Genomic DNA, 72089 nt, shown 5'->3' with positions numbered 1-72089 from the left:
ATGGATGCCACAAATCATAGATTGGTAATTCAATGCTATACATGCCAAGGTCTGCACTGCACTAATGAGTGTCCATACAAAGCAATTGTTAGCCAGGACATAGCCTGTTATAAATGTGAAGGACCTCACTTTTGCCCATACAAGGATGATCAACCTGCACCTAGGTTGGCTGCAACCAATTTGAACACCCCATTATGTTTTAGTTGTGGGGTAGATCACCTCTATAAATATTGCCCTATGAGGACTCCTAGACTAGCTCTCAACCCACAAGCTAGCATTAACTTGCTAAGTATTGAAAGGGGTCAGATATCCTCTGTGTCATTGAATCTGATCACGAGGGCCTAGGCCAAAGCCATGAGTAAGAAGCTTCGTAAGCAAGTCAATAGGGAAAGGACAACCACGTCTCACTCTAAGGGAAAAGGGCAAGCTAATGTAGTTAAGGTAGGGAAAGGTTCATATCGGGTTGTCATCTAGAGTGGTTTAGATGAAGAGACCACAAAGCTCGACCTCATCAAGTCCCTGCATGATCCGGTCTCAATCCCTACGATTCCATGGCCTATGGAAAAGGTCAAGGTAGGTGAAATGCAGCACCATAGATGTGACGTAAGCCCAGTCAGGTAGGTGAAATGTAGCACCATAGATGTGACGTAAGCCCAATCAGCCAAAATGAGTACCCCAATTCAACCATTGAAAAGCAATGCCTAGCTGAGGCACATCGGTTAGTTTAGGATTGTCTAGAGAGATTTGAGCAATGGCACAAGACTCTCAAGAATACAGACACCATCCATCCCAATCATCAAGTACCAAGGGGGGCGTCAAAGCCCCTCCCCACCCTAGATAAGGTAGATGAGATAGTTGCAAATAGTACCTCATCGAGGAAGTCCCTACTGTAACGGGAATCCCACCCTTTGGGGAGACCTCTCCAATTGGATGAATGGGCAAATGGTCAACCCTAAAGAAGTATTCACTGAGGTTGTTGAAGCCCCACACGAGGGCCAAATGTGCTAAAAATATTGATCAAGAAGCTGTGCCAGTAGTTCAAGAGTGATGACACTAATGCTATAATTCCAATATTCTTTCAAAACAAGAAGGCCATGGCCATCTTAGATGGCAGAGCAGGTGTCAACATCATCATGAAGCAGTGCTGAGCAAAATGGGAAAAGCTCGAAATGGAAAGCACCAAGCTCATTCTAAAATTAGCAGATGGTGCAATGGCATAGCCAGTGGGAGGCTTAAAGGATATAAAGATCAAAACCTTTGGTCTCACCTATCGTGTGTGGTTTGTGGTGATGGACTTCTACAGGCAACCAGATGGCTATGCTATCATTCGAGGTAGACCTTTATGCACACCGCAGGCTTAGTACACGACTCGCCCTCTAATTGGATTTATTTACACAAGGTTGAGAAAATTGTAAGAGTCGACTTATATACCTGGCAATCTATTTATGACTGAGTCAGACACTACTCAAACAACTAGCCAGTGAATGTGTTCCAAGCCTACAGTGGAAAAGGTAAAGGTGGGGACTGGTATGCACCACTGCTGGAGCCTGAGCTCTTCCGAAATTGGATGCATGTCTTGGCAACTATAGACACGGTCGAAAAGATGGGGACCAAGATGGCAGTTCGCGATCCTAAAAGGCTGGGTATGGTAGTTCCCCTTAACATGATAAATGTCTTGAGAGCCCCCACAGAGGATCAAGGAGTAAGGAAAGTCAAGATAGACCTTCAATGGCTGAGGTATGTGGGTGGCATTATTATGGCACGCCATGAGTTCTCATCAAACTAGGGAGCCTGATGAATAGGCTAAAGGCCCCCCTAGGTTCCTTTAAATCAGAGGAGGCTCCCCCTATAGAGATGCCTCCTATAGAGGATAAACCACCCCGCAAAACCAAGGACAAGGACACCAGGACCCCTTGTAAGAGAAAGCAAATTGTGCCAAAGGCCATAGAAGACAATGGGGATGAGGAAGAGACTCAAGTCCCAAGGCACTTTAAGGCTTACACAATATAGGACCATAGAATACTACTAGAATAGGCTAAGAGGTCTGCCGAGCAAGGAGACCAAAATGAGTATGACGACCCCGTCAAGGTCAAGGAAGTGAACTTGGTTGGTCCAGGAGAGGACCCTAAGCCAATTTACATAGCTAATGACCAACTCCCAAGCAAGAATAGGCCTTGCTTGCCTTGTTGCATGAGTTTGAAGATTGTTTCTCTTGGAAATACACTGGCATGAAGGGAGTGCTACCGGAAGTAGTTCAACACACCATCCCTATGATGGATGACATTAGACTAGTATGACAGCGACCCTATCCAATGAACCCAAAATATGTGATGATCGTCCGAGAATACATAAACAAATCAATATAGGGTTTCTTTATGAGATTGAGCATACAGATTGGGTTTTGCCCATCGTTATAGTGCAGAAGAAGAATGAAAAGATTAGAGTATGTATTGATGTCAAGAAGGTGAACACCACGACTCATAAGGATCATTACCCACTGCCCTTTACAGGGCACGTCTGACACCTAATAACCTACTCCCAAAGTATTACAAGAAAGAATTTCAATGAAAAGAAACACTCTCTCACTCTCATGCCTACATCATGCCCCAAGGTTATAGGCCTCTAGATGCCTCATGGTACACAAGTTTTCATGCAAAGCATTACTAACTCGTGGTTGCTTGACAATTGGAATTACCACTCGAGGATGGCTCGCTACCTTCACCGAATTTGAGAAACCCTAGAAAACAAGAAAAGTATGCCACTCCATGTGCCTAACAAGAAGGAACCTCTACCAAGTAATGTAAGCATAAGATCTCTCAAAAATCCTCTCTCACACTCACAAGACTTCAAGAAATAAATAACAAGAAGAAGACCCATCTATATACATACTCCATGCAATCAATAACACATGAATGGATTCTAATCTAGGGCTAGACAAATCCACATTAGCTCTTCATATTTAGAAGAAGAGGAAATGGAGTGGATGGACGATGAACCGAGGTTCTGATACCATATCAAAATCCAAGAGTTGCCATGCTATCCATGATGTGTCATGGTTCTCACACTAGGAGGAGAATTGATGGTTTGGCCAACACTTATTCCTTGGATGCTCCTAAGAGCTACTAGCACCCATGGAAGTGCACAAAGTACATGACCACACTATAGCTCTCAAAGGTGAGTCCCCACCCCATCTAGCCAACCCTCCAGCCTCAATAAAGGAAATCTTGGGGGAGTGAAGATAAGAGGGTGCCAATAAGCTATATATGTCCTTTCATCCTCCACACCACTTTGCACATGGGATAGCTAGGCCTTTCCTTTGCACCTCCAACAATTTTCATAGTTGTCTTGTAAGGTTTTGTTAGCAATCTCTAGCACAACCTTCTTTGTCATTCCTAGAGGAAATGACGTTGGCATAGTACCCTTCCATCTAGCATTATTTTTGAAGATGAGGTTGTGGCAGTGCATTGTCTTCAAAGATTTGCTTTAAAGCTATGGATGTGTTCATGGTGCTTCTTCTTTCTTTCAATTTATATAAATTTCCATGGACTTTATAAATGACTTTGTCTTTTCCATGTGCCCAAATTCACAAGTATGTACAATGTGATAATATAGTTAACCATTGATATCCTTAGTTGCAAATGGATACCCCATTAACCATCCGTATTAATTAAGAATTCAATCAACTTGCAAAATTAAAGAAATCCATCAATCGTAGGAGACTCGTGACTTTAGGCCACCACAATCAAGAGGGAAAAAATGGTAAGGCGCCACCATGAAAGAGACTCGAACAACAGCATGTCAAAGGTAATCAACTCTCTTGCCACACTTACTCTGTCCGTAATTTAGCCTAACATTGTTTTGTCTAGTTTGTACGTTACAAATGTACAAACTTATCCAAATCTAGTTGTTTATCTCATGGATAGAAATCCCATTTGGGAAGTGTGTTTTTGTCTTTCCTATTGAAGTGGTCAAATATGACTTTCTTGATGAGACCATGTTGCCGACGGGCATTCTCTGGCAAGTGAGGAGGAGTGTCCAACCGACCAAAGGAGCATGATTGGAAATCATGTAAGCGCATTGCATCGTGGGTTTGAATCCCACATCCTTTGTCGAGTCAAGAGCTAACCACTTATTAAAACAACATGAGATAGGTTAACCATTAGTATGAATTGAGGTTTGCATAGCCTTCTCTTTGAATTGTCATGAGATTGTCAAAGGAAGCAAAAAAACTCCTGAAGAAGATAGTTATGTCTATTTAGGCCCATACTCCTACATAGGGCTCATAATCATCTTTGTAAGTTAGGAAGCTACATCCCACCAATATGGCCATCCACAAAAAACTCCTACATTTTACACAAGAATAAGTGTGTGGCTATAACAAAAAGCTCTTATGAGGTGTCCTAGCCTAACACCCCTTTGCAAAGGGATTACATCATCACCCAATTATCATATCAATCCTCAAACTTTTGTTTCCACTCAAGTATTGTGTCATGACAAAAAAACTAGCACAATGTGACTGTATTTGGGCTCCTACACCAACCCCCGTGGCTGGCGGCATATTAGATGATAACCTTTACATGTATGGTTCAAGGTTGTGCAGGCACTACTTCAAGCCTGGATCATGTTCTTCTTGCCTTGGTTCTACTGAAAAAGGTCTAGTATTACCCTCATGGAGCAATGGCTTAAATGGTTTCCTTAGGGTGGAGTTGTTTACCCTTGCAAAACTAGCTTGGGCAAATTTATTGCCAAAATTCTTTTCTTTAGGGGGGCGGCATGAGACTCTCCAAGGTAATATGGAACTTCTACACAAGACCCAATCAAGAAGGGATGCTAGGGGTAATAGATGTGAAACACATTGTTGCTAAGTTGGCTGCCTGCTAGATTATAAAAGCTCTTCGTAGGAACTTCATGCAGATCAGACCCATCAGGGCTGTCAAGTGGAGAGGGTATCACATTCTATCTTCCATCTTTTCCCCTTATCTAAATCTCTATGAGTTCTTTCCAATTTAATAGTGCTAGTACTAACATTGAATCTCTTTTCTAGAACTAGCTATCAAGATCATCACAAAGCTATCAGGACTTAAAAGAAGGACCATGTTCATCTCTCCAAGGATATTGATGACCATGAGGCAGATTACCAAATGAAGAACAAAAGGGAATGCCAGCATGAGGGAACCATCCATCTTGTATCTAATTCTAAGTGATGATATGTATGTGCACAGCTTTACTCTTATAGCACAACTTGGAACATTACCTGTTTGAACCTCTCTTTTTCAAATAATATCCCTTTCACAATATCCCCTCTAACTGAAGGTTGAATCCAATGTTTTGTTTGAGTAATACAATTTTACTTCCTTTTCCCAAAAAGAAAATAAACTTGAGGATACATCTGCCTCCCCAAAGGTAACACAATGCCCTTAATCATTTCCTCTACAACACCTTTCTTAATCACATGAATAATTCACACGGTACAAAATGCAAACAACAAAGATGCTAACGGACACTCCTGTCTCATAATTTATGCAGCCCAAACCGACCCATTTCTCCCCCATTTAGGCATACACCACCTCAAGCATTTCCAAACCACCCAAGACCCCAACCTCTTTAGAACAGCTAAGACATTCCAGCACCTAATTCTATCATAAGCTTGATCACAGTCAAAACCCATCAAAATTTACAATTGACCCATCAGAGCTGCATCATCTAAAAATGAAGAAACATTTAAAATATTTTCAAAAATATCTCTTGCCTTAATGAACCCATTCTGCTCCCTATCCACCACCTTCATACAAATCTCTTTGATTCTGCAAGCTAAACATTTAGCAATACTTTTATAAGACGTTTTTTGCATAGAAATCAGATGCCAATCTCATTACTTCACCCTATACTGCATTTTTGGGAATAGCTTAATAAGCCCAACATTTACATCTTGAGCCCCTCTACATTGCAGTATTAGCCATACTCACAAAATTATTTTTTATAACATGCCAAAAAGCAACATAAAACCCTGCAGCCAGACCATTAGGACCAGGTGACTTATTTTTCTCTAGGTAATCCTGTGCTTCCCACAATGCCTTCTCTATAGAGACTTTTTCCAAACTAATCCTCTCATACTAGACACCCTTGGCATTCTCTTCTTCAAAATCTCATCCATTTTTTCCTTCCAATCATATCTTGAATCCCATGAGCGCCCACAATACTAGCTAATTCCCTTTTGAACACATCTGCTATATGCCAAAATTCTAAAAGAAGGTAACCTTTCAAGTCCTCTCCATCGACTGTTTCTTTTTTACAGAATGAAAAAATAACTTTGATGGGCAATCTCCCAAAGAACGCCATAGCAACTGGCTTTGAATCTTGGCCTTCTCTGCTTTCTCCAACTCCTCATCTGGCAAAGCTTCCTCAAGCTCCATTAGCAAAGTTGTAATATAAGGGTACTCAAGATTCAAATCCATAGTAGCCCTCAGCTTCACCCTGCAAGTAACCATCAACCCATTAACATTTCCCTTCTTTGCTCAAAATCGGGTTTTCAAGGTTTTGGCCAATCTCACCACCACTCGAATAGCACGATCCCACCTCTCATAAGGGTCAAATGTCTCCCTCGTCTCTGTCCTCCAAATCCTCCTAGTTTCCTCACAAAGCTCTTTCTTCATCAAGAGCTTCTATTTGAATTTAAATGGCACATCAAACTATCTTCCCACCTCCCCCAGTAATGAGAATGACCACGCCATAGGTGTATGAACACATAGTCCCCAATTCACCATACAAAACCCCCCCATTGGAGCACACATCCACCACCCCTCATTTGACACATACAATCTTTTAAGTCTAGTAGCTCTAAAATCGACTCCCTTCCTCCTATTGTTCCAAGAGAACTCACTAAACCCTTCTTGATCAAGATCAACACAATCAATCAAAACCTTTACAAACTTGGGATCATTCGACGCACACACATTCACTGCATTAATTTGGAATCTAGAAACAACAATTGGCACTTCGAAGAACTCACTAACCTCATCTCTAAACAATTCCTTGACCTCAACTGGCCTCTTCACTAGAGTAGCAACCCCCCCTTTCCCTCTCATAGGATAATTAAATCGTAACCTATATGTTTTCAGACTCCATCATCCTCTCCACACTTCAATTCTTGGCAACAACACCATTTTCTCACAATGGAAACACAGCCTTTTGCTTGAGCTTATCATAGCAGCTCTTATATTCCATGACATCAACAACACACAAATAACTCCCTTTCCCACATTATTGTTGAGCAAGTGCTTTATAAGCATCTCGAAGGAGCCATGTTTTTAATATGCTTCGAAACACCCTTAGATGCAAGTTCGCTTTCCTCTTCTGACAGCTTATTAAGAGATCTCTCCTCCAACAACCTCTTCTGAGCAGTTTCTCGAAGCCGTTTGTGTCATTGAGCTCCAATAGCATCTTGATATGAGAGTCTTCAAATTTCTATCTTCTGGTCACGACAAACTCGTTGAGGCTCCAATGCTCCAACTCTACAACATCTCGTCTAGACTCCATTGCTCCAACTCTACAACAGTTCTTCCCACATTATCCACTTACATTTCCAATTCCAATCAACAATCCACATGCTCCACTCCATTTCTGAATGCAGTCTCTCAGCAACCCAGACTCAACACCGTCATCAACTCACAAGACCCACATCAGCTTTTCTATCCCTTAATGTTTTCTAGCTCACCACTCTAAAAAACAATTTTTGTCGTGTTTTGGCTTTGTTTGGTGTCTCCCTTTCACTCTTTAGCCCGTTTTGAAAGTTTTCAGCCTTTCAAAAATATTCTCTATAAATGAGATGCAGGAAATGGAGCACAATAAAACGCCGACCAAATCTTGGCGAAGATAATAGATATGCACAAAACACCAAAACTCTAATACTTTCTGTTTACCATGTCCAAAATTTTATATTTGGAAGAACAAGAAACTAACAAAAACAATTTCCCAAAACTCGAAAAGTTTCTGTTTGGTAGAACAAGAAACTAACAAATAATGTCTCAGTGAAATAATAGCAAAATAGCGTGGACATCACAAGCATCATCTACACGTTCATGATGCAATTCGTGAGGAGAACATCAAAGACAAGCTACCACTTCCAGACTAGATTGGGTTCACGGAAGAAGGCGATGCAAAGCTTAGAGCGATGGGGATCTTGAGATTTTTGGGCATCTTCTGAGCCACAGCTTCTTCAAAATCAGCCACGATGTGGTTGAGGTAGATGGTGGTGGTGTGCTGAAGCAGCTTGGTCTGCCGCATGATTGCATCCACGACTTAGGGTGGCAATGCCCACAAGAAACAATGACAATTATGGTAAAGACATCCAAGTAGCATCACCATGTTTCATCGTAGAGGTACTACAGGGAAGAATCCCAAACAAAATCAAAAATTGAATTTGTGCAAAACTTCAAAGTTTACCGGAGAAATCGTCAGATGCTGCAAAAAAAATAATCAGATATTGCAGGAAGAATCCCAAACAAAATTAAAAATTGAATTTATAAGATTACCGGTAAAATCGTCAGATGCTGCAAAATCTTTAAATCACATCCATCAAAGAACGTTAACGTGTGGCAGAGGACTCCAACACCGAGTGCACCCTGCTGCTACAACGGCTTCCCCCACCAGCTCCCAAACTGGCGCCTCGCTGAGCAGAATCGTCAATAAATTGTCATAGATATTCAAGATCAATCGAGAAATGCCCAAAACAGTCAGCAGAGCATTAATCCTTAATGAAACACTGAAGCAATAAAATCGTTTGTGAGTATCATTAACAATTTCTCCTTCGACGGTATTGGAGTGTGGTGAGACTCTTGGGATCATCAACAATAATGTGTTTCTCGCTTTCTGTGCATGAATCCGGGTCTGTGATGGAGCAACAGAAGCAATGGGCGACTCATTGCATAATTTTGTGGTATCGATGATCACCATACATCAAAACTCACTTTATGACACTATCATCTTCTCTAGACAATTTCTCGATTGCATGATGAATCCTGCCATCGTCTTTCTTCTAAAGTAAGCAGGTAAGGAAGCTAGCGGCGTGGACCAATTACAACATGAATTCTGAACAAAAATAGCAAAGGATGACGATGTGGAAGTAATAGAGGACGGCAATAACGCAAGCTTTGCGAGCAGATGATGAGGGTGGTGCGAAGGAACATTGTCGCGGGCTTGCTTTCAGGCATGAAGAGGCATAGGAAAAAAGTGCTAATAATAACAAGATAAAAAAGCCAGAAAGCCAATAAAGTAAGAATCTAATGGTTTAGAATGATGCAACATGAATGAGCGCCATGTGTGAGTGCTAAAAGGGAGCTCAAAAGTGGAGTTGGGGAATTTTAAAAAGTCCCCCGAAAAAAAGAATAATCACATATTTTCGATCAGGTGATCCTTAAGCACCGCGTCTCTAGGAGAGCCATTGCTAATAAAAAAACAAGGGTGCATGTATGCACGAAAGCATTGGCTCCGGCTTATGAGGCCTTATCAATCAATGCCTTGTTTGAATAAGGACAATTTTCGCATCCATTTAGTTGAAAAAAGGCAAGGTTACTTCAAAGCAGGTAGCCTCTACTTAACCTTGAGAGAAACGCTTATTGTCACTTATAGCACTCTATATTTCAGAGTCCTTGATATGTCTTTATTAATCCATTCATTGCTCACTTGCTATATTTTAAATTTTCTTTTTTTGTCATGGAGCACATAACTACTACCTTAAAATGGAACTTGGATCCTACCATTTAATAAAATTTTCATAAAGGGAGGAAAAAAAGAATAAAAGGAAATATGAACATGAGACACGACACGATCCTCCCTGCAAATGTCAAGGGTAGTGCTTTATTATTGCCTCGGTGATGTGCAAAGAGAATAAGACTATGCTCACAAGAGCTCATAACTCATCCTTGGTTGCAAACTAAATAATATTGTGTCAAGGACTACTACAACCGTATGAAATGTCACCCTTTGATCTTCAACTTGGCATCTCTACTGCTGATTCCAAATCTTACTGCGCATCGAGAACATGCATCAAAATAAAGGAATGTTGTAAGAATTTAGAATGAAGCAACATCGATAAACATGGTCAGACTCTAGAACTATTAGACCTTCATTGACAGAACCTCCAAACTGTGCTTCAATGAACCCTTTTTCTTCCAAGACTTCCTCAACGATGTTAGACAATGCCAAGATAGAACTCTTCCCATGGATCAAGCTCTAGCCCTGAAATTCCCCTAGCAGCATGAGATGTATCTTCTTGATGCTCAAACCACCTCCAATGTTTCTCTCACCTAAACCTCCACTTGTGACCTCCCTTTCTTCCCAACGATCCTCCACATTTTCTTGTTAGAAGATGCCGAAGCCTTAGTCTTCTTGTCTCCCATCATACCATCAAACTTCGCGAGAGGAGTCGAGCATCGTCCACCTTCTCATTACTTGGAGAGGCACCTTGCAGTTTTCGATCTAATTCCATGCAACCGGTTTGGGTTGGAAGAGACTCCACATCCTTCCGGATGCTTAACTCCCACATCATTGGTCTTATCTCCTCTTGCAAGTGACGTATCTTCATCTCTTAGCTGGTAGTACCTTGCAAAGTGTCCTATATTCTTAAAAATGTAACATGAATGGCTTGAAACTGACCTACTATGTGACAACAACCTCATCAAACAATTGCACATCTACAAATTCTAGAGTATTCTGACTCCAATCCCATAAAATCCAAGGACGTTGGGTTGCAAACTTCTTTCTAGCATATGAAGGAATAAACATTACCCTTCCCAGTGAGCTCGCTACCCTTTCCAAAGAAGAACCCATCCATGTAGGCATCCCGGGAAATCCATCCAACCTAAGCACTCACGGAACATAAAGTTATCAATCCTGAATGAAGGACTCCAGGGACTAGCTAGAACCGCAGCTCCGGAGAATAATAACCTCTGATACACAACGTATTAGGAAGAAACCTTTACCCATGAACCTTGCCGCGTACCCATGTGCTGCGATTTCACCCTCCTAAGCGAAAATTACATGAAATTCTCCCATCATTGACACTCTACATCTAAAAATAGATACACTTGCCCACTAACCATCTTCTTAACCTCCAATCTCATCGCTTTAAACTGTGGCCTACAAACCGAAGCATGCCTCGTACCATTCTTTTGCAAATTCTTAGTCGGTTCCTTTTCTTTCCGCGCTACATCAACATACAAACCACTCCATGCTTCTTCCTCTGAAAGGCTTGAGAAACCTCCAACCAATTTATTAGCTATTGCCTCCACACAAAAAATATTTTATTCCTTCTTTTGATCTACGTCTCCTACTCCAACTCCTTGGCTTGTCCATCCACCGAAGTTATTAGCCAAACGGCAACATTCGATCCACCAAACCCGACGAGGTATCCTTAGGCAACGTCTCAAAAATCACCTCGCCCTCTCCAATGACGACAAGATTATTCATCATGCAATCATTGTTCATTAGACCTCCCTCAAAAACCTCTCCAAAATAATCCTCACACCTCCTCTTAGCACTCACATTGAGAGTCCCACCCTGCCTAGATAGCTCGCACATGCAGAAGTCGGACGTAGGTGGCTAACGTGCGCCCAATAGAACCTCCTTGTTTGTTGAAGAAGTAATGGTTTTTTGGCCTATCTGAAAGGTAGCCTTAGTGGTGAACCTAGTCTTACACGAAATTACTAATTTTGATTTCAAATTCTTTCTCCACTACTTAGTCCAAATTTGGACATGCACCTACAGTCTAACTTCGACATAATCTCTCCTCTCTCTGTTTTCCCTAGATATCCTCCTATTCTCTCTCTCTCTCTCTCTCTCTCTCAATTAATTATGAGCATTCATCTTGTTTTGAAATCTCCCTTTTGCAATAACTTGATAATGTGTCAACCTTATCTTTTCAAATATGACTTGGATGATGGCTCTTCACTTGGTTATGGATGCATATGTTTATTGGCCAATAGGGAATGTGTATTGGCCAACTGCAAAGGAGGTGGGCTTTTGCTCATAGCATAGGAGAGAGTTCTCAAGGACGGAGGGCAGTTACACATTGGAGGTATGCCTACCCGCCCAACAAAACAAAGGGGTTTTTTATGACACGTGACAAGGCACGATTGGACACATTGAAAAGCGCCACCTGAATGCGATCTTAAGACCCCCTAAAATTTCTTCACTACCAAAAGCTATTATACCTCCAAGTGGAGGGACTAGAACCCACAAATCCCTACCACATCCACCCAACCATTAGTAGTGTATATGCTACCAACCAACCACCAGCCAAAAAAATAGCAATTTGGGCAAGCGAGGTTTAAGTGTAACCAATCGTACATGTCGTGTGAAACTCACTCAATGAAAGTGTCCTTCAATGACTTCTGTGCAAAGGGCATCCTTAATGTCAGATCTCTCCTGTAAGCATTTCTTGCACGCTTACATTAAGGTTCTTCAGGAAGAAGGAATGTGTGCAGGGATAGAATAGCATGACTTGGAGACATGGGATGTAACATTTGAAGTTACTGGATTGTGTATGGATGAGTTGTGCCTGAGTCAAGGGAGTGTCTGCTCATGCATTGAAGTGTTTTTCTAGGATGTTGATAAGGGACGGTTTTGCAATAACCTAACACTAACATTTCACATTTTTGTTTCCCCAAAGAAAAGAAACCATTTAATTTTTTGATCGAAAGGTCAAGAGAGGTGTATCCGTCGTTGCACGGGCTTCAACTCTCTTTCCTTTGCTTGCCCCCTCAAGGATGCATACCGTTTTTGGGCCGGATTCAACACTAGTTCACCCACCCACGCCCTTCTGTACCTAGCTTGTTACAGTGCAATGGTTTCCATTTTATGCTGCCCACCTTGGCTGCCTAAGCTCAAGCTTAGCACCTTACTGCACTAGTACCGAACCATAAATAACTAGATTCTTGCTACTGATCCAAAAAATACTAATTCCTTTTGGATTAAAGAACCTTGAGCAATTAATTTCTTGGACCATAAAAGCTAGCCTCTCAACCCAAAAAACACTTAAAAATTTTTAGTACAATGGAAAACTTAATGTATCTACTAAATAGAGTTCACACAGAGTTGAATAACAAAAGCAAACACTCTCTTCGAAAGTGTTTTAAAAAAGCGTTGTCTAAAAAAATTTGCTTCACGCTTGAGTTTAGAGGATATGTTGGACCCGGTGGCAAATGCAATTGCAACAATTGTAAATGTCCCAAATTGCTCATTCATAGCACTCAACATTCTTTTTTGGCCAAAGCTCAATTTAGACTATTCATTTAAGAATCCACTCCTTCAAAAAGACTTTCGGAAGACATCCAGATATACACGTCAAACAATACATGGCATAACATGCACAAACCTTTGGGCATCCATGAAATGCACAGTACTAGAAGTGTGTGCTGATAAGATCTGAAATGGCCGAACAAAAGTGCTGCATCTGACTGTTATTTCTTCCCCAAAAAACAAGGTACGTCCAGCAAAGCACATCCCAGCTTTTCCTGTATACTTATGTAATTTTGAGGCTTTGCATTGGAAGACACTCTGAGGTGATTAACAAATGAGTAACTACTAACCATCACAGCTGGCTTTGCTCTCAAAACTCTAACTTCTTAAAGCATAAAGGTGAACTTGAAACCATCTTTAGTTTAAAAGCAAAATATACAAACCTGCTCTACTATCCCACATCAATATATAACCATCGCAAAGAAATGAATTAAGATTCCAGGCCACACTTGGATCCTTAGATATTGCACAAACTCAATTCCAAAAGAAAGAAAAAAGTGTCCCCACCAAGAGTAGAGTCCAACTTGCCACTTAGGAGTTCGATCACCAACCGGAATGGCATTGCATTCTACATATAGACACCCTCACTGATGGAAAGTGTGGAAAAATAAGTCACAGTAGAGGACCAACCACCACCTCACTTGAATAAAAACTTACATGCCCCTTACTTGATATGCTAGAGCACACAAGAACTTTACAGTTGTGGTCGTAGCACATCTTTGCAACTGGAGCATCATCTCGACATCTCTAGACATGTAGTGTCTCTTCAAATCATCACCTGAACCCCACTGAACCTTGCCTGACATTAGAAACTAATGAGGATCGATGGAACACCCCCACTATACCTCCATAAACAGTGGAAACTGTGAGTGCAACTCATATAACAAGGAAAACTTATAGCAGTCACCAAACCATGCTGACATCCCAATATGATGCAGCAGAGAAAGCTGCCTTTTCCTTATCAATAAAGAGCCAGCGGCAACTGTGATATGCAAACAGCAGGTTCCATTTCTACCAGATGATAGCAAATATCATGGAGAGGGGGGATCAGGCACTCGGTTTCAAATTTAGTAACCACTATAATTAGATTTGAAGCTTCAACCGATTAAAAAGCACTAGAAAATGCCGCTCAGGAACAGCATATACAAAGCCAATCTCTGCACCATTTGTGTGTCCAATCCCCTGCATAATGCATCATTCCACTTGTCATGAACATCACACAAACAGGTATATGATATAATCAAAGAAAATCTCACGTCCTCTTTTAGGCATCAACCTTACCTTCCCATCTAGGAGCACGAGTTCCCCATCAACCCATTGGGGATTTTTAAAGCCAGGCTCTGCTAGTCTGCCCTGACCTTTATACCTTGCGACCTAAAAATGTGAACAGTGACAATTAATAACTGTATCAACAATCTTTCTTAATTTCATTTGGAAAAAAACAGAGAAATTCATACCACTCCCAGCTCCTCAGGATAGACACCTCGGTATGAGAACCTGTTTTCTTTGCCTGTCTTGGCACGAAAAGTAACCTACACATGCACAACAAGTAAGCTTCAGACCCAAACAGGGGATAAAGCTTAATATATACAGAATTAATTACTAGAGAGAAATCACACCTGACCAGCTGGAACATTTAAGTCTCCAGTAAGCTTTACCGCTTCAACATATTCAAAAAATTCAAGCTTATCTTTGTCTTTGCTTGAGTCGCTTTCTGTATGCCAGTGACCATACTTACGTCTCAATTGAACCACCTCAGATGTGTAAGGACCAAAGGCACCAATGTACAAACCTGTTCAGATCAACCAATTTAGTCTCTGTCTCTGTCTCTCTCTCTCTCTCTCTCTCTCTCTCTCTCTCACACACACACATATAGCTGTTGGGGCACACACACATATACATACATACATACATATATGTATGTATATATGTATAATACATATACATGTATGTATGTACACACAGACACGCACAAGTGTGTGTGCGTGTGTCTATGTACATAGATACAGAACGTTATTGCCTTAGCAGAGGAAATGGATGCAGGAGATAGAAGAGATGGGGAAAGGTCCAAGGGGTACAACACCATGAGAGGGCAGAGGCAGAACAAACGATGAGCCAAACATGGGGAAAAGTCTATTGAACCACACAAGTGGCTCTTCACAAAATTGGATGAAAAGGGAAACACAAAGGCAGAGAAGGTAGCTCCTCTTTCAAAGAGAAAAGGATAGGGGCAAAGGCCTCAGACTTGTGGGGGAATAAGAACAAGGAGGCATTGACACAGTGCTAAATGAACACTTTCGGGGCACAGCACGCTGCATATATATCACAGAGCCACAATGGATGGAGGCGTTTGAGTGTGACGGAAAGGAGAAAAAATTGTGTCACCTAAAACTCAAATCCAAAGATGCTCAGGCAAGACTGAATTCTTGAAACACAAAGAGCATTGAAAAGACAATGCAATCTGTATCAATCAAGACGTGACACAGTATAACAGCCATGGACGAAGTAAACGCTACCAAGATACAAGGAAAATTTGCATACATGCAAGATGGGTACACCCTAATTTGTAGCATTAAAAAAGAAACAGCAGAGGTGAGATGGCAATGTCTCAAATAGTGATTCTTCTCGGAACTTGGCCCGTAATGCTGTTATGCTTTAAACTTTGTGTGTCCGATGCGTAACGTGCTTCCACTTGCTGTTGTGCCACTCCAGTAGGCTCTTCATTTTCTGTGTGTTCTCAAGGACCTTTCGCATATATACAAAGTACCTCTCCATCTTGGCATCGTCCATCACCGAAGCCACAGCTAAAAGAACGTCGAGCGTCAATCTTGGCAGGGATCTCAGCCCAAGGAGGCTGCTGAGGAGGCTAGAGAGAGGAAGAATTGTGCAAATAGACGCTAACGTATCTTCAGTGCTTTTCATTGTCGATACTTTCCAGATATGCTGTAAAGGTCTTTACTTTGACCTCGAGTCTTGGGGGAGTCTTGCGCTCTGGCAGTATGCTGCTGAAGATTAGAAGCAGCTTGCCCTGTGTGCTGGGAATCGTGATCGACAACTTATCTTCTACAAGCTTCTATTGCCATACATTTATTCGGCCACAACCTTTTTGGCATGCCCTAGGGGTAGCCTTAGGAATGGCTCGCATTTTGGAAAGCCAAAATGTCATGTGCACGGATTGGTATCTGACGTGTACTAGTTACACAGAACTAGCTCAAGTTAGCCTGGGGAGGCTTAGAGCTAGGCAGGCTTGATTCTCGGGTTGAGTGGCAAGGGTACGAACTATTTATAGGTCTTCGCTATTTTTGGCGCCGGGGCCCGAGTCTATAAAAGAGGCCCAGGGGGTTCAGTTCTCAGGGTGCAGTTGGGAGCAAGTCTCGTTCCCAGGTGCTAGGTCTGACCCTGGATTGTGTCGCGGACGCGCGCCTGCATCTTAGCGTAGCCCAAGGCCCAGTGGCAGATCTAGGGCTTCACAGCGCCACCTGGTGGTATGGGACACCAGGCTGGTTTGGATCTAATTGGGAGTTTGTGCCAGTAGCTCAGCTCGTGGCTCGGAGGGGACATCTTCTGATTCGGGATCTTATCCCGTAGATGTCACGGTTGGGTGGTGAGCAGCCTGCTCAGTTCTGATGTTGTGTGTGGTTATTTTGTAGATCAGGGGTTTCAGGAGTGCTGGGACGTGTCAGTTGGTATCAGAGCCAACTCCTGAGGTAGGACCTTCTGATGCGAGAAATTTGACGGATTTCTCTTCCAGGTATGCCCTAAAATTCGAGATTTCCTGCTGCGTTTTTTTTGCTGTCTACCTGGGTAGAAGGGGTGAAGAGATATCTGGAAAAGGCAGGAAGAAGGAGAGACTTGATTTCGAAATTGCTGAAGGGTCTAAGTGAGAGAGGGAGTGAAGTTTTAGCTAGGAGAGTGTGGAGAGAATTGGAAGAGAGGCGAAACAGGGCTGTTAGGTAGGAGATGGAATCGGGATGCTGGTCAGGGCTGCACAGAGGTAGGTGTCGCTGGTAGATGAGGCCGAGGAGTGCGCCATCAGTTGGTGCAGGATTCGGCCCAGGCAGGGGGTGCGCCAGGCTGAACAAGGTACGGCCAGTAGCTGCTAGGGGTGGCTGAGGTACGAAAAAAGCACCACCTTCCAAGTTTGGAAGGTGGGGCAGAAAAAGCATCGACCCTCCAAGACTGGAGGGTGTGCATGCTAAATTTAGCCTCAAACCTCCAATTTTGGGAGGCAAGCTTTTCTGGAAAGCGTGGCTAGGCTTTCCTAGAAAGCATAGCCTCCAGAATAGCTGCGCTACCTTCTATAAAGCCTGGCGAGATCTCCAGTCCAGCCATAGTCTCAAGCTAGACAGCGCAAGAAAGGCCTGCCCCTACCAGAGTTCCGCCATCTAGATACGGCTGCAATAGCAGCAGCTCTGCGTCCTGCCTCTGCCTGAGATTCGCCTCCAAGAAACGGCTGCAACAGCAGCAGATTTTCCGTACTGTACGGCCTGCAGCGGACCAGCAGAAGGAAACTATCACCTACGCAAGCTGATCGTCAGTTTACGGCATCTCTTTTCCAGCCAGCTTCTCTGATTTCGTCACATCTTCGAGGGACGGTTTCTTTCCTCTACTCTTCTCCTTCCAGCTTCGATTCTCCCAGTTATTTCTCTCAGTTTGCAATCAATTCAGATTTCAGCCATGTCTGATGCTCCGAATCCCGAGTTCGCTATGGGAGAGCAGGACTTAGATTACACTCCAGTGGGAGAGGATGATCAGGGTCTCTATGACGACCTGATCACTAAGAAAGCCTTCAGTGAGTTCACGACTGCTCTGGATGGTAAATTTGAGCAGGTCAACGCTAATCAATCGGGGTTGACACAGCAACTCCAAGGGATACAAGCCACTTTGACTCTTCTGGCTAGCACGGTTCAGGCACTCACGCATGTGGATGCCATGGCCTCCGTGCTAGGCCCGAATATCACTCCGGATCCCTTTCCAGGTGACCAAAAATCAAGAACAAAGGAGGTGGTTGACACTTGGTTGCACAAGTGGCAAGTACACTTCCAATTTCACCCCTATCCAGATGAGAAAAAGATTCAGCTAGCAGCAGGGTTTATGTCAGGTAAAGCCTTGCTTTGGTGGAAAGAACTCCAGCCTAAGCCTGACACTTGGACAGAATTTGAGGGTATCTTCAGGAAGGAGTTCCTGAAGAAGGAAGATGACTACGATATCGTCGGCAAGCTCAAGGCCCTCGATATGTCAAAATTGAATTTAACTTTTGAAGTTTATCTTCAAAGATTTAGGGATCTGCAAACCAGGGCCACTAAAATGGATCCTGTAACCTTGTTAGGTTTTTTCGTGGATGGTTTGCCAGACTCCTGTAAGTTACAAATTAAGAATAACAAGTGCACAACATTGCAGGAGGCCATGACATATGCGCGCATATATGATGATACCATGGCCGGTACCAAGGCAACCACAGTTACCGAGACCAGCGGAAAGAACAAACGCAAGTTCTTTCAGCATGCGACTGGCATTGGGGAGACGAAGTCTACGGACAACGCCTCCAGGAAAAGCTTAACTCCTGCGAAGAATGGTAAGGCCCGTTTCCTTCGCACTCTCAGGCTCAAGAAAGAGGGCCGGTGTTTTTATTGCGAGGAGCGGGGCCACACGAAGAATGAGTGTCCTAAGCGGAAGAACCAGAAATTGGTGCTAGGACCCAAGCTCCGGGCAGGTCCACGTACCGCAGCCAAGGGAGCCAACCAGGTTACGATGACAGGTATTTCAGTAAATGTCATTACCTGCCCCCTTTCTTGTAATTGTACCTTTAATACTTCGTTGTTTGGTTCCCATGATCTTTTCCGAGTTTATGGAGAAGTTAGGGACCAACAGGTTCACATTCTCTTTGATCCGGGCAGCTCTCACAATTTTGTTAATTACAAATTTGTGCAGAAGATGGGGCTGTCCACAGTACCTAGCGACCACACCTACGAGGTGTAGCTTCCAGCCGGGAAGCAGTTTTGGGATCGCAAGGTTGAAGCGCTTCCCATCCGGATTCAAGCCTACATGGGAGCTCTCACATGTTATGTTATGCATTTAGAGCATGTAGACTTGCTGATCGGGATAGAGTGGTTTAAAACCCACAATATCCAGATTGGATGGACGGAGCATACGCTTTCTTTTGTAGACAAGGACACCCAATTTTGTATTCAGTGTGATAAGATTTCCCCTTCTCAGGGGCCTATTGTATCTGCGATGCAGCTTCGGAATATATTGAACACTTCTCATTATGTTGTCTATCAGTGTGTTTTGATTCCACTTTCTTCATTTATTGTTTCGGTAGTTAACAAAAATGAATTAAGTGTGTTTGAACACCGAGAATTGAGAACGTTGTTAGATAATTTTAAGGACGTATTTCCAGCTCAACTGCCGGAAGGTTTACCTCCAGAAAGGGCAGTAGATCATCGCATAGACTTAGTCCCAGGGGCTCAACCTATCAGTGTACCACCGTATAGGATGAGCCAAGTAGAGGAGGATGAGTTAGCTATCCAGCTTCAGGATTACCTGAATATGGGCTATATCCGCCCAAGTAAATCTCCTTGGGGTGCACCTGTCCTCTTAAGAAAGAAGAAGGATTCTTCCTGGAGGATGTGTATAGATTATAAACGACTAAATAAAGTTACAATTAAGAATCGCTATCCTTTACCTCGTTCTGATGATTTGATAGACCGTTTGGCCGGAGCGAAGTATTTCACTAAGATTGATTTGCGTACGGGTTATCATCAAATCCGTATCTATGCTAAACACATAGATAGGACCGCATTCCGGACTAGGTATGGTCATTACGAGTTCCTCGTATTACCTTTTGGTATGACCAATGCTCCTGCTACTTTTCAGCAGATGATGAACGATTTGTTCAGAGATTATCTGGGCAAATTTATTATAGTGTTCTTAGATGATATCTTGGTATATAGTAAAACGCTTGAGGATCATATAGGACACCTTCGGGTTGTCTTACTTGTTCTAAGACAGCATAAGCTTTATGCCAAGATGAGTAAATGTGACTTCTTTATGAAGGAGATCATTTACTTAGGACACAAGATTTCTTCTGAAGGTATTAGCATTGATCTGGATCGTATCCAGAAGGTTTTAGAATGGCCTATCCCTCAGACTGTGAAACAACTTCGCTCTTTCCTAGGATTTACGGTATTTCTTCGGAAGTCAGTCCGTGATTATTCACAAATCACGGTACCCTTGACCAACATATTGAAAGGTCGTGGACGCAGGTCTACTCAGCCGATCCCTTGGAATGATGCAATGAACAAGGCTTTTGAAACCTTGAAGTTATCTATCAAGGAAGCACCCGTTCTTGCATTACCCGATCCTACCCGGCCTTATGTTTTAGAGGCCGATGCGAGTGATTATGCGATTGGGGCAGCTCTATTCCAAGAGGGCAGACCTGTAGCTTTTGAGAGTAAGAAGCTAGACGACACTCAGTATCGTTGGCCCACACTTGAGAAGGAACTTTATGCAGTAGTGTATGCTCTCAAGGTTTGGAGACACTACTTGTATGGTTCAAAGTTCCTTGTATTGACTGATCACCAGTCAATTAAGTATGTGTGTGATGGATCAGACTTGAGAGGAAGGAAAGCTAGATGGGCAGAGCTAATGCAGGATTTTGATTTCGAAATACGTTATCGTAAGGGTTCGTTGAATAGTGTGGCGGATGCCTTAAGTCGAGTTAAGTTTGTAAATGCTTTGTCATTTACGGAAATATCTTCCGACCTATTTCAATCCTTGAGAGGGCTATACGCAACTGATAGTCATTTCAGTTCTTATTGGCAGAGAGTCCAGGATGGGAATTCCATGGTTGACCAGGACTCAGGGATTGTGCCACCTAGGATACAGGCGGCGGGAGGTCAGTGGATGATTAGGAACGGCTTGCTGTTCCGGAATGAAAAGATTTCTGTGCCTGATGTTCTGGACCTTAAATCCAGGATTCTCTGGGAGTGTCATGATGCTCCTAGTGCGGGACATCCAGGTATACATAGGACTCTGTCTCTTGTGAAGCATACCTTTTATTGGCCTAAGATGCGTGCATTTGTAGAGAACTATGTGGTAGGTTGCCGAGTTTGTCAAGTTACTAAGGCTGAACGCCTTAGGAGCGCGGGCTTATTACAGCCTTTACAGATTCCAGGTAATAAATGGGAACGTATTTCCATGGATTTTATTACTGGTTTACCTCGTACGCGCAAGGGTCATGACTCTATTTGGGTCATAGTTGACCGTTTGACAAAAATGGCTAGATTCTTACCTACAAGAACAACTATTTCAGCTGTTCAGTTGGCTCACGAGTTTGTGGACCACTTGTTCAAGCTGTATGGTTTGCCATCTGACATAGTCAGTGACAGGGCCTCAAAGTTTACAAGTAAATGGGAGCGTACCTACATCGCCGTACGTGGTACCATACCTTCAATACCTGCATCGCCGTACATTGTACTGTACAACCACCGTACATCTTTCATACAGTTTCACACATGCGACTCTACCTACAAGTTCCGTACTTGTTTTGGCATTGGCTTGAACCAGGTTCTTGGTTCCTGCTTGCTATAACCCTTTTTGGGTCTCACTGCAGTCATCTACAAACATTTGCACTTTTGGGGCTTCTGCAGGACATTGGCAAATTTGGGGCTTTCATTTCCTTTCACCTCCTTTGATTGCAATTTCTTGCAAGAATATTGGAGTTTTGGGATTTAGTCTGCAATTTCTTGTTTAAATTGCAGTACATTGGGTCAGATTGCAAGACATTCAGTTACATTTGCAGAACATTGGGTCAGATTATCATACATTGGGTCACATTTGCAAAATTTCAGCAAAATTTGGGGCTTTTCTACATTTGCCCTCTTTTTGGCCTATTTGCCCTCAATAAATTTGGGGCTTTTGCCAAATTCGCTGTTTTTGCAGTGAACATTGCCTGTCACAGTCACATTTGGGTCAGATCTGCATTTGCCCTTTGATTTGGGTCAGAAATTTGCAGATATTTGCTGTCATTTTTGGGACAGCCAGCTTTTTTTGCACTGATAGCCTTGAGGCTTTTGGTTTTTCACGTCTTTTACAGGTTATCACAATTGCTATGGCTGGGAACAATCAAGATTTATTTGGAGTTCTTCGTGAAGATGATAAGTTGGATGGCACCAACTATCCCATGTGGTCTTATCTCATGAAACATATTCTTGTTGCAAAGCATTTTTGGAATATTGTTTCTGGGGCTGATCTGAGGCCAGCCAATGCTACAGTGGTTGTTTCTACTGCTGGTCCTTTTGCAGGTGGTACTCCTCCTGATGCCTCTTCCTCTAGCACTCCTGCTGCTGCTCTTCCAACTCAAGAACAGTCAAGATGGGATGCAAGAGATGCAAAAGCACATTCATGCATTGCTTTATCATGCAAGAGAATCATTATTCCACACATCCGGTCTTGCAGGACAGCAAAGGATGCTTGGGATAAATTGGCTTCTCTCTATCAGATACGCAATGAAGCTCGTGTTGCATATTTGAGAAGGCAATTACAGGAAGTGAATATGAATGAGAATCACGATGCAAGCTTGTCACCCTCAACACAGATAGGGGGGGTGAGTATATGTCAAAGGAGTTTGATGCATTTCTATCCTCACGGGGCATTATTCACTCATGCACTACTCCTTACACTCCTAAGCAGAATCCTGTTTCTGAAAGAAAAAACACGTCCACAATGGAGATGGCCAGATGCATGCTTAAGGCCAAGTCTTTGCCCAATAAATTTTGGCTTGATGCAGTAATGTGTGCCAACTATGTGCTGAATAGATCACCTACACGGGCATTAAAGACTATCACACCTTATGAAGCATGGAAAGGTAGGAAGCCTTCACTTTCACACATGAAAGTTTTTGGGTCTCTTGCATATGTTCATGTACCATCTCAGCTGAGACATAAGCTTGATGACAAGGCAATCAAATGCATATTCATTGGTTACAGCCAAGAGAGCAGAGGGTATCGGTTATATCAACCAAATACTGGGAAGATTATGTTGGAATATGGAAGCAAGAACTAGAACTAGAAACTGGAAATGAAATAACAAGACTGAAAGACTAGAAATACCTTGAGAAGAGTGTAGACAAGACACAAGCTAGACTGATAGATTACAATGATGTGACCCATTGAATATATGGGCCAAAGTACAAGACATAAAGCAAGAGTGCTTATGGGATAATTGTAGAAGTGCCACATGGCACACACTCAAGACATAAAGACTAGACTTAGACTTAGACTTAGACAAATGTAGACTAGGAAATAGTACACTTAGTGTGCACTTATCTCCAACACCCTCCTTAAGTGGACACTAGGAGTAAGACAGAAAAAACAAGACTAGAAGACAGACATAAAGACTGATAGACTGAGAGACAAGATAGAAAACATGACAGACAAAAGATCCTGAGACACCCCTCCTCAAGTGATATCCTCATATGGGTCCACAAGGGTAGGAACAAGATGGATCTAAAACACAGTCAGATTGATAGACAAATAGACAGACAGACAAGACTAGATAGACAGAAGACTGACTGTAGACAAATAGAAAGACCAAGACACTAAAACCCCTTGACCTACATCATCGGTTGTCAAGGTGGTAGACAAGACATAGAAGTAATCAGAAAGCCCACTTCTCATCATGTGAGGAAGGAACAGCAGGATCAGCTGATGGAGATGTTGCAGCAACATGGGCTGAGGTAGATGCAGGAGCTGATGTAGAGGTTTTGGAGTAGCAGTCCCTCTCCCGGTGATTATCACGACCACAAATGGTGCATGGATGAGCCTTGAAACAGTCCTTCTCTTACCTTTCGTTGTTGAGTTCTTTCTTCCTCTTGGAGAGCATTGATGATACCCTCAAGAGAAGGATTATTATGATACTTGAAGGTAGTGACAAGAGTAACATAGGACTCGGGTAAGCTTTTGAGAAGCACAGCAATAGCAATATCTTCGGAGATGGGAGACTTGACTGACGCAAGCTGAACCATAAGACTGCGAAGATAATTGACATGAGAGGCTATAGTAGCTCCTTCCTGCATATGTAGATCAAAGAATGAGATCATAAGTGCAATCTTAGAGTTTTTAGATCGGGCTCCAAAAAGGGTATCCAAAGTGATCCATGCTTGAGGAGCAGACTGTATGTCGGAGATGTGATGAATGCAATCATCTCCAAGGCCGAGCAATATGATAGCATAGGCTTTGTCATTCTTGGCAGTAACAACTTGCTCAGATGGACCTTCGGGAGCAGCACGGTGAACAATGTCCCAAAGACCTTCTTTCATAAGATGGCACTTGATTTTGATCTGCCAAGTATGAAAGTTGGACCCATTGAATTTGTCGATAGATATGAGAGAATGAGAGGAAGATGCCATGTGGGAAGGTCTTACCTCTTGCTAGGATGCAAGGGCAGTGTCTATTCCCTTACAATATTGCAGAAATAAATGAGAGGAAGAGATCCAAGAAGCCGGTTCTCTCACCACTTTGTCAAGGCCATAGCATATGACAGCCCATCGAAGCAAGAGGAACCAGCAAAAAAAAAGGAGAGACTATTCAGCAAACCGAAAGAGGCAAAGCTCAGTACCTTAATCCCGGGCAGAGGTAGAGGTGCAAAAAGGATGCAGATCTCCGTGAAGATGGAGTTGGAGAAGTCGGTCTGTGCAAGTACGGATTCCGTACAGTTGTACGGACAGCTGACTATGTACGTACGGCGAGCGGAGTACGGAGTACGGCCGATGTACGGATGACGTGCAGAGTACGGGCGGTGGCGTACGGATGATGTATGAAATACGGGCGACGCTGTACGGATAGCAGGAGCGGGTGCTAGACTGCGCAGATCTGTCGGTGACAGCAGGTGTTGCGCAGATCTGGCGTGACAGCAGATCTGGCGCTCAGATCTGTGGCTGAGCTGCGCAGATCTGGAGCGCAGATCTGGCGCAGAGATTTGGAGCAGGAATATACGCAGCAGAGTCGCGCAGATCTGGAGTGCAATGGCGGGGCAGAAAGAGGGGAGAAATCTGACAAGAGGGGCAGATCTGCAGCGGGGGAGAGAAGAGGCAGATCTGAGCGGGGGGCAGATCTGTATCTGAGAAGAGACAGACTTGAGAAGAGAGAAGAGGGAGAAGAGGGATCAACCTAGCTCTGATACCATGTTGGAATATGGAAGCAAGAACTAGAACAGAAACTGGAAATGAAATAACAAGACTGAAAGACTAGAAATACCTTGAGAAGAGTGTAGACAAGACACAAGCTAGACTGATAGATTACAATGATGTGACCCATTGAATATATGGGCCAAAGTACAAGACATAAAGCAAGAGTGCTTATGGGATAATTGTAGAAGTGCCACATGGCACACACTCAAGACATAAAGACTAGACTTAGACTTAGACTTAGACAAATGTAGACTAGGAAATAGTACACTTAGTGTGCACTTATCTCCAACAGATTATTGTCAGTAGAGATGCGATCTTTGCTGAACATTCAGCTTCTCCTCTTGTGGACTGCAAAGCAAAGCGAGATATTGACATGTTTGATGCCTTTGAATCTTGGTTACCTCTGCCATCAACAGAAGAGGATTTTGAGCAGCAACATGAGCCTCCTGCAGGCCCTCCACTAAGCAATAATCAGCCACAACCTCATGCTGATTTGCAGGTTACTCTTCCGGCATAGAATGATCCCATTACTCATGATGCAGTCATTGAAGAAAGAGCTGTCAATAGACAGCAAAGGCAAGTTCCCAGATGGCTTCTGGATACATTGAGGGACAGCAAACATGCCAAAATTCATGCACACTTACTATCCCTTGGTTTTCAGAATAGTCCCACAGAACCCACTCTTTATGTCCGTGGGAGTGGATCTGATTTTTTAGTGCTGATTTTATATGTGGATGATATGCTTATCACGGGCCCAGATACTCAGCAAATTGCAGCTTTCAAGGCTGATTTGCAGCAGATTTTTGACATGTCAGACATGGGACGGCTTCATTATTATTTGGGCATTCAGTTTGCTCATGTTGAGGGGGGTATCATGATGTCTCAGTCCAAGTATATTGGACAGCTCCTTGATCATTTTCAGTTTGAGGATTGCAAGCCAATCTCTACTCCAGTGGACCCTGGCTTCAAATTCTCAACTCATGATGGGAGCCCACCATGTGATATCACTCTTTATCAGCAGGCTGTTGGATGCCTTATTTATTTATGTCACACCAGACCTGACTTGCGGTATGCAGTATCTCAGCTCAGCAGATTCATGCACATGCCCAGTTCACAGCATTGGCAAGCAGTGAAGAGAGTCTTAGGCATGCATGGTAAGTGAACCCTGATCACCGTAGAAGAGGGCTAAATCCTGAGTGCCTCTAAGATAATAGAGGAGCAAACAGGAGAGAGAGAGAGGGGAAGAGGAAGAGGAAAGGGTAGGAGAGAGAGAATGGGGTAGGAAAGAGAGGGAGAGATTGAGAGGGAGTAGGGAAGAGAGAGAGAGTGAGTGAGCATAGGCAAGAAGGAGAAAGGGAGAGTAGATAGATTAGATGTCACATCAAAAAGTACATAGTAGGGGATGGATGGAGACTTATATAGTCCCTCCACATTTTTTCCCTAAAGGGCCTCTAACTTGGCCTCTTTTTCCCCTTCATTACAGCCATCCCTTCCCATAGAATTTTGCCCTCAAAATTTCATATGCGGGCTGTTAAATAGGTGCAGCAAACATCAAATAATAATCAGCCTGGTAGAAGATAGGGGTTGTCCTAGACAATGCTCTCTGGCTGCCATGAGTTCTCATCCTCAGGGAGTCCTTGCCACTTGATAAGATACTCGGTGTAGACTTTGTTTCGGAGTACGTGATCCCTGAAACCCATGATGCGCTCCGGAACATAGAGTATGTGGCCCTCCTCATCCATAGGTGGTAGATCAGGAAGGACTTAGACATGCTGTCCGACATATGGCTTCAGCAAGGACACATGGAAAACATTATGAATCCTGGAGGTCTTGGGTAGCTCCAACTCATACGCTACCTCGCCAACTTTGCGGATGATCCTGTAGGGACCATAATACCTGTGAGCAAGCTTCGTGTTGGTGTTACCCTTCAGCGAGGCATAACGGTTCTTATGGAGGCGTAAGTGCACATAATCCCCTTCTTCAAAAAATAGATACCTCCTGCGTTCATCCGCACACTTCTTCTACTTGGCTTGGGCATCCTGCATATTCTTTTTAGCCAATTGCAGAAGGGCATCCAGTGGCCTCTCTAACTCCACAAATATGGAAGCTGCCTTAGAATCCTGCATGTATTCTTCCTAAATACCATGAATCCACTCCTGGTAGATGGTAGAAATGGCAGACAAACTGCAAGCCCACATATGGGATAAGGCATCTGCAACCACGTTTTCTTTCCCTTTCCTGTACTCGATGTCAAAATCATAAGACTGAACCTTAGCCAGCCACCTCTTCTGCTTCATTGACAAGTTGGGCTGCGTAAGGAAAAACCTGAGTGTCCTATGATCTGTCTTAGCCTTGATTTTGCTACCATACAGGTAGTGGTGCCATTTTTCGAAACCATGGAGGATAGCCAACATTTCCTCATCATACACATGATAATCTAGTTCCTTGGCATCCAATTTCCTGCTTTCAAAAGCAATTACCCCGTGTTCTTGTCTTCCCCTAATCCTTTGCCACTGGCATCTGCCTCCACAATGAAAGTACGTGAAAAATCAGGGCATACCAACACAGGAGCATGAGTGAGGGCGAATTTCAGGTCTTCGAAGCTGCGCTGTGCATCTGTAGACCACATAAAAGCATCCTTCTTCAAAAGGTCTGTCAGAGGGGCTGCCCTCTTAGCAAATTTGTGAATAAAGCGCCTGTAGAAGGAAGCAAGACCTAGAAATCCCCTCAACTGAGTAGGGTTGCGTGGCTGCGACCAATCCTCAATGCATTTCACTTTTGCAAGATCCACTCGAATGCCATCCTTGCTCACAATGTGACCAAGATACTTGCCATGAAAGTGGATTTGCTGGCTTTAGCATAAAGCTAATGCAACGTCAAAATTTCCAGCACTTGCTTGACATGTCTGATGTGCTCCTACTTATCCTTGCTGTAAATGAAAATGTCATCAAAAAATACCAACACATATTTGAAAAGGAGAGGCTGCAAAATCTAGTTCATGAGTGCCTGGAAGGTAGCTGGTGCATTGGTCAATCCAAAAGGCATCACCTTGAACTCATACAGTCCCCTCACCGTGCGAAAGGCTGTCTTGTGCTCATCCCTAGTTTTCATTCTAATCTGATGATAGCCAGACCTCAAATCAATCTTAGTGAAAAACTGATCACCCTTGAGTTCATCCAACAGGTCATCTGTCCTGGGGATGGGAAACCTGTTTTTGATGGTGACCTTATTCAAGTCTCTGTAGTCAATGCATATACGGTAAGAACCATCCCTCTTTTTCACCAGGAGCACAGGGGATGCAAAAGGAGAAGTGCTATGAGTGATGAAACTCTTCTGAAGTAAGTCCTTCACTTGAGTTGCCACTTCTTCCCGTTCCACCTTAGAGAGTCAGTATGGAGCCTTATTGATTGGCTTACTGCCAGGTTCCAGAACTATGGCATAATCTACATCTCTTCTCGGAGGCAATTGTGATCGCAAATCAGCAAACACATCTGCAAACTCTGAGAGCAATCTCTACATATCACAATCATCAACATGGGGAGTGCCACCCTCTTTAGTTATTGACACATTTAATGCATATATGGCGCTGCCCCTCTTGAGCTCTCTCGCCAACTGCCTTGCTGAAATGACCTGCAATTTAGGAGCTGCAATACCATGCAATGTAACTGATCCATCCCTGTGGACAAAGCTGAGTGTTAAGGCATTGAAATCCATGCTGATTTTGCCCAGTGATTGCAACCAATCACAGCCCAGGACAACATCTATTGGGCCCATGTCAAGTGCCAAGAGATCACCTGCAAATGTATAGTCATCAGAGAACTTAATCCTTGCATCTTGGCAACAAGATCTACTGATCATATGCTGTCCATTGGCCACTTCTACTCTCAGCCCATGGTCTATCTCAGTAGCAATCAGTGCCACCCTCTGTAAGGTCTTGCTGTTAACAAAACTGTGGGTGCTACCGCTGTCCACCAACACATGCACAATCATGCCATTAATCATCCCTGTTAATCTGATAGTATCGACAATTTTAGCACCCATCAGTGCATGCATGGAAATAGTATAAAGTGTTGGCTGGGCATCCCAACAAACCTCATCCTCGCTCATAGGAGCATTACCACTTGCATTTTCACGTGCATAAAAATGTATCGCATCATGGTGCTCCACAGAAAAGAGTGTTGGCCTACGGCCTCTCATGCCACCAGTGGGCAAAATCTCATACGAATGCAAAGCATGAGTGTCATGCGCAGTAGCACCACCAGGATCAAAAGGAAAGTTAGTGCCCTTCGTGGCTCTAGTGTCAGGAGCCTCATCTGCATCATGTGTATTTTGCCATCTCATCCTGAGATGTATCCAAAGAACCTGGGGCATGATGCATCAAACAAATCCTCGTCATCTGAGAGGTCAATGATCAGCTTGGCAATACCACTGTTGCGCATCTTGCACACATTCCTGTGCTCAGAAGTCCATTTCTTGCCACATTTAAAACATAAGCTGGCCTTCTTTCTGCTGTCCATTATTGCCCGTGTATGCTGTTTTATCTCAGCCTGCTCATTTCCAGCAGTAGGCTTGCCTCCAGGCTTGGCATCAAGATACCTGTAAGACCTTGCATACGGCATCTTACTACCCGAGACAGTAGGAAAGCGAGGAAATGGTGCTGTTGCAGATTTCTTGTCAGTCCACTCCGCAAACTTAGGCTTCGACTCAGTGTCATACCCCATAGCATGCGAGCTGCCCATGGCATTTCTGTGTGCTTGCCAGCATATTTAGGCTCGAATACTTCTGCAAGCTGAGCTGCCCTCTCAATTGTTTGAGGGTTATGTGCCTTCACATCTGCAGCGAGAGAAGAACTTAACCCATGGATGAAACGCAGCAGCTTTCCCTTTTCAGATACGTCTTGCACAAATAGGAAAAGCCTCCAAAAACGTTGCAAGTGGAGACCAGGATTTGGACTACCCTGCGGAGGAAGACCAGGGTCTCTACGACGATCTGATTACGAAGAAAGCCTTCAGTGAATTCACCACTGCTCTTCATGGAAAGTTTGAGCAGGTTAATGCGAATCAAACGGGGTTGACGCAGCAACTCCACGGGATTCAGACTACCCTCACACTTCTGACTAGCACTGTTCAGGCACTCACGCATGTGGATGCCATGGCTTCAGTGTTAGGTCCGAACATCACTCCAGATCCTTTTCCCAGAGATCAGAAGTCTCGTACCAAGGAGGTTGTTGACACTTGGTTGCACAAGTGGCAAGTACACTTCCAGTTTCACCCGTACCCAGATGACAAGAAAATACAGCTTGCAACCGGCTTCATGTCAGCAAAGGCTTTGTTATGGTGGAAGGAACTCCAACCCAAGCCTGTAACATGGATAGATTTCGAAGGGGTCTTCAGAAAGGAGTTCCTGAAGAAGGAGGACGACTATGATATCGTAGGCAAGCTTAAAGCCCTCGATATGTCCAAGCTCAACTTGACTTTTGAGGTTTATCTCCAAAGGTTTCCGGATCTGCAGACTCGAGCCACAAAGATGGATCCAATGACCTTGTTAGGTTTCTTTGTGGATGGTTTGCCAGATTCGTACAAGTTGCAGATCAAGAACAAGTGTATCACGTTGTAAGAGGCCATGAATTACGCGCGTATTTATGATGATACCATGGCCAGTGCAAAGGGAACCACAGTTTTCGACACGAGCGGGAAGAACAAACGGAAGTTCTTCCAGTCTACCACTGGTACCGGGGAGACGAAGTCTATAGACAACGCCTCCAAGAAACACTTGACTCAAGCGAAGAATGGTCGAGCCCGTTTCCTTCGTACCTTAAGCTTAAGAAGGAAAGACGTTGCTTCTACTGCGAGGAGCGGGGTCACACCAAGAATGAATGTCCAAAGCGCAAGAATCAAAAGTTAGCGCTCGGACCGAAGCTCTAGGCGGGTCCAGGCACCAGAGCCAAGGGAGCGAACCAAGTTTTGATGACAAGTATTTCTGTAAATGTCATTACCTGCCCACTTTCTTGTAATTGCACTTTCAATACTTCGTTGTTTGGTCCCCATGATCTTTTCCGAGTTTATGGAGAAGTTAGGGACCAACAAGTTCACATTCTCTTTGACCCGGGCAGCTCTCACAACTTTGTTAATTACAAATTTGTGCAGAAGATGGGGCTGTCCACGATACCTAACGATCACACCTATGAGGTGCAGCTTCCAACTGGGAAGCAGTTTTGCGAAGTGCTTCCTATCCGGATTCAAGCATACACAGGGGCTCTTACGTGCTATGTTATGCACTTGGAGCATGTGGATTTGTTAATCCGAATAGAGTGGTTTAAAACCCACAATATTCGGATTGGATGGAGGGAGCATACCCTTTCTTTTGTAGATAAGGACACCCAATTTTGCATTCAGTGTGATAAACTTCCCTCGTCTCAGGGACCTATTGTATCTGCGATGCAGCTTCGGAATATATTAAACACTTCTCATTATGATGTCTATCAGTGTGTTTTGATTCCGCTTTCTTCATTTGTTGTCTCTGTAATTAACAAGAATGATTTAAGTGTGTTTGAACACCGTGAATTAAGAATGTTGTTAGATAGTTTTAAGGATGTATTCCTTGCTCAACTGCCGGAAGGTTTACCTCCAGAACGGGCAGTAGATCATCGCATGGACTTAGTCCCAGGGGCTCAACATATTAGTGTACCACCTTATAGCATGAGCCAGCTAGAGGAGGATGAGCTAGCTTCACAGCTACAGGATTACCTGAATATGGGCTATATATGCCCAAGTAAATCACCTTGGGGTGCACATGTCCTCTTAAGGAAGAAGAAAGATTCTACATGGAGAATGTGTATAGATTATAAACGATTAAATAAAGTGACAATTAAGAATCGATACCCTCTACCTCGTTCCGATGATCTGATAGACCGTTTGGCCGGAGCGAAGTATTTCACTAAGATTGATTTGTATACGGGTTATCACCAAATCCGTATCTATGCTAAACACATAGATAGAACCGCATTCCGAACTAGGTATGGTCACTACGAGTTTCTTGTATTACCTTTTGGTTTGACCAATGCTCCTACTACCTTTCAACAGATGATGAACGATTTGTTCCGATATTTTCTGGGCAAATTCGTTGTAGTGTTCTTAGATGACATCTTGGTATATAGCCGAACGCTTGAGGATCACATAGGGCACCTCCGGATTGTCTTAGTTATTCTAAGACAGCATAAGCTCTATGCCAAGATGAGTAAATGTGACTTCTTTATGAAGGAGATCATTTACTTAGGACACAAGATTTCTTCTGAAGGTATTAGCATTGATCTAGATCGTATTCAGAAGGTTTTAGAATGGCCTATCCCTCAGACTGTGAAACAATTTCGTTCTTTCCTAGGATTTACGGTATTTCTACAGAAGTCTGTGCGTGATTATTCACATATCACGGCACCCCTGACAAACATATTGAAAGGTCGTGGACGCAGGTCTACCCAGTCGATCTCTTGGAATGATGCATTGAACAAGGCTTTTGAAACCTTGAAGTTTTCTATCAAGGAAGCACCCGTTCTTGCATTACCCGATCCTACCCGGCCTTATGTTTTAAAGGCCGATGCGAGTGATTTTGCGATTGGGGCAGCTCTATTCCAAGAGGGCAGACCTGTAGCTGTTGAGAGTAAGAAGCTAGACGACACCCAATATCGTTGGCCCACACTAGAAAAGGAACTCTATGCTGTAGTGTATGCCCTTAAGGTTTGGAGACACTACTTGTATGGTTCGACAGTCAATTAAGTATGTGTGTGATGGATCTGAATTGAGGGGACGGAAAGCTAGATGGGCAAAATTAATGCAAGATTTTAATTTTGAATACGTTATCGTAAGGATTCGTTGAATAGTGTGGCGGATGCCTTAAGTCGAGTCAAGTTTGTAAATGCTATGTCATTTACGAAAATATCCTCAGACCTATTTCAATCCTTGAGAGGGCTTTATGCAACTGATAGTCATTTCAGTTCTTATTGACAGAGAGTCCAGGATGGGAGCTCCATGGTTGACCAGGACTCAGGGATTGTGCCACCTATGGTACAGGTGGCGGGAGGTCAGTGGATGATTAGGAACGGCTTGCTGTTCCGGAATGGAAAGATTTGTGTGCCAGATGTTCTGAAACTTAGATCCAAGATTCTCTGGGAGTGTCATGATGCTCCTAGTGCTTGACATCCTGGTATACATCGGACTCTGTCTCTTGTGAAGCATACCTTTTATTGGCCTAAGATGCGTGCATTTATTGAAAACTATGTAGTAGGTTGCTGGGTTTGTCAGGTTACTAAGGCAGAACGCCTTAGAAGCGTAGGTTTATTACAGCCATTACAGATTCCAGGTTATGACTGTCTTAAGACAGTCATAGGTGTCCTATCTTTAATTCTTTAATTAAGGGTTGGCAATGTGCCTTTACCCCCAACAACCTCCCACCTAAAGGCCAATGTGCCTAAAGGGGAGAAAAGAATAAAAATTACAGCAATATACAGTTACTGTATACAAGACCATAAAGTAAGAATGGTCTCATCCTAATCCCATGATGTGGCGGCAATGTGCAAACCGCTCTGTAGGCAAGCTCTTAGTGAGCAAATCTGCAGGATTATCATCAGTGTGCACTTTCACAAGCTCAAGTCGCTTGTCTTCCAGTACCTCCCTGATGAAATGATATTTCACTTCTATGTGCTTGGTCTTCTGATGAAAGACCGGATTCTTTGCCAACATGATAGCACTCTGACTATCACAATGCAAAACTGGCATATCTCCTGTAATGCCCAAATCTCCCACCAGCCGAGTAAGCCATATTGCTTCCTTGCAAGTCTCAGTGGCTGCAACATATTCAGCTTCTGTGGTTGACAGTGCAACGCATTTCTGCAACCGAGACACCCATGATATAGCACCTCCTGCAAATGTGAAAATATAACCGGTAGTAGACTTCCGGTTATCCGCATTCCCTGCATAGTCTGAATCTGTAAAACCATGCACCAATGCATCCTGCCTACCATAGCATATGCACAAGTCTTTGGTACCCTTGAGATACCTCAAGACACCTTTCACTGCTTCCCAATGCCGCTTGCCTGGATTTGCCATATACCTGCTGATGACTCCCACCGCAAAAGCAATATCCGGACGAGTGGCAACCATGGCATACATCAAAGATCCAACTGCAGATGCATACGGAACCTTGGCCATTTCAGCCTTATCATCATCTGATCTGGGGCTGTCCTTACTGCTGAGTTTTAAATGTGGAGGCAACGGGGTACTAATGGACTTCCCCCCCTCCATTTTAAACCTCTGCAGTACTTTGTCAATATACTCTTTCTGTGACAGAAACAAAAGTCCCTTGGACCTGTCACGAGTAATACGCATGCCAAGAATATGATTTGCATCACCCAAGTCTTTCATGTCAAAAGACTTATGCAGTTGTTTCTTCAAAGCACTAATCTCATGCTGAGATTTACTGGCAATAAGCATGTCATCCACATATAGAATGAGTAGCATCAAACTGCCATCCTTTGCCCGTTTGGTGTACAAGCAATGATCGGTCTCACACCGATGATACCCTTGGGACTGCATGAAGGCATCAAACTTCTTGTACCATTCCCTTGGCGCCTGCTTGAGTCCATACAAGCTCCTCTTGAGCTTACACACAAGCTGCTCTTCACGGAGATCTCCATGATGAGATCTATATCCCTTGGCAACCAATCTGGCCTTATACCTCGGTAAAGCATTTGAATCCACTTTGACTTTGTAAACCCACTTGCATGGCAAAACTTTTCTGCCTGCAGGTAACTGCACCAAGTCCCATGTATCATTCTGAAGTAGGGAGTCCATTTCTGACTACATGGCTTTCTCCCACTTCTTTTTCTCTGTTCTTCCCATAGCTTCCTTGAAGCTGGAAGGCTCACCACAATCAGTCAGCATGATAAAATCAGCCACATTATTGGCTCCTGGAACAAACCTGGCAGGAGGCCGTTGTGCACGGGTGCTCCTCCTCACAAAATGTTCCGGATTAGGCTGCTGTTCAGCCTGTTCTTCATGCATGACGGGTGGCTGTACCACCATATCTGGCTTTTCTACAGCCCCATCTGTTGGCACATCCAGTGGTGCATCATTGGCAAAATTATCTGGCTGATTTTCAGCCTGTATACCCTCTTGAACAGGGTGATCTGCAGCAGGCTGCTGCTGCATATAAATGGGCATTCTTTGCTGTCCAACATCATCATAAATAACCCTCCTGTATTCCACAGGTTGCACGGGTTCCTTGTGTACACTATCTTCTTTAAAGATGACATCATTGCTGCGTATAATCTTCCGTTTAACGGGATCCCATAACCTGTACCCCATTTCACCTTCGTCACCATAACCCATAAAGATGCATCTGATAGACTTTGGATCCAGTTTGGTGCGTAGATCTTTGCGTACATGAGCAAAGCACTCGCAGCCAAATACACGTAAGTGCTTATATGAGGGAGGCTTGCCAGACCACACCTCCTCTGGCACTTTCAACTCCAAAGCCTTATTTGGTGACCTGTTAATAATGTGAACTGCTGTTTGCACGGCTTCTGCCCAAAAGCCATGGGGTAATGCAGCATAAGACAACATACATCGAACCTTCTCCTGAATAGTTCGATTCATCCGCTCACTTGCACCATTTTGAGATGCATTATGAGGGGCTGTGAGTTCCTGTTTGATGCCCTTAGCTTGGCAAAACTGCACAAAAGCATGTGACACATACTCACCCCCATTATCGGATCTGAGGCATTTCAGCCTACGACCTGTCCGATTCTCAACCTGAGCGACAAACCTCTTGAAAGCATCTAAGGCATCTTCCTTATGCTTCAAGAAATAGACCCACACCTTACGTGTGGCATCATCAATGAAAGTAATAAAATATTTTGCACCCCCTAGTGATAACTGTGGCATCTCACACAAATCAGTGTGCACTAGAACAAGTGGTGCTCTATTCTGGGGAGATCTCCTCTTATGAGGAGTCACAGAATGCTTGCCAAAAATACAATGATCACAAGTAGGCAAATCTGAAAAAGAGAGAGGCGGCAGATAACCCAAACGTGACAGTTCTTACATTCCTTTAACAGACATGTGTCCCAACCGGCTATGCCACAATGAAACCTTTGGCAGCTCGGTTATGGCAACAACATGATTACCCACACTGGAAACATAAAGAGGATACAAGGTATCACTCTTAAAACCCTCAGCCACTACAGTCTGACCATCAGTAATCACCCATTTGGAATCCCCAAATGTGGTGTGGTAACCACTGTCATCTAATAAGCCAGTGCTAATCAGATTTTTCTTGATTTGCGGCACATGGCGAACACCATCAAGCATAAATGACTGTCCATCAGGAAATACTATCTGTATACTGCCAATCCCTGCAATCTGACATGCATAGTTGTTCCCAAGATGAACAACTCCATAGTTGTTCAACCCCTGTGCAATCAGCTGTGTAAAGATAGCATTGAACTCACTCAAGTGTGAGGTCATAGCTGTACCTTCCTTCATGCGAAGATCAACCAGCTTCTTCAGCCAATAAACCTTACTGGCTGAGCTCTTTTGGGCATATAATTCTTCTAGTCTTTGCCATAGACCATAAGAGGTCTTTTCAGCCTGTACATTGAACACAAGAGTGTCTGAAATAGTGAGCATGATAGCTGCCCTCGCGGACAAATCAAGCTCTTCCCAGTCATCAGCTGCCATATCAGATGGCTTGACACCCTTCACCCTTATTGGCTTAGCAATCTTCTTTAACAGAAGTACATTCAAGCACTGTTCTGCCCATAATGCATAGTTATGTGCTCCTTCCAGTTTCTTTATGTTCAGAATTGAAGAATCACCTCCTCCTGATGCCATATCAGATGAGGAAAGTACCTGACTCCCTGGAAGTGAAAAAGGCTGAATAAAGGTTCTGATTTCTCAGAAAAGGCCTGCTCTATTCTAGAGCCAGAAGCACTCTCAATGGTGCTGTTTTTTACTGTCAGTAAAATCTGCAGCAAAACAGTAAATGTCCCTGCAACTACTGTACCTTCTGACAAACTGTTCTGAGCTCAGAGAGGCATAAAAACAGTAATTTCAGACTGCTGCTGCTGCTCAACAAGTGCTTAACAGTGCACAATCATCTGACAAAACCACCAACACTGCTGTAAACACTGCTGTACTGACTGTACTGATCACTTCTCCCACCTCAGATGAGGTATTGCACTGAGTTAAATTGCAGAAACCACTTGACTAACACCAAAAAAAAAAAAAAAAAAAAAAACAGTAAATGATCCTTCAGCCTGTCACAAAACCTGCAACAGTAAATGGGATAAATCCCAAGCAATCACCCTTAGACCAAGGGGAGAAAATGCATCTGAAGATCTCTATCGGTAACCCAAGTGCTATCAAACAAAGTCTGGGCAAAAGCCCCTTGATCTGACAACTGAATCAAGTGGAGGACACCTCAACACTGAGGTAGCAAGCAATATGAAAACTCTCTGACACTTGTACGTGACAATGTGCAATGCATAGACTGCCCCTGTGTACTCAGTAACAACACAAATCACAAAGTACAGACACCAAGAAGAAAATCTTTTGAGCACTCTCAACGATGGGCAGTTAGGGACCGAGTAAACTCGATGCGCCCTGACCAAGCGTGGCTCAACTGAGATTTTCAAAGTGCGTACAAAGAATGTGACCTGCAACAAATGTCACCAAATGCACTGCGGAAACAAAGCAAATGTGTGCTCCCTGGCTACACACTGCCTCAAGGCATATACTGCAAACACATCCAGGCAAAAGCCCTTTGATAAGGTCACCCAAAACTGAGAATTGCACTCAGTAAATGCATAGAAGCATCTGACCTTCCTGAATGACAAGTAACTGCACAAACACCACCACTGTGGCACAAGTCACCTCAAGCGTGAGTGACACGAGAGTACCTGATGTACCTCAACAAATGCACAGTATACTGCTAGAATGCTTCAGGAATATTCCTCTTCCAATCAGAAAATGTGCTGTACTTTTCAGTACCTGCAAAGTACCTGCTGTACTTTCGGTGCACGCTTCCCCAAAAAAAAAGTCGAGATTTTTTGCAGCAAAAAAAAATTTGCTGTACTTCTGTACCCTGCTGTCGACGCCAACCGTACTGTACCTGCCGCACAGTACAAAATGCCAAGGCTCCCGTACAAAGTTGTACGGCAGTCCGTACGGCTGTACGGACTGTCCGTACAGCTGATGTATGAACGGCTGCAAAAAACACAGCAGCTATGCTGCTGTACTGCAGCAGCTTGACGACGCCCACGCCCGCAACAAAAGCCTGCAGGCCTACAAAAAATGCGCCGCCTTAGATCTGCCGTACGAAATGCGATGCCCTTGGAGGTGACCCGCGAAATGCGCCGCGTAGAAGTCCTGCAGCCCGCGACCGCGCCTTCACTCGTATTCCCCTCGAAAACGCGTCGCCGTACGGCTCTGCGCCCTGGTCCGTACGGTCGTACGGACGACGTACGGCCGTACGGATCTGTCCGTACGTCCGTACGGTACGGATGAGGTAGGCAGTTGAGAGGGGGAAGAGAAGGCTTGATAGGCTCTGATACCAGTTGTGAGGGGGAAGGAAAGTGGAAGGGAGCAAGAGAGTGAGAGTGAGAGAGAGTGACACTCTAGTGCGGGTGTGAAGTGATAGTGAGCCACACCACAAACTCACTTATGTTTTATTAGGATTAGGTTTACCCTATGACTGTCTTAAGACAGTCATAGGTGTCCTATCTTTAATTCTTTAATTAAGGGTTGGCAATGTGCCTTTACCCCCAACATCAGCCAGCAGCTTACCACAGCCATGGCTATGCAAGATACGGCTCTTGTCTAGATGGGACAGCAGATTGGTCAACAAATCACATCTGCCATTGTTATGCAGGATAAGGGTAAGCAGTCCGCACCCTAGCACGGGGACCATTGAGACAGTCAGGATGTTTTGTCTGCTCCACGTAGGGGTTTTATGGCAGATGCCCGTCGTGCTTATGAGCATTAGTCTTCTGGACCATTGCATGTACCCCAGCTTGGGGATTATCTGGACATAGATGATGCATTTTCTGTGCCATAGAGCACCTTCTTGCAGGATATCAAGCCATCTTTTGGCTCTTAGCTTTCTACATCTATGTAGGCTGAGCCGTCTCTTTTGGGCCGACCCGTTGGTGTGCATCAGGCTTGTGCTCCTTTCACCAGCGAGTATGCCTGGAGTTGGCTTGGGTTTATGACACGTCCCAGCAATCCTGAAACCTCTGATCTACAAGCAAACACAAGAACACACACAACGTGAGAAACTGAGCAGGCTGCTCACCACCCAACCATGACATCTACGGGATGTGATCCCGAATCAGGAGATGTCCCCTCCGAGCCACGAGCTGAGCTACTGGCACGAACTCCCAACCAGATCCTAACCAGCCTGGTGTCCCATACTACCAGGTGGTGCTGTGAAGCCTGGGATCTGCTACTGGGCCTTGGGCTATGCTATGATGCAGGCACGCGTCCGCGACTCAATCCAGGATCAGACCTAGCACCTGGGAACGAAACTTGCTCCCCTCGGCTCCCTGAGAACTGAACCCCTGGGTCCCTTTTATAGACTCGGGCCCCAAGCGTCAAAAATAGCGAAGACCTCTAACTGGTTCGTACCCTTGCCACTCAACCCGAGAATCAAGCCTGCCTAACTCTAAGCCTCCCCAGGCTACCTGAGCTAGTCTTGTGTACCCAGTACACGTCAAATACCAATCCGTGCACATGACATACTTCCCCTCCTCTAAGAACTCACTCCTGAGTTCGTTAAAAAACCCGGAAATATTCTCTGGAGGTTTTGTAATGTCTCCCATGTTGCATCCTCCTCAAGTCCTTCCACTTGATCTTGTATTCCGTGATAGTTCGATTTCGAATCTGTCTTTCACGAAATTCAAGAATACACTCAGGTTCGTGTGGAATAAAAGTCAAATCTGTAACTTCTATTATCTCTTGAGGAGAAACAAGTTGATCATCCGCACCCAAGACTTCTTTCAGTCTACTGACATGAAAGACTGGATGTACTTTAACATCAGGAGGCAATTCTAGTCGATATGCAACTGGTCCAATTCTTTTCATGACCTTGAACGGACCACAATATCTGGGGGATAATTTCGGAACCAAACCAGTACTTAGGCTCTTGGATTCCTTGGGAATTCGCAAATATACCATCGTTCCTTCAGAGAACTCTCTAGGTGAACGATGTCTATTAGCATAAAATCTGTCCCGATCTTGGGCACTTCTAATAGACTCCTTGGCAAACTGCAACATTTCTTGCATGTCTTGCAAAAAGGTCTTTGCAGCATCATTTTGAATCTTTTTTAACCCAACCATAACTGGTGACTTAGGTTGAAACCCGTACATAAGCATAAAAGGACTGTAACCAGTGCTCGAATGCTTTGCACTGTTATAAGCAAATTCTATCATAGGTAGATAATCTTCCCATGAAGACTGTCTCTTAGATACATATGCCCGAAGCATATCTTCAACCAATTGGTTGACCTTCTCTGTACTGCCATCGGATTGTGCATGATCTGAGGAACTCATACTTAGAGTAGTTTCTAACTTCTCAAAAACAAGTGTCCAAAAGTTACTTGTAAACTTTGAGTCCCTGTCACTAACTATGTCAGATGGCAAACCATACAGCTTAAACAAGTGGTCCACAAACTCGTGAGCCAGCTGAACAGCTGAAATAGTTGTTCTAGTAGGTAAGAATCTAGCCATTTTTGTCAGACGGTCGACTATGACCAAATGGAGTCATGACCCTTGCGCGTTCGAGGCAAACCAGTAATAAAATCCATGGAAATACTTTCCCATTTATTGGGTAAACCTAATCCTAATAAAACATAAGTGAGTTTGTGGTGTGGCTCACTATCACTTCACACCCGCACTAGAGTGTCACTCTCTCTCACTCTCACTCTCTTGCTCCCTTCCACTTTCCTTCCCCCTCACAGCTGAACTCCTGTCCTATCTAGCGGAAAGCACTCTGAAGCATAGAGGAAAGGGCATCCAAAAACGTATCTGCGCTACCTGCACTTCCCGGAATGCAGGAGAGAGAGGCTGAGTGGAAGGAACCTCTGCACCACCAGTGGATGCAACCACTGTGGCAGGCACTTGCTCATACTGAGCAGCCTCATCAGAGTCATGCGATATATCACAAGGAACACGCTTCGGTGCCATGGTGACTCGCCCTTGAGAGAGAGCTCGAATGTAGGCAAGGAGAAATGGATAACAAAAGCCCTGCTGTAATGAACCCCGGAGATAGTGTGTGGAAAACACAAAAATGTCGATGGAGAGGTTGAGAAGAAAGGTCGTCGAAGAAGCTTCAAAACGGAGCCAAAATGGCTCCAAAGGGCTCTAAAAGGCCCTTAAAAAAAGAGGCTGAAAGTGAACTGCTTTTTTTTTTCTTTTTTTTTTGGGGGGGGGGAGGGGGGGTGGGGGTGGGTCCCCTAAGTCACCTAGGACAGTTAGTACAGCAATAACCTAAGACTCCTAAGGCAGTTAGGACTATTGGTTAGTCTAACCTAACCAACCATGAGGTACTCAACCCTAGTTAGTTTGACCCAACCTAACCAAACCAAACTGACTAAACCTAAACAAAGTAACTCAACCCACTAACTAGCTAGACCTAACCAAACCTAAACTAACCTAACTAAGTAACTAACCCAGCCCGACCTAAACCCCAACTAGCTGAACCTTAGCAACTGCTAAGGTCTCCAACGGCGCAGCACTGACGAAAGGGTGGCGTCAACGGGCGCAACGTGGACGGAGAAGGCACGGACGCAATGTGGGCGCCAGGCTAGCAAGCTATGGCGACTGACGAGCTGAGGGCCTGAGCGACAGATGGGCTGCAGATCGAAACCGTTGGGTAAACCTGTGCGTGGCAGGTTATGGCAGCTGACGGGCTGAGGGCCCGAGTAAGGATGGGCTGCAGATCGAGACCGTTGGGTACACCCTTGCAGAGCAGCTCCTGAACAGACGGGCTGCTCACGATCGATTTGTCTGGCAGTCGCGTACTGTCTTGGGAACAAGAAGCCCTTTTTGAGATCACGAAAGCGTGTATTTTGATGCTGTTTTCGGGAGACCTAATTGTAGAGTGACTTGGCAAATGCTATCTCCTGCCACAGCTACACGATTCTTCAGCCCTTGGTGATGCTCGCGTCGAAACTTGTTGGCCTTGTGCGACTCGCGTGTGCGCTGCTCGTTTGCTAGCTTAGCTAGCAAGTCTTTATTGCACATAAGTCGGTCGTTGTTACAGCCCTGTTTGAGTGTTATCGTTGGTGGTGGCGTAGTATTGGGATTTGGAATGAAGGATGAAGGAAAAGCGAAGGTGCCAGAGATCAGGGCTCTGACACCAATGTAGAGAAGGGGTAGGGACAGATTTGGAGAAAGGGGGATAGAGGAGCAGAAGGGAGAGAGAGAGAGAGAGAGGGGAAGAGGAAGAGGAAAGGGTAGGAGAGAGAGAATGGGGTAGGAAAGAGAGGGAGAGATTGAGAGGGAGTAGGGAAGAGAGAGAGAGAGAGAGAGTGAGCATCGGCAAGGAGGAAGGGAGAGTAGATAGGATTAGATGTCACATCAAAAAGTACATAGTAGGGGATGGATGGAGACTTATATAGTCCCTCCACATTTTCCCTAGTCCCTCCACATTTCCCCCCTAAAGGGCCTCTAACTTGGCCTCTTTTTCCCCTTCATTACAATATTTACACACAATGTGCACAAAAACACATTGGCGAGATTGCCCCTAGGAGATCCTATAACCTCAATCCTCAGATTGTGTTGTTTTGATCCATCAATTCTAGGGTACTAGTAGACAACCCAAAACCCTTATCCACTCTCAGTGCTATATGTTAAGCTATCTAACGACCCCATGTTCTAGGGCTTCGAGAGACATGTAGGTGGACGTGTTTACTAGTGGCACGTGGCAATCATCTTGATGGCTCTTTCAATCTTCATTCAATGGTTTTGAGCCCGCATAACCAGAACAAAACATCTAACAACGGTGGCTCCTAGGTTAGGCAACCAACTCTAGAGCCTTCTCTCCACAGTTACAATTGAGGTGGACATTGGGTTCTTGATCCCACAAGTACATATATTTGATTTAGTAACGAACAAAAACGAAAAGAATGAAAAACAATCACATGAAAAAGGGTACTTTGCTAATCTCATCCGTGACAACAATCCCTCGCTTATGAATAAGCTGTCCTCAACTAAAACACTTCAAGGTAAGTGGAGAGGAGCTCACAATAGTCTTGTAAGAACTCTTCTACCCAAATTGCAGTGAGAGATCGGTCGCATCAGTATGTAAACTCGGCCTTGATGAGACTTCTAATCTCGGTGCACCAAGACGTGGTTCCAATAATTCGTCCATGCCTTCAATTTGTAATAGGCTCTAGGGGTATTTGACCCTTGAATTTCTATAGAGGGTTGAAATGGAAGGAAGGATCTGATGCTAGCATGAACCCCCAGCTAAAATTTGCATATTTTTTGCCAGAATTTTTGCCATACTTTGCCATGTTTGGCCAAATATGGATCTATTGGCCGATGCTCGCATCACCAGGCTTCCAGAATTGGAGCTGTTTGCTGCTGCGCGGTTAGTTCCGTGCCTGCTGTCTCCTGCTTTGCTGGCTGCTGAACCTGCTGGTGGGGCCTTCAAGAAGCTGGTACCAATTCTTTTCTTGGTGAGCTGCCATCCGTTTTCAAATTTTTGCTGCCTGCCAACACCTGCTCTTGCTGCGCAATTCTAGCCCTGTCTCTCCTGCTTTGCTGAATGCTGAACCTGCAAGTGAGGGCTTCAATAAGCTTCTTGATCATCAACCGCCATGAGGAGTTCGTATCAATTCATATTTTGGTGGGCTGCCATCTCTTTTCTTTTGCAGCAACTCGTTGTTCACGAATCTTTGGATTCTTGCAGGCAGTGTTGTTTCCCCACCTGTTGATGCTAGCATCAACCTCCCGGGTATGAGCTGTCAAGCTAGCATTGACCTTGCGGGTGTGAGCCCAAGCAGAATGTTGAGGCATGCTGATGCTAGCATCAACCTTCCCAGTGTGAGCCCAAGGTGCTCTGCCTTGAGAAGCTACTGAAGCCTATCACAGAGGCACGTGGCAAAGAGAGGGTTTCCTTGAAAGGGTGCAGAAAAACAGAGCCTTGTTTTGGTACTTTACCTCAGGGAATATGCTAGAAGTGTTGGTACATATATTGGCAAGGTTTTTGTACTTGAGATATATCTAGAGATCTATTCTGTTTTGGCTACACATCTGAGTTCTCTTTCAGATCTGAGTAGCCCTCTTTACTTCTAAGTAAGTGAGAATGTATTCAAGTTGTGTTCTGTTAAGTATCTTGTGATCTCCAGGTGAATCTTCCGCTGCAGAGTAGTGTTGGCTTTAAGCATGCAACCTACCTCTACTATTCTAACACTAAGCCCAATGGTCACTTACTATATATATCCTGCTATACTTAGGACACTTATGCCACACTATACTATTACAATGTAACATTTTCTCCCCTTAAGAAGCGTCAATGTCCTCAGCAATAATATTAAGAACTCGCCTTTTGAGTTTGCTTGCACTTTCCCAAATACCTCTCTGCTTTACTGAATATTCTTGAAGAACTCTATGGCGTGCATGTCTTTCTTTAACAACAAGAATTCTTTTTGGCTCATATGGAAGCACTTACTCTTTAATCTAGTCCAGGAGAATCTCCTCTCTACCAAACTATCATCTCTACAGAGCCATTTCTTTAAACAAGTAATGTTAAATACTGGTGCACTCTAGACCCTTCTGGTAAGCCTAACTTTCAAGCAAGCAAGCTCACCAACCTTCTACAGCATTATGAAAGGAGTACATAACCTCAGAGACAACTTAGGACACTCACGAATCTTTAGGGTTATAGAGGACTCTGATTATTCTCAAATAAACTCACCTTCTCTAAATTCAACTTTTCTCCTATGCCGATCCACATAAATTTTAGCTCTATCTTGAGCTATAGTACTATCTTGGACTTGCTTCAACATATGATGCATGCCTTGGAGAAGTCAATTTGCCACTTATAACCTTCCTTTTCAAGAACTACAGATGGTGGATCGCTAGGATGACATCCATTATCAACACGAGTGGACTATAACTCATAGTCGAATGCTCCGAACTATTATAAGCAAACTCTAAAAATGAAAGATACTCTATGCAAGCCTGTGGCGGTGATGGCCAATGGTTTTCCCTTGGTTGCATGCATGGTATTGGTCGAGGTACATCTTTGCCACAACTTCTGCAGCTCAGCCATACTTTGTCCTGGTCTTCTGGAGTGCATTTTGTGTTGCAGATATGGCCATCAAAGCCCCTATTTCGGAGCTGGACTCCTTCGCTGTATTGGGGCGCGCTCATTGCCCTGCAAGAATGGCTACCGGAAACCTTGAGGCAGTTCTGCTTGCGTGTCGACGTGTCAGCATCTTTCCAAGTTTTGTATTGGCATGTTGTTACTTTTCCTGTGTTTTATTGGAGGAGCTGTGCTGGTCCTTGCTCTCTGTGACCTTTCCACGATGGGTGGGAGTGCCTGTTCGAAGAAGATCGGTGCTTGGGGGAGTGTTGTGTGCCCTTTCGATTGTCTTTGGGAACATCTTGCAGAGCGTAAGATGGTGTTTTTTGAAATTCTATAAGAGCATGGTCCATGCTCAGTGCATGATTGCTCATTTCGCTGTTGCTTAAACTCTTCGTTGTGCTGCCCTTGCCACTTATTCTGCTCTGTCAACTATGGCATCTGCTTCCCACATTTTTGGTTCTGAATCCATGGGGTCTGCCGCTGGAAGGTCAAGTATAAAATTCCATTTCATACGTCTTTTTTTCAGACGTTTGCATACGTTAGGTATCCATACTATACAGGTATGGAAAAAACTATGCACTGAGTATGAAACCCATATTGTGGAGCAAGGAGGGTGAGCAGGAGGACACACCCACAGCAGCTACTGAAGCCTGTGTGAGACTCGCAGTTATCTAGGAGAAGCTACAGCAGGAGGTTCAGCAAATAGATATATACCTAGATGAATCCAGGAACATTCCCAAACTCATCCTCTAAAAACACAACATAGTGCAGTTTCAATCTCATGATAGTCACTCACAAAGTTGACAACCATAAACTCCATCATGCATAGCAGGGACTAGCTACTATGACATCCCCACTGACGTCATCAGCGCCCAACAATGGGTGTAGACCATAGTATAAAAATATGCTCTCACACATACAAATCCACACACCCACACATACTTGAGCATCCAGTTATACAAAGTCTTCATACTGAGTTTATGTCGGCACTCCGGAGGTGAAGGGCAGACTCAGCCATGATGAAGGCTAGCACTAAAGGAGAAGGCTAATCAAAAGGTAGTCCAAAATCTCTTCATTCAAGCTACAACTGCTTGTGAAGTCTAAACATTTTCATTTTAGTCTCTCCCCAACAAGCATCTAAATCTAAATCTAGCTGATAGGGCAACGCACCATTTAAGATAGAAAGAATTATCACAATACCAGCAGGCCGCAACTTGGACGAAAACTTCACAAGGTGCGTTGCCTCAGTTTCGTGCCCTACCTCAGCGTATTTGTTGCAGGTGTTGGTACAGATTTGCAGGTCTTCTGTACTTGGCTTTGGCATCTATAATGAGATTTTTTTAACTGTACATCTGTGTGTACTTTCTCCATATCAGAAGTGTTCTCACTCTATACATGCATGGACACTGAGGGAGTTGGTATTTGAGACCTCTCCCAAATCTCTATTCCGCTGAGCAGGAGTTGGATGTAGTGATTCTATTCTGACATAGGCACTACCTCCTTGAGATCCATCGCACTTTGCATCCCATACAAGAGAGTCTCACATTTGTGAGGCTATTGTGGATATGGGATCTTCACATGTGATGTAGGTAATGACTAACAATGCCAAAAATGGCAAGCACAAGCGCAATGTCCTCAAGAATAAATTTTCTCATCTTTGAGACTCATGGTGCATATGTTTTTGTTGTCCTTGCATGCTTAGTGAAGTAAAGCCTTGTTTATGGCATATGGTGTGTCACGGCTAGAACAAGTTGTAGGCCATCTCATGGGCTATCCATAGAAGCCACTTATACCTTGGTATGTGCCTTGTAGGCCTAGTTATAGTCAGTTCGGACTATTGGTACAATTAGTTTATGTACCATCTAGGTCAGTTAGGACACTTAGTCCAATTAGGGCAGTTAGCCCTGGAGTTTTGTTATGTTGGCTCTCCCTTGAGCCTCCACACTTCAGTTTAGCAGCAATCTATTACAGCATCTCGTTTTTCTCCTTTGTGCTTCCATTTTTTAGCTTCCATTTCTTCCGACACCCAACAATGGTATCAAAGCAGGTCACGGATCCACCCTCTAGCCATTTCCAATGACCCGGAGCCCTTCTGGAGCCATTGAGAGCTGTTTGGCAGCCTGTTTCTTGCTGGTTTGCTGCTTTTCTACACACCTGTGAGCATCAGTGGCGCGGGAAGTTTGCATTTTGGAGTGCCCACTACAAAGGAAAACCTATTTTGGAGCATTTTGAAGCACTTTTCTGCTGCAGCCACCTCATTCCAGCCTGTTCCAGCACTGTACAGTGCATTTATTGCAAGGCAGTTCACACGTGTGATTCCATACAGTCTGTACGGACCATTTTTCGCCTGCATTTATTGCATTTACAGCGCTGTATGGACCTGCTAGTGGTGCATTTGCTGCTGTACAGTGCAGTACAGAACTGCTGACATGCATTAATTGCAGTATGGAACTGCTGACATGCATTAATTGCTATACGGAGTGCGACAGAAGCATTTACTGCAGTACGGACTGCGTCAGCAGCATTAATTGCTGCACGGGGGTTGCTGTCAGCTAATTTACTGCAGTACGGATTTGGGAAAGGTGCATTTAATGCTGTGCGGCCTGCGTACGAACCTGTACGGAATCTGCAGCAGGTTTTGAAGACAGTTCAGTCTGCCTCGAACTGCGTGTCAGTATTTTGAAGCGGTATTTCTGCATTTTTCTTCATTTTGGAGCAGTTTGGTGCTGCCTCGTGAAGTGTGCCAGCTTCTGGAGCAGTTTGGAGCCTGCTATAGCATTTGGGGACAACTCTTTTTGCCTACCTTGGTGTTTGGGCTTTGTTTGGGACTCGTTATGCACTTTTGCAGTGAAAGCCTTGAGGCTTGTGCAATCATCAGTCTTTGCAGTTGAGGGTTGAGTTTCTCCTTTGCCTTTCTCCGTTGTGGTACTGCTCCCCTATTCGCATAAACGGCTAGCCACAAGGATGATCTTTTTGGTATGCTTGGGGCTGATGACAAGCTTGATGGCACCAATTATACCATGTGGTCATACATGATGGGACATGTTTTGGTTGCCAAGAATTTATGGCATATTGTTTCGAGTTCAAAGGCCAGGCCTACATGCACTGTTACTTCTGGTGCTACACCGACAGCCTCTGCTTCTTCAGGTGATGGGTCTTTAGGTGATGGCTCTAATGCTACTGCTAGGACACCTACACCTCCTACTCTAGGTGCTTTGCCTCCTTCCTTGGAGCAAATTCAGTGGGATGGTCGTGATGCCAAAGCACATGCCTTGATTGCTCTTTCAATGAAACGGGTTATTATCCCTCATATTCAGTCTTGCAAGACAGCTAAGCAAGCATGGGATCAGCTTGCATCTTTGTATCAGGTGCGGAATGAGGCGAGGGTTGCCTATCTCTGCAAGCAGTTGAAAGATTTGAAGCTTGATGAGGGTGGTAACATGGATGCCTATCTCACTAATGTGAAGGATTTGAAAGAGCAGTTGGCCAACATTGATGAGATTATGCCTGATTCTCACCTTGTTTCTAATACCCGTGATGGGTCGCCTGATTCATATCAAGGCTTTGCTACTACATTGAGGTTGGTGTGTCAGATTCAAATCCAAAGGAATTTGAATGTGTCCCTCTTCTATTGAGATCACCCTGATAAGGGATGATTTGTAAAGTACCGCACCCTCTCCTGGCCTTCGTACTCCACTTGCATCCCTCGTCTTGTTTCTATAGGCTATCTCCCAAGAAAGAAGCTGATACAATGAACTGAAGGATAGAGCCGCTTAACTGGCATCAACACCAAGATGCATACATAATCAGAAAAATCGGTAAATAAGAATGGGTAGAAGGCATCGGTAAATAAAAGCAAAATACTCTTTGGATGTAATCCAGCAAGAGTGTCAACTCTACGAGAAAGGTGTCGGTGTGTGAGAGTGTTGCAGGTGCGAAAATCCTATGATAGGGCGCTAGCAGTTGTCGGCATATACAACCAGCTGAGGTCTCCTGCTGGCTGTAGCCCTACGGCGAACAAGTGCCACAATCATTGTCGTGGGTCATGCGTCTAGTCAGAAAAACATCAAGGCAATGTCCCCTAGCATGATCCATGCCTCAGTACAAACGTGGGTCTGGCATGTCTCTGGCTCTAGCTTTGGTCCCCATGGTCGTCACCTCTGTGAGCCCTCCCAATCAAAACTATATGGTTGGAAAAACTCGATGATCATACTTTGAGTAGCGTCTAGATGTGTGCCCTGGTCCCCTCTATGCGCTCTGAGCAACCAATCCATGTGCCGAATGGCCTTATGTATGAAAGCTGCTTGGGTAGGATAGGAGGCTGGGTAGGGCGCCGAAAGCATCTTTGAAGAGGCAGTGGTACCAACCTCTGATCTCGTAGTACACCGGGAACTTGAAAGCAAAATGCTCCTCAGATTCGAGGGGGTGATGCCGGGTGATGCCAATCATTTCTCATTTGACCAGTTGGTTGCTACTCTTCTTCAAAAGTAGCAAAATCATGTGAATCGCAATGCTTCTATGGCTAGTGATCAAGCATTTTGTAACGAAGGTGGGAAAAAGAAGGATTTTAAGGGGGAAATAGATGGGAGAATAGTAGGGGAAATGTGGGAACTGTCGGGGACTATATAAGTCAACCCAAAAGGATTGTAAGGGACTTTTTGATGTGACATCTAATCCTATCTACTCTCCCTTCCTCCTTCCTGCCTACGCTCACTCACTCTCTCTCTCCCTCTTTCCTACTCCCTCTCAATCTCTCCCTCTCTTCCTATCTCATTCTCTCTCTCCTACCCTTCCTCTCCCTCTTCCCCCCTCTCTCTCCTCTCCCACTTCTGCTCCTCTATTCCCCTTTCTCCAAATCTGTCCCTACCCCTTCTCTACATTGGTATCAAAGCATCGACTCTGGCACCTTTGCTTCCCCTTTCACCTTTCACTTCAGCTCCTACGCGAACCGCAGAGCGGTGAATCTGGCCAGAGAGAACAACTATGGTCTAGCGAAGTACAGATGCACGAGTCAAGAGTTCAGACTTGACTAAGGTTGCCTGCGTCAGAGGCTTCAATTTGGAAAGACAGCGCTCCACAGCAGCCCACGAGCAAAGAGCAAATCCACGAGCAAACAACTAACAAGAGCCCTCCGACCAGAAGCAAACAGCAACTTGCCTGATGACCACGAGCAAACAGCAGATCCACGATTCTACCACAACTAATCCGGAGCTCCACACCTCTGTCATCAACGGCAGTCTTGCCCTCGAGCTGCCCGTCGCCACGCCCTTGAGCTGCCCGTCCCATCAATCCACGCCCTCGGGCTGCCCGTTGCCACGCCCTTGAGCTGCCCGTCCCATCAGACCACGCGACCAGACCTTGCTCTGCTATGCACCATCAACGTGATCTCCGAGCTACCAGTAGCTTCTGACCATTTCGGGGCCGCTCTCCTCTGTTGGGCTCTGCTTGGATTGCTTTATGCGTGGAACGCTGTGGCTGTGACCTCCGAGCTACCCATCCATCTTCTTCGCCACGCCCTTGCTGTGCTGCCATGTCACCCGTCCCCCGTTGTGTTGTGCCATCGTCCACCGTCGCTACCTGTCGCTGCCATAATGTCGCTTCTTGCAGTTATCAGGTTAGTGTGACTCGGGTTAGTCAGATTAGTTGGTCAGGGTTAGTTAGCTAGGTTAGTTTGGGTTGGTAGGTTTGTTTGGGTTCAGTTAGTGGGTTAGGTTAACCTAACTAGGGTTTAGTTAGTAGGTTAGATTGGGTTAGACTAAGTCCTTGTACTAACTGTCATAGGGGTCTTAGGTTAGTGCTGTCCTAACACTCTTAGGTGACAAAGGGACCCCCCTTGGGAAGGGGGCGGGAGGTGAAAAAGGGCAAAAACTCAGATTCCAGCCTCTTCACCGAGCTTTCTTCGAACCTCTTCAACGACTGCATTTGAGCCTCTTTACTGACACCTCTCGAGCCTCTACATCGAGCCTTCGACACTGGGCACATTTTCCTCGTGTCACTCATGGCACCCAAACGTGCACCCCGATCGGATGAGTCATCTCAGCACGGTGACGATGTTGCTCAGCAGGAGCAGATGCCAGTCCCAGAGGGTGCATCTCCTTCACAAGCAGTTTCTGCTATGCCTACCGACACACAGTTTCTAGATGCATTGGCCTCGATGCTTCAGGGGGCTTTTCAGCAGATGGGTCAGCAGTTGGGGCAGCAGCTCACCACTGCTATGGCTATGCACGATACAGCTATCACCCAGATGGGTAAGAACCTTGGGCAACATATCACTACCGCCATCAGTATGCACGATAAGGATAAGCAGCCCGCACCCCAGCACGGGGATCAGTCGGATAGCCAGGGTGATTTTCCTGACCCACACAGGGGATTTATGGCTGATGGCCGTCGCACTTATGATGTTGGTTCTATGCATGCACCCCAGCATGGGGATTATGTTGATTTTGGTGATGCCTTGCCCGTGCCGCCGAGCACTTCTCTTATTGATTCCAGGCCTCCATTTGGCTCGCAGATTTCATTGGCTGAGCCGTCCATTTTGGGCCGGCCCATTGGCACATTTTTGCCAACGGCGAGCATGCCTGGATTGGGTGTTGAGTTTCAGGGCAGTTGGGAGAGGGGCCAGTCCTCTTCTCAACCTTTTTCTATGCCACCCACCCACTGAGATGTTTATGGCAGTCATGATGTAGATGAGTCTCCTGACACAGATGCCACAAAGGGGACTGTTTTTCCTTTTGATCCGGGTGGGGCTATTGAGCAAACCACTCATGTGAGGCATGAGATTGATATTCAGCCTACATGTAGCAGGAAAGGCCGTAAGCCAACACTCTCTGTGTTGGAGCATCAACCTACAATGCCTTTTCCTGTCAGAGGTGATGCTAATCGTAATGTTCCTGTGGATGATGAACAGATTTATTGGGATGCCCAGCCTACACTGTATACCATCTCACTACATGCCTTGATGGGTGCCAAAAGTGCTGACACAATCAGGTTGAAGGGAATGATTAATGGCAGATCTGTCCATGTATTGGTAGACAGTGGTAGCACTCACAGTTTCATTAATTGTAGAACATTGCAAAGATTGGGATTAGTTGCTACAGAGATAGACCATGGTCTGAAAGTGGAGATCGCGAATGGACAGCACATGATCAGCAGACATTGTTGCCAGGATGCCAGGATCAAGTTTTCTGATCATTATGAGTTTGCAGGTGATCTTTTGGCATTGGATATGGGAACCATAGATGCTGTCCTGGGTTGTGATTGGCTGAAATCCCTGGGGAAAATCAGTATAGATTTGAATGCTTTATCTCTTGAGTTTTGCCACAAAGGTAGAACTGTTACATTGCAGGGCATTGTGAATCAGAAATTGCAGGTCATTTCAGCAAGGCAGCTAGCTAGGGAGCTCAAGAACGAAAGTGCCATTTATGCATTGAATGTCTCTGTACCTCAGGAGGGTGGTATTCCCCATGTGGATAATTGTGAAATGCAGAAATTGCTCTTAGAATTTGGGGATGTGTTTGCTGATATGCCATCTCAGTTGCCCCCAAAAAGAGATGTTGATCATGCCATAGTCCTGGAACATGGTAGTAAACCAATAAACAAGGCCCCGTACCGACTCTCTAAGGTTGAACGGGAAGAAGTGGCAACACAGGTGCGAGATTTGCTTGAGAAAAACTTCATTGCTCATAGCACCTCGCCATTTGCATCTCCAGTACTCCTCGTGAAAAAGAAGGATGGCTCTTTTCGTATGTGCATTGATTACAGAGAATTGAATAAGACCACCATTAAGAACAGGTTTCCTATTCCCAGGATTGATGACCTGCTGGATGAACTCAAGGGTGCTCAGTATTTCACGAAGATTGATTTGAGGTCAGGTTACCATCAGATCAGGATGAATCAGGATGAAAGAGGGTGATGAGCATAAGACTGCCTTTCGTACAGAAAGAGGATTATATGAGTTCAAGGTGATGCCTTTTGGTTTGACTAATGCACCACCCACCTTCCAGGCACTCATGAACAAGATCTTACACCACCTTCTTTTCAAATGTGTGCTGGTATTTTTCGATGACATTCTCATTTATAGTAAGGATGCATAGGAACACATTGACCATGTCCGACAAGTGCTAGAAATCTTGAGAATGCATCAGCTTTATGCCAAGGCCAGCAAGTGCACATTTATAGCAGAGGAGGTTGAATATCTTGGTCATGTTGTAAGCAGGCACGGAATCAGGGTAGACCCAGCTAAGGTGAAATGCATTAAGGAGTGGCCGCAGCCACAAAATACCACGCAGCTCAGAGGTTTCTTGGGTCTTGCTTCTTTTTACAGGAGATTCATTAGGCACTTCGCCAAAAGGGCTGCCCCTCTCACTGATTTGCTGAAAAAGGATGCCTTCCAATGGTCAGAAGCAGCACAACTCAGCTTTGATAACCTCAAGAATGCCCTTAGCAATGCACCTGTATTGGTGTGCCCTGATTTCTCACGGTCTTTCATTATTGAGACGGATGCCAGTGGCAAAGGTTTAGGGGCTGTCCTAAAACAAGAGCATGGTGTGATTGCTTTTGAGAGCAGGAAGTTTAATGCCAGAGAAATGAATTATCATGTTTATGATCAAGAGATGTTGGCAATCTTGCATGCTTTGGCAAAATGGCACCACTACCTGTACGGTAGCAAGATTAAGGTCAAAACGGATCACAGGACACTCAAGTACTTCTTAACGCAGCCTAATTTATCCATGAAGCAGAAGAGATGGCTGGCTGCAGTTCAGTCCTATGATTTTGACATTGAATATAGAAAGGGGAAAGAGAATGTGGTTGCTGATGCCTTGTCCAGGATGTGGTCATGCAAACTGTCTGCCATTTCCACGCTTCATCAGGAGTGGATACTTGGGATTCAGGAGGAATACATGCAAAATTCTGATGCAGCTCCTATTTTTGTGGAGTTACAGAGTCCATCCAGCCAAGGACATGTTCGATTTCAGCTCCGCAACGGACTGTTATGGTGCAGGGACAGAATTTATCTTGTGCCAGACTCCAAGTACAGGTTGATGGTATTACAGGAAATGCACTCATCCCCTATGTCAGGGCATATGGGTATCACAAAAACATATGAAAAAGTCAAGGAGAGCTTTATTTGGGATGGTTTGTGGCGAGATGTGGTTAAGTTTGTCAGTGAATGTTTGCCCTGCCAACAAAATAAAGTGGACAGCCGGTTACCCGCAGGCCTTCTGCAACCGCTACCCATTCCTGAAGGCAAATGGACTCACATTGCCATGGACTTCATTATAGGCTTGCCTTCTACAGATAAGGGTTGGGATAGCATATTTGTGGTGGTTGACAGGATGACTAAGCAGGCCATACCGACTAAAACTCGGTACTCCGCTTCACAGGTTGCCTGGCAATGCATGGAGTATGTGTTCAAGCACCATGGTTTTCCTTAGGAGATTGTCAGTGACAGGGATGCTAAATTTATGGGTCACTTTTGGCAGGAGTTATTCACTGCAGTTGGTACTTCCCTTGCGCCTAGTACTGCTTATCATCCACAGACGGATGGTCAATCAGAGAGGGTGAACAAGTGGGTGGAGGAGTATCTAAGGCATTACTGTCATGACACGCAGAAGTCTTGGGACAAATGGTTAGCATTGACTGAATTTTGCTACAACAGCACCAAACACCTCTCTATTGGCATGAGTCCATTCGAGGCTATGTATGGATGCAAAGTGGGAATGCCTTCCAGGGTTGCAGACTTGGCTGTGAAAAATCAGCAAGCAAGGAATGATTTGGAGAGTATGAATGCCCTTCTGCAGTTGGCTAAAAGGAATATGCAGGATACCCAAGCCAAGCAGAAGAAGTATGCGGATGAACAAGGAGGTACTTATCTTTTGAAGAAGGGGATTATGTGCATTTACGTCTCCATAAGAATCGATATTCCTCGCTGAAAGGTAATACCAACACAAAGCTTGCCCACAGGTATTATGGCCCCTACAAAATCATCCGCAAAGTTGGGCAGGTAGCATATCAGTTGGAACTACCCAGTACCTCTAAGATCCATAATGTTTTCCATGTATCCTTGCTGAAACCACATGTCGGACAGCATGTCCAGGTTCTTCCTGAGCTGCCTCCTATGGATGAAGAGGGCCACATAATCTATGTGCCGGAGCAAATCAAGGGCTTCAGAGATCATGTACTCAGGAACAAAGCCTACACAGAATACCTCATCAAATGGAAAGGTTTAACGGAAGATGAGAATTCTTGGCAACCTGAGAGCATTGTGCAGGACTACCCCTATCTCCTACAAAGCTGATCAGTTTCTGTTGTATCCTTCTCATCCAGGGCACCCTCTTGGAAATTTTGAGGGCAAAATTCTTTGGGAAGGGATGGCTGTAATGAAGGTGGGAAAAAGAAGGATTTTAAGGGGGAAATAGATGGGACAATAGTAGGGGAAATGTGGGAACTGTGGGGGACTATATAAGTCAACCCAAAAGGATTGTAAAAGACTTTTTGATGTGACATCTAATCCTATCTACTCTCCCTTCCTCCTTCCTGCCTACGCTCACTGACTCTCTCTCTCCCTCTTTCCTACTCCCTCTCAATCTCTCCTTCTCTTCCTACCTCATTCTCTCTCTCCTACCCTTCCTCTCCCTCTTCCCCCCTCTCTCTCCTCTCCCACTTCTGCTCCTCTATTCCCCTTTCTCCAAATCTGTCCCTACCCCCTTCTCTACACATTTGCTGCCCATCACAAACACAAAGGTAAAGGCAAGGTTTCAACTGGAAAACCCTCTCATTCCCATGCTGATCATTCATATGGTGCCTCTTCTTCAGAGGATAACAAAAAGAAGAAGAGATGTAATAATTGCAGGAAACCTGGGCATGATATTTCTGAATGCAAAAAGCGCATGGCATCTGAAAAGAAAAAGAAAAGAGCCTGGTCTTGCAGTATCTGGTTCTTCTAGTGCAGAAGATCGACATGACTGCTAATTTCGCACAAGACCAGCATTGGGCTTTCTTGGTTACATGTCAATATAATCCTGATGTTCATGATGCTTGTATGGTAGTTTCAGATGTTCGTGATGCCTGGTTCTTTGATAGTGGTGCTAGCAAGCACACTTCCTACAGGAAGTTATTCAACTCATTGGAGCTTACATCTCAAGGGAGCAATGTCACATGTGCCAATAATGCATCATATACCGTGAAAGGTATTGGAAGTTGCTCTTACTTCTATCTCTGGTGGTATTGTTACTCTAGAGCATGTGTTTTATGTTCCAAGCATTCGTAAGAACCTCATTTCTATTTCAGCCATTGCTACATGTGGCTTTCAGATTCTTTTTTATGGTGTGAGGTGTGCAGTGTATGATGCTACACATGCCTTTACCATGGTTTTGACTAGCACATTGTCTAGAGATCTTTATAGACTTGATGCTTATGACAGATGTTTGGATGATGATGCTGCACTTACCGATGCACATGCCTTTGCTCTTAATTCTACCATGGCAGATACTCATTTGTGGCATGAGAGGTTTGGACACCTCAAATTTGGAGCCTTGGTGAAGTTATATAAGGAAGATATGGTTGTGGATCTTCCCAAAATGCATATGCCTACTAAACATGTTTGTGAACCATGCTTGCTTGGTAAGATGCACCGTGCTACGTTTCCCAAGGATGAGAGAGTTGGTGTTCACGCAAGCTTTATCTGGTTCATAGTGATGTTTGTGGACCCATGAGGGTTGCAGCTCCTGGGGGGTTCTACTATTTTGTCACTTTTATAAATGATTTCACCAGGTACACTTGGATTTTCGCATTGAAATCCAAATCTGAAGTTTCTTCATGCTTCAAGCACTTTATTGCCTTGGCTGAGAATGAGAGTGGGCTGCACATTGCTCACCTTAATACACACAGGGGGGGTGAATACATGTCGAAGGAGTTTGCTGTTCTTTTGGCTTCCCATGGCATCAATCATCGATGCACGGTGCCTTATACTCCTCAACAAAATCCCGTGGTTGAGCAAAAGAATAGATCAGTGATGGAAATGGCAAGATGCACCTAATAAGTTGTGGTTGGATGTGGTCATGTGTGCAAATAACATCTTGAATAGATGTCCTACAAAGGCATTGCAGACTATCACACCTAATGAGGCTTGGACGGGTCGTAAGCCTCGCATTTCTCACATGAGGACTTTTGGATGCCAGCTGATGCTCATGTCTCTTCACAGAAACGCACTAAGTTGGATGATAAAGCTGTTAAGTGCATTTTTCTTGGGTATAGTTCAGAGGGCAAGGGCTATAAGCTATATCAGCCTGGCAGGTACAAGTGTTTTATCAGTCGGGATGTTGTGTTTGGCCTTTGCTGGACTGTCAAAAACAGCCCATTGTTGATGCCCCTGACATATTTGACAACTTGATGCCTTTGTTTCCATCCGATGCTCGAGATGATGTTCCATCGAGGTTGAACCTCCTCCATCTGTTGGTCATTTGCAGCCACATGTGCAGCCAGAAATTCAGCCTGATATGCCTATCATTGATCAGGATCATTTGCACAGGGCTCTTGACCAGGAAAGAGCAGAAATTTAGGAGCCCAAAAAGGCACCCCGTTGGCTCCTTGACACATTAAAAGACAGCAAACAAGATACTCCTCTGCCAGCCTGTACAAGAGCAGCTGTCCAGAAAGAGCATGCTAGTTTTGTTTCTTATGCTCTGGTTGCTACAGCATCCAATGAAGAGCCCTTATGTCATCAAGATGTCTTTCAGAATGATTGTTGGATGAAGGCCATGCAAGCTGAATTGGATTCTATCCATAAGAATTTGCACGAAGAGGTCTATGTTTCCCAACCTCTTGGCTTTGAGGTTGAAGGTTCTGAAAGCAAGGTATGCCGCTGGAAAAAGGCCTTGGTATTCGAGAATTCATACTCATTTGCTCACACTTGGCTTTCAGAACAGCCATACAGAGGCTACCCCTTACATCCGCAAGCATGGGACAGATTTGCTGATTTTAGTCCTTTATGTGGATGACATGCTTGTGACTGGGACACATGCTCAGCAAATTGCAGATTTCAGACTTGATTTGCAGCAGACATTTGCTATGTCTGATCTTGGTCTTCTGCACTACTATCTGGGCATCCAATTTGCTGGGCATTTTGATGTCACAATCCATGTACATTGGACAGCTTTTGCAACGTTTTCAGTATGAGGATTGCAAGCCAGTATGCACACCATTAGAGACTGGTTTTCACTTCTCTTCTGAGGATGGCAGCGATACATGTGATATCACTCTCTATCAGCAGGCAGTTGGTTGTTTGATTTACCTATGCCATACGAGACCTGATCTACAGTATGCTGTCTCACAGTTGAGCAGATATATGCACAACCCATCTATGCACCATTGGCATGCTGTGAAGCGTGTTTTCAGATATCTTAAAGGCACTCAGCATTTAGGCCTTCTTTATGGGGTTGATACTTCACTTGTCATGCATGGATTCACTGATAGTGATTGGGCTGGTTGTTCTGACACTCATGTGAACGGAATACGTCATACATCAATCCAAAATCCACATGGTAGCGACAACAGCACGTGTCACGCTCCTGAGAGCATCGCACAAACCATGGCTTGCTTCGCTCAAATGACCTCTGCCCAATCCTAAACTCCGGGTGCGCCTCTATAAACTAAGTGTACAACTCAGTCTGGGCACACTCCAAAAAACATGCACCATACATAGTGGCAACTGATTTATGCTTGATAATTCATGTGTTTCTTGATTCAGCAAGAATCAGAGTACAGTTGCTACTTCTAACTGTGAAGCTGAGTACAGAGCAGCTTTTACAGCTACAGTGGAGTGTGTTTGGCTTCGGAAGCTACTTGCAAATCTTTGTGCATGTCACACTGCTCCTACTGTCATCTTCACTGATAGTCAAAGTGCTTTGGCTGTTGCACGGAATCCAGTTTTCCATGCTCGCACAAAGCACATTGAGGTTCACTATCACTATGTCAGAGAGCGATTATCAGCATGTGATATTGAGTTATCTTATGTTCCCACTAAAGACAACTTGGCAGATCTTTTTACGAAGGCTCTACCTCGACCTATGTATGAGGCTTTTCAGCAAGCTTTAAACTTAGTACCTTTTGTAACTTAATCTGTTGTACTGTACACTCTAATGTTCCCACTAAAGACAACTTGGCAGATCTTTTTACGGAGGCTCTACCTCGACCTATGTATGAGGCTTTTCGGCAAGCTTCAAACTTAGTACCTTTTGTAACTTGATCTGTTGTACTCTGTACAATCATAGGTTGCTATATCCCTACGGGACGAACATGTGCAACCATGACACTAGATATTTAGGTATCCTGAGCCATGTCTAGGATACTTCAGCCCATACCATGGAGGGGGGGTTGTAGGCCATCTCATGGGCTATCCATAGATGCCACTTATACCTTGGTATGTGTCTTGTAGGCCTAGTTATAGTCAGTTAGAACTATTGGTACAGTTATTTTATATACCATCTAGGTCAATTAGGACACTTAGTCCAATTAGGGCAGTTAGCCCTAGCGTTTTGTTATGTTGGCTCTCCCTCGAGCCTCCACACTTCAGTTTTGCGGCAATCTATTACAGCATCTCGTTTTCCTCCTTTGTGCTTCCATTTTTGAGCTTCCATGGCTTCCAACACCCAACAAGTATCCTTCTTCTAATTTTCCTTATTAAACTTTTCCTTGCAATTTCAAGTATCATTGATGATGGTTGGAACTTGGGTCAAAGATAGCCATCAGATCTTTCTTCTGGCATCAGCAAATGGGTAGCATTGAAACTTAAGCAAGTACAGGTTGTAGACTGACCATGATGAGTCTCTTGATCTTGGTGCATCAAGATTTGTTCAGGTTCATCCGTGCCCATGGACTTGAGTAAGTATATGTACCTGGAAGTAGAAGAGCAGTATCTGCGACTGTTTGGAGCCGCAGTTGGTATTGGAAACACCCCATTGGGTTTTCTATTGGAACATTCACACATTTATTACTACTTTATTCCCACTCAGCCGCTGTTTTGGATCCATGGCAGCGACATGGATATTGCTTCTTACACAGATAGTAGTTATCAACACAACACTCTAGATACGACAAAGAATATAAAACACATCATGTCAAAAACAACCCCGAAAATTAGGCAGATTCGAGCTAACAAGAAATGCACTTTCCCAGCATTGGCAGATTACTTTGGCCGGGCAGAAGAGATGCAACCAGATCTGTACGAAGCAGCAGTACTGCATGGCAATGCAGCATGGCAACAGGACAGAATAACAGGGCTGCATCGCAGCATGGAAGCACGCAAGGGCACTGCCAGGGCCTATTTATAGGTCTGGCAGTAGAACAGCAGCAGGTACAGACTGAAGGCAGCAACAAGCAGGTCAGGGTATGCAACAGATGCCCAGTCGAGGTTGGCAGTTCCTGGGACGGCACAGGGTCAGCCTGTCTAAGGACCAGATCGGTCTATTTTGTGGAGGGCTCTAGCCCACTTCTCTTTCAACAGGGAGATATTTGCACACTCCATAAGCCACCAAATCCCTCCAAAGGCACCGCAGACTGAAGGAGTGTTAGAGCAAATAGCTCTCTATAGAGCTCAGCAAGTGCAATTTGTAGTTTTACCCAGCACCCTTTGCTGGATGTATTTATCTCTTCTCTGAGGTGTTTTTCCCACATTTGTGGATGCATGAAGTCTGAGTTCTTCTCCTCTCTTTCCTGCTCTATTTTCTGAGTGACTTTTCAGCGTGTGTGCGCACCTATCTTGTGTGAGAGATCAGTGAGAGGTTGACAACGTTCTGCTGCATAGGATTACTGTTCAGTAGACCCTTCAACTCTAATATTCCCCTTGCTTCTATGAAAAAATATATATATCACAAATGATACGCTTCTAAATCTTACAAGGCAACCTTCCAAGCCATTCAAGGCTCAACCATATGCCTCTAATGTACATTTCTGACAATTGGTACAACCATGCTTGTGTCATGTAGGTAACTCAATCGTATTAGCACAAGGGCCTTCTTTTGGATCTAGAAGGCAAGAAACAGCCCCAGAAGGAGCCAAAGCAGATTTCAGACAATTGGTACAACCATGCTTGTGTCATGTAGGTAACTCAATCGTATTAGCACAAGGGCCTTCTTTTGGATCTAGAAGGCAAGAAACAGCCCCAGAAGGAGCCAGAGCAGATTTCGAGGTTTGCTAGAGCCTGCTAGAGCTGCCAGAGGAATTTGCAACCTGCCAAGAGTTGCCAGGGAGCGTCACCACCTGCTAGAGCCTGCCTGCTGATTTCGCAATTGACCACGAGCTTGTCTGGGGATTTCGCAACTGACCAAGAGGCTGCCGGTGCTGGTCGGGCTTGGCAGGAGCTGCTACAGGTGTCGTGATATGCCTTCAGGCTGTCCAAGAGCTGCTACCAGGTGCTGCAAATTGTTTCTGGCTGAACACGAGCTGTCTACAGAAATTTCGACCTGTTTTCTGCTTGCTTTTTGGGCTTTTGTTGCTGGTTTTGCTGTTCTCAAGGCTTGAAAGACTTCTCCTAAGCTGTTTCTAGGCCAGGCCAAAGCTGGATCTATTGTTTCTCACTGAATTTAGGGTTTTCCAGCCCCGGTGACCTGTTTTCAGAGGATTCTTGGCGAAGGAAGGCTTCTCTTTGCCTGCATTTGCCGTTCCTGGACTTGTTGCTTGTGTTTGGAATTGATTCCTCGTGGGGAAGGTGGATTTATACAGTGGTTTGTGGTCAGGAAGGCTCCAAGTTGATTTCGACCTGCTTTGGGATAGCGATTTGGTTTGATTGCGCCAGAATCTAGCTGTGTGGGAGCTGTCTTGCAATTGTGCAGCTGTGTCTAGCTGGTTGGGCACTTGGTTGTGCAATTGCAGGTGTGGCACAGACAGTGGATGCTTTTGGAGTCTCTGTTGCATGCTTTGGTTGGCTGAGGACACAGGGTTGTCTAGTAATTGGATGCCATTTCACCATTTGGAAATTACAGGGTGGGCTAGACGGGGGGTCTGCGGGCGTTGGTTTGCCTATGGTGCAGCTTCCCAGAGACCTTTGTAATCAGTCGCTTTGGCTTGAAATGAATGTTAAATAAATACCGCAAGGGGCGCCAACGTTTGGGGCCAATCAGTGTCCTTGTATCTGAGTAGGAGCACTCTAGCTCCCTTGTGATTTAATCTGTGGTGCACAATTATTTGTCAATATACTGTGTATGCTGTAATTTAGTGGATCCTACCACCCTTTACGTTGTTAAGGCTGGTTTCAAATCACCACGTTATTAGTAGTCGTCAGCGATTGTGCTCTTGCCATTCTTATCCTGATGTGGTATACCTATATAGATGAATCCAGGAACATGCCCAAACTCATCCTCTAAAAACACAACAAAGTGCAGTTTCGATCTCATGATAGTCACTCATAAGGTTGAAAACCCTACGCAAAGTAGGGACTCGCTACTATGACATCCCCACTGACGTCATCAACGCCCAATAGTGGGTGTAGACACGGCAAACTCAGCCATGACAAAGGCTAGCACTAAAGGAGAAGGCTAATCAAAAAGGAGTCCACAATCTCTTCATTCAAGCTGCAATTGCTTGTGAAGACTAAACAATTTTAGTCGCTCCCAGCAAGCATCTAAACACAAAAATGCTTAGACAATCTAGCTGATAGGGCAACGCACCATATAAGATAGTTATTGCAATCTCAGCAGGCAACAACATAGACGAAAACTTCACAAGGTGAACTTTGCATTTCCTGGTGTATTAACTGTTAATGTTTAAACTTTAAATTTTCTGTAATTTATAGGCTGTAGCTAGTAGATATTGTCAAATTTCATTGTAAAATAGATTCTTGTATTGTAAAATTTTGTTGTGAACTAGATCCTTGTGTTGTAAAAATTTTCATTATTCATATATAAGTAGATCGTATGAGCTATGCGCATTATACATTTTAATTTGTATAAAAGTTTTGTACTTTTGTGTGCTTATATATATTTAATTTATATAAGTTTTGTATTTTTTTATACTTATATATATTTATAGATAAAAGTATATGTCCAAAAAAGAAATTTGCATATGGCTGTCGAGCCAGTTGCCTCCAAGGGTCCCCTCAATTGCTTCATAAGTCATTCAAATGTATCTACAAGAGTTAAAGAAGCAAGCCCAAGCTCACCATCCATCTAGATGAATTCAAGAGAACTAACAAACGAAATATATATATGATTGTGGCATATATCTATATGAATCCAGGAACATGCCCAAACTCATCCTCTAAAAATACAATACAGTGTGCAGTGATAGTCAGTCGTTAAACTCCATCACACATAGCAGGGACTAGGTACTATGACATCCCCACTGATGTCATCAGCACCCAACAGTGGGTGCAGACCATAGTATAAACATATGCCCTCACACATACAAATCCACACGTGTGATTGCAACATGTCAATTTTCTATTCATCTCAATATCCCATGCCAATTTCCTCTCACGTCAATTTCCTATTCCATCCACTTCCTTGATTCACAGACTTTCAAAGCCTCTATGCCTAAAACAAGAGAACTCTATTCTCACATCGATACTCAAAAGCCTTCAAACAAGAACCAATGAAAGCATATTTCTTCAGGCACAGAAACTCCTACATTTTATGTCCCATTGAAGTTCAGACTATCCTGATAAAATATCAAAAGCTTACCATTGAGAGGGTCACTATCAGTATCACTCAACTTGACACGCTTAAAGGATGTGCATTTAGACAAACCACGCCTCTTCTGTACTTGACTAACAGCAAGCTTAAGAAACTCTCCCATGTCTTTAGAGACCTGCAACAATACAGTTCAATTGTGCTTACTTTTATTTTCAATTTTGAGATAACAATTATGAAAGAGCAAGGAAAGAGTCCCTCTCATGCTAACATCTGCCGTGACGGCAGCTCTCGTCGAAAAAAACGGCATACAACTACACTACATACATGCTCAGTACAAACTTTAAAAGTTGACTGGTATGCTCATGCAAGGCTTCACATTCCTGATACTGCAATCCTTATCTCTGAAGCCAACCTCCTACGGCTGCCCAAAGTTCCAATCCGGAGGCTCCAAAACGTGTTTCTACAAGCTTCTGTCTCTCTCCTGTTTATCTTTCTCTTTTGCACCAGCACAAACCACAAACTTGTTCAAACATATCTACATATGTACACACACACACAAACATGGTGAATTTAAACAAGACCAAAAGTAGATGTGGCCCTCTCACAAAGGTCGAGTGACCTGCCGTGAGGGCAGCTCTCGTCCGAAAAAAAAAAGCATACAACTACACACATGCTCAATACAAACTTTTAAAAATGTGTTTCTACAAGCTTCTGTCTCTCTCTTGTCTATCTTTCTCTTTTGCACCAGCACAAACCACAAACTTGTTCTAACATATCTACATATGTACATATAAGCGCGCACACACACACACACAAACATGGTGATTTAAACAAGACCAAAAGTAGATGTAACCCTTTCACAAAGATCAAGTGACCCGCATAAAGATACCCAACAGGTCCAATGGAACATTGAAAGGTCCAGATATACTGGCTTGTGTTTCTTAGGTCTGACCTCCCACAACACTTGCTTCTTAGGTCTGGCCTCACCACAACACTATATTACAAACTCACAAAAAATCTCGTACATTTAAACTATCAGTCTCCTAAGAATTACAGCATCTACAATTTGAGCCTTCTCAAGACTGCCCTGGGGCACATTTTTAAACTCATTTTCAAAGCGGTTCTCACTTCACTACCTCGTCCCCTGTTTTGGGCAGTTAAACCAATAGGTGAACGTTAAGCCCACCTCTCCATTCCCAAGAACAGAGATTTCTCATTCCCTCACAAGGGTAAAAGACCAGTATTCTTTCCCAAACACTGAACTCTGAAACAAAATTTGTTGACGAGCCAATAACTGTTTTTGAGGTCAGTAGTATGCAACATGCTTACAACCTCAGTCCAAAGAGTCAGATATCTGGAAATCAGCCTACGAACAATTCTGAATTTTAAGGGACACAACATGAACCGAATGAGTGGCTTTCTCAACAAATGCTAAAAGAGGCAAACCGTGATGCAAAATCAGAGACTTAGTAAGAGATCAGGTAAAGTCTGGCACAAAGCATCTAAAAGAGTGCACTGCCATACAAACAAGTTTTCCCTTAGCTAAAATTGACATAAAGGACAAGCAACACGAATCAAAATGGGCAAGAAAAAGCGATGCAAAGCAGAGACTGAAGGAAAAAGCTGAACAGATTCTTGCACACAGCATTTAGAAAATGCACTGCAGTGCAGAAACTCTTCTTCAACTTTGCCCGTCATCATCGTCGCGATTTGCTTAGCTTGTTCGCTGCAAGTGTTCCTGATCTATTTTTAACCTAGCAAACAGCATCAAAACAATTATTCGGAGTGAGAGAGCTTCATGGCATTGTACCTTCACTGGAATCTTCTCCAGATTCCAAACTACTTTCGCGGCATCTGGAGCAACAAGATCTGCTGATGTTTGGGTGGTGACTGTGGTGACTTTCAATGTTGGGGTTGATTCTTTGGCTGGAACCTGCAGGGCCATAGCTTCTTCGATATGAAACAAAAAGGAATCCCGGCTTCGATATTCAATTCTTCCTGGTACTCTGGTGGGGACTTTGGGAAGCCTGTCTTCAGAAGCATTCTGCAGCATTCCGCCTACAATCAATCTAATCGGTGTCTCTTTTGGATCATCCCCTGCAGACTCCCCCCTACCTTCAACCTTATCTTTTGTCTCTTGTGAACCATCCTCCACAGGACCTTCAATCTCCTTGTCACCTTTTGCATTGTCGCCATCCTGTGTCACAACTTCCTCCAACAGCTGTTCCACGATCTTAGGGATATCCTCACCATTCGGTGTAATTACCCTGAAGACTTTCAGCTTGACATCAGGTATCCTGTCTTTCAGAAAATTAATAATGCGGCTCAGTCCCTCGTCCATCAGGGCTGCATCCCCGCTTTTTTCTTTCTCATCTCCGAAAGATTCTGATAGATCCTTAGCCTTAATCTCCTTCCCATCTTCACTCAAAGCATTCATATCCACAATGTTGACATCGATGGACTTTGGTGCCCCTGCCACAGATTCTCCTGCTCCTCCATCTCGTTGTAAGTAAACTGCCTGCCATCAATGAAGGCAAGCCTATAAGAACGTATCTAAAAGAACCCTCGAACTCAGTACTCTAGTTTCAGAGATTAAGACAGCACCTGTTGGTGATAACCTTCCACATCTTTGCGTATAAATACTTCAAACAAAGGAGTGCCGGGTGACGCAGATGACAACTGCCTGAAAATGGTCCAAACCTTGTCAGCAGCAGGACTCTTTGAGATTGAAAACTCACTAAGGCGAGGATGAAGACAAAAGCTTGCTACTAAAGTGTATAATGAGCATGCCTTGCCGTATAGCCTTTTGCTAGGAATCTTCCATGTGCAGAACTGATGTTAATGATTCGACCATAGGGATCACTTTCTCCTTCTGCCAAGCCCACCCACCAGCCTACCTGTGTAGTTTGATGCCCAAATTGAGCATGGTCATGCCAAATAATAACATCAATAAGTTAGACATTCTTGAAAACAAATGTTTGACCCAGAATTGAAGCCATAACTATAGACACTCAATGGCAACTTACAAGTCCAGCGGCAGCATCATCTCTGAGCTTTGCAGCTTGTTCATACCTTTCCTCTTCCAGTGCTTTCTAAAAAAACAACCATCCAGAAACATACAAATAAGGTGCAATACTAACAGTTGACAATCAGCTGATCCCACCTCTCAAATCTTCTGCGCAGCAGCACAAAAACAGGGCAGTCTTACCTTCAGCTCCGTCAGAACTTCAGACACTGGATCACTGGCGGTTGCTGCTCTGAGGGCACTTTTCAACCTTGCAGCTTCTTGAAAATCTTCATCGATAACAGCATCTTCTAGTTGGAACTGTCAAACGCAATTGAAACAGTGCTGTCAATTGTTAGCGTGGATATTAGGGATATGACACAATGTAAAATTAATCCACGCGTTGGCTATCAAATGGCCCAGTTCAAGAGAGGCATCAGAACTGATTAAGCTTGGTAAAGCAGACGCTTCGTCACCACCAGGGTTAAAAAATTCAATTGTCCCCATGACAAAGTATGACAAAGCCTTTCGACAAACCAACGCAAATTAACCGAATAACGATACACGCTATGCACTAGCGCATTTTCAACTTGTAGAAATTACGTGCCTTTAGGACCGACGCCAGGTTCTCTTGCTCCTCTACTTCAGCAAAGTACCCCCGCCAACGCTCCCAGTCCCATTCGACCTTTTCCTTCTCTTCACAGGGCACCTCTTCCATGGGCTTCGGATTTTTATAGCTGTCTAAGTAACTTTGCAGCTTCTTGCCCGCAATACTCAGGATGTCGCGTAGCGGATCCCCCATCCGCGCCGCAACCTCCTGCAATCGCTTATGGCGAGCTTGTAGATCCCAAACTGGTGGTTGCCTTTCTTCTCGAGAGGGGGAGTTAGCACCAGGGTTGGCACCCCCATTCTCGGCGTCCCCATCTCTCAACCCCGAACCCTCCTGTGGAATCCGAGGATCACCGGGGCCACTGATGGACCCTTGCGAGCAGGAAACCGAAATCGAGCGTCCAGGACAGGACTCCGACGATCGAGAAACCCTGCGAGGGCGGGTGTCATTGGACCAAGGGGGGCGGGAATCCGAGAACTGAAAATGCGGTCGAAGATTACGAGGGTTGAAGGAGAGGGGCAAAGCTCGCTGAGAGAGAGCCGAGCAATCGAGGGAAGGGGGGTGGGAGTGGCGGAGGGGGGAGACGGCGGACATACCTGCTGCGGCCATGGGAGAGGGGGGAAGGAGTGGCAAAGAATGTTAAGGGTGAGGAGGAAAGGGATGGGGCATGGCGACTAGGCAGCAACAGAAGAGAAGATGTAGTGTTTGAAGATTTTGTGGGTTGTGTTGAAGATGTTGAAGGTCGCCCTTTCAGATTGTTTTGTTTTGTTTTGGTGTTACTGCCTTTCCTCTTCCTCCCTTTTGCCTTCTCCTTCCTTCCTCATCCTTGATTGATGACATGGCTTCCTCCACGTGTCCCCCTCCCATTCGTCACCCCTCGTGATTTTTCCAATAGTGTTTTTCCTTGGAGTCGGAGAAATGGGGTGGGCACTCTCTCTTAACACTACACACACTCACAAGTTCGGCAAGCAAAGTCCACATCAACAAGCTGTGTCGGCAGCCATTTCAGCAGCAGCAGGTATAGGCCTCATCAGCGATGGGCAGGGGTTGGCTCGAGTCTTTACTGCCCACGCCTACGACCCCCCCGTTTACATAGTAACCGTGTCATTGAATGCACTGGAAAAGTTGTAAAGATCACATATGCAAACCCTCAATTTGTTTTTCTTACAAATACAACACGTGGTTTCTCGTTCGGAGTCATATCAAGTGGTTGGATTTGTTTTCTCATGCCAATATTCAAATTTCCCTTTATAAGAATATTGTATACATCCCATGGGATTTCATTGGGAGTTGTAGAGCATGGTTGAATTTGTTTTCTCGTGTCAACATTTAGATTTCATATTATGGATATTGTATTCATTTTTATGTTAGATACAAAGGCATTAACTACAGTATATAGGATGACATATCTATGTTAATCCAATCTTGTTGGTAGGGTGTAGAGGAATAGATTGAGCCCCCAGGGTTGAGGTTCTTGAACTTGCATAATTGCTACAAATTTTCCTGTACATTTCGTTGAAGCATATTATGTCAAATGCCATAACATTTGCAATAGTCTTTACATCTTTTACAACTTTGGAAGTGTATCTTATAGTCTTTATACCTATTTCTGAAATTAAATGTGCCATTTGAAGTCATTCATTTCGTCATGAGATTGTAGCTCTATGAGATATAAGATTTCAAATGTTCTTATCTATGCAAGGCCACTCGTATGTAGTTCATTTGGAGAGAATGCTAATTGCTTCATTGTGAATCCTTGTGATATGTGGATAGTTCTAGTTGCACCAATTGAACAGGATTTTGTTCTCTACTAAGAATTCTTGTTTATTGAATGCTACAAAAAAATTGTAATCCAATCCAAATTCATAGTGTGCATGTAGGCATTTCCTTTTGTATATTTGGCACTTTTAATGTGAATTAAATCCATAATCCTAGCATTATCTTAATGGATATAAGTATTCCATTTGCTTCATTGATTAAACCAATGGGCTACATATCCCCACAACATTCTTTGATGGTAATAAGGGCCCCTAGTTAGTGAAATATACAATTAATTTGTTTAGGAGAAAGTAAGAGGGGTGAAAAGGAGGGTCCATAACCTAAGGTACAACCAAAAAATTAACGATGTTTCCAGATGGAGGTCCAAGGCTCCTTTAAAAAAATAATATCCCCTCCTACCAGGTCTGCAGCTTCCATGTTTGCCACCGCCATTGCGAGTTCTATGTTTCCCTTTAGTGTTAGTGTGTGCCCTCCTGCCAGGTCTGTAGCTTCCATGTTTCCCACCGCCATCACGAGTTCTATGTTTCCCTGCCATGTCACTTCAATGTTCTCCCTGCTTGTCGCCATCGCCACATTTCCTACCATCCCCTGCATCCGAGGGGATTGTAGTAGACAAGGCTGCAGTGCCACAAAGGAAGCTACAGTTGCAAAGGGCGCCCTAGAAGCACTAGCCATAGCTGCTTTTGATGAGACTTGGAAATCGTAGAGGAGCTTAATTTGACGATATTGCAAGGTTAACATTTTTGGTGAGAAACAGAAAAGCAGGAAGTTTGACTTGAAGATCGAAGTTCAATCTATGAGGGTTTCACAAGGGAGGGTTGAAAACTAGGAGGGAGAGGGAAGGGGGTTGAGTGGAGGGAAGAGGGGAGAGATGAACAGGGGAGTGAGGCTACACACAAAAGCTACTGCATCTACAAAATGTCCGCCTCTATTCATGTCAAGGAACACATCATCCCTTCCGATTTAGCTACAGAATGCCTCTGGAGTATTTTGCATAAATCACAGCAAAAGCTGCTCAATTTTCGAGCAGGATCACAACATATCTTCCAATTTTACGCTGCAAAACGTGCAAAATGTTGTATATTGTAATTTCCAACAGGATGTGTTGAGGTGCAACGATCAAACAAGGGATATTGGAGGAGCTTCGGTGAGAATACAGCTTGATGACTTTATGTATGATTTTTTCAAATTTCTCAATCTCTGTTGATCTAATGCGAGTCAGGAATGCCGAATCGATTAAAGCTTGAAATTATAAGCTCGATGTTAAAAATTGCAGGCAAATTCGATGCTTGAGCACAAAGATATTGAATTTTTTAAATTAGTAGACCCATTAGTGTTAATAATTATTGAGTAACGTAGAAGAAGGATATTCAATTTTTGGGAAATAGTCTATTGCATGTAAATGATATTGTTTACCACTAGCTAATAAAATGCATTTTGGTTGTGTTTGTTCATATGTTTATTCGTAAAGAAAAGATGCAAGAAAGTGTGATTAAGAGGTGTTCATGTAATTTGTTTCCTTATGAGTGCAAGTATTAGTCCAAATGCATTTGAGGCATTTAAAAACTCAAGGTTTTGTTTTTGGACTACTAATAATACTTTGGAGCTTTAGTCAAAAACACGATTTTATGCTTTCTGGTGTGTCTTCCTCTTTATAACAAGTCCCGGCATCTTTGTCTTGCGTTATAAAAATCACCATGATAATGTTGATGGCTTCAAGAAAAAATAGTTTTCTAGAGTATTCCACCAACTAATGTGAGTACAATGTTGTTGGTTAAGCTGGTGGTCATGTGAGAGTGAAGTTAGGGGGGGCAAAGGCCTATTAAAGTACCATTTATATCCCTGCTATGTAAGCTAGGGGAAGTGCATTAGGAGGTTATTGATTAATAAGCAATAATAAAGATGTCTAGTCGATGCATGTGAGATGACTCTGTCTTTCGATGCTTGTGAGATGACACACTCTCAAAGTCAATGGTTGCAAGATGACTCCATCTCAAAGCCCACATTTGAGATGACTCCCTAGTAAACCAATAACTAGGAGTTGAACTACCTCATCATCTGATCATAGAGCTAACCAACCATAAAGCTCTTGTAGCTCATTCCTGAGCAAGTACACATCAAGAGTAATGTCTATGGCCTAATCCTAGCTCAATAGACATTCGTATTCCATATCACGGACATCCCCTCTAGAACGCAAGCATTGGATTAGCTTGGTAG

At 44.2% G+C, this 72089-nt stretch overlaps 1 protein-coding gene across 1 annotated transcript; it reads right to left on the bottom strand.

The window, feature by feature from the left end:
* Positions 1-13674: 13674 nt before the first annotated feature.
* On the bottom strand, positions 13675-68842 carry LOC147888272 (protein EXECUTER 2, chloroplastic-like). The gene is made up of 11 exons (XM_087393107.1): positions 68091-68842; positions 67688-67804; positions 67506-67571; positions 67270-67376; positions 67084-67162; positions 66290-66997; positions 64528-64654; positions 14916-15088; positions 14754-14828; positions 14578-14670; positions 13675-14478 (listed from the first exon to the last, which is right to left on the bottom strand). Exons 1-11 carry the CDS (start codon positions 68700-68702, stop codon positions 14380-14382), a joined length of 2256 nt encoding a protein of 751 aa, XP_087249233.1. The 5' UTR covers positions 68703-68842; the 3' UTR covers positions 13675-14379.
* Positions 68843-72089: the final 3247 nt, after the last annotated feature.

Source organism: Dipteris shenzhenensis, chromosome 22 (genome assembly GCF_047967505.1).
Source record: "Dipteris shenzhenensis isolate YYH24624 ecotype China chromosome 22, Dip_SZ_1.0, whole genome shotgun sequence".
In the NCBI taxonomy this organism is placed as follows: Eukaryota; Viridiplantae; Streptophyta; class Polypodiopsida; order Gleicheniales; family Dipteridaceae; genus Dipteris; species Dipteris shenzhenensis.
This window is presented reverse-complemented; position numbering and strand designations above follow the sequence as displayed.

Bases quoted from the DNA above. Each gene is read 5' to 3' on its own strand.
- LOC147888272 (XM_087393107.1), bottom strand. From the start codon at position 68,702: ATGGCCGCAGCAGGTATGTCCGCCGTCTCCCCCCTCCGCCACTCCCAC. The intron at 67,377-67,505 runs GTAAGTTGCCAT...CAAACTACACAG, and splicing joins ATGATGCTGCCGCTGGACTT to GTAGGCTGGTGGGTGGGCTT. The intron at 14,479-14,577 runs GTAAGGTTGATG...TGCATTATGCAG, and splicing joins TCGTGCTCCTAGATGGGAAG to GGGATTGGACACACAAATGG.